Source organism: Balaenoptera musculus, chromosome 15 (assembly GCF_009873245.2).
Source record: "Balaenoptera musculus isolate JJ_BM4_2016_0621 chromosome 15, mBalMus1.pri.v3, whole genome shotgun sequence".
Taxonomy (NCBI): domain Eukaryota; kingdom Metazoa; phylum Chordata; class Mammalia; order Artiodactyla; family Balaenopteridae; genus Balaenoptera; species Balaenoptera musculus.
The window spans coordinates 28,066,181-28,136,640 of NC_045799.1; the positions used below are offsets into that span (position 1 = coordinate 28,066,181).

Here is a 70,460-nt window from a genome sequence, read left to right on the forward strand (position 1 = left end):
TGTGTTGCACTGTACACTTTAAATGGATGCATTTTATTGTGTGTAAATTATACTTCAATAAAGTTGATTTAAAAACACATATATTGTACATATTTAAATTTCAGTCGGCCTCCCAAGGCTGACTGAAGATATTATGTACATAATATATATATTTAAGATATTAAGCACAGAAGCCCTGTGGGTGTGGCCAAGTCATGAAGGTTGTCTATCACACAGCACAGTTTGGGAAACATGGAGTCAGTGAATAAAGGGATAGATAGAAGACAGAATAGTGAATGAATGGGTAAATGAGCAAGTGAATGAATATCTACCCCATTTATGGTAATGAGTCCATTCTCCACAGCCCCAATATATCACGTGGTCTTGATCAGGGGTTGTCCTTTCTCAGCTTGCCTAGCCCCTGTGATGGAGAGCTCACTACCTGATGACATAGCCCTTTCCAATGTCCGAACATTAGGACTATGTGAAAGACCTTTCCTCATATTAAGTTGGTCTTCCTGGTGACCCCCTGCCCTCTGTGGCTCCACAGACACATCTGCTCTCCTATCTGGGGACAACCCAAATGCCCCCTACCCCAGTCTGCTCTTCTCTCGGCTCTGCACCCCAGATGCTTAGCTGCTCTGGTTCCGCTTGCACAGAGCTTACATCATAGAAGGGCAGTAGGACAAAGAACATGTACACAGGCAAATAAACAAAATAATTACAAACTATGAAGGAAAAAAGCAAGGTGAGAATATTGGGGAAACTATGGGGGAGATGAGGGAGCAAGGGAAGGCCCTCTAAGGATTTGATATTTGAGCTGAGTCCTAAAGGATGTGAAGAAGCCAGAAGAACCAGAGGAAGGGCATTCCAGGCAGAGGCAAGAGCAAGTGCAAACGCCCTGAGGTCAGAAAGCAATTGGAAACTGTGAGGCAGCCAGCCTGGCTGGAGTGGGATGGGGGTGTGTGGGGGGGTGGGAAGGGCAGGTCATTCAGGGCATTGATGGTGACGAGCCTGGAATTGTTTTCTAAATTCGATCCTCAAATACTTTTAAGCAAAGGGTGTTATAATATGACTTAGATTTTAGTAGACAATAAATACATACGGAATTAAAAGTAACTGAAGACCCTTCCAGTTCCAGTAGTTCGGTACTTCCATAGTGATAATGATATGCCTTCAAAGGACAATGAGTGGCCTCCAGAATGGGTCTGACTAGGTTTGAATCTTGGTTCTGCCTCATCCTTGCTGTGTGACTGTGGGCAAGGGGCCTCATCCCTCTGAGACTCAGCTTCCTCATCTGCAAAGTGGGGATAATAGGTGTACCCACCTCATGTGGTTGTTGTGAGGATTAAATGCCTTTACATTTGGGAAGCATTTAAATAACATCGTAAGTGCTTTCATTTGTTAAATAAAACAAAAAAAGGTGAGGACACAGAGAGCAAGATGATTAATCCTTTTTCAATCTCTTCCCGTCCTGGAGAGAGTCCTGGATTGGTGGAGGTGGGGTGGGTCTCTCAAACAGTTGCTACTGAGAGCTAGAGGAAGAGAGAGAGGGAGAGAGAGAGGGAGGGAGATTGCACAGCCTCAATCAGATATGGACAAAGTTAGTAACAGTGTTATATTTACACTGTTTACATTGACAGTCACATTTATTTATGTCACGGTGCTACTGATTTTCCATTTAGTCCACCTATCTCAAGTTTCCTTAAAAAAATATTTGCTTGTTTAAGTAAAACAGAAGCAAATAGATTTAACAGTTCAAAAACAGTGGTCCGTGAAGGTGATACTAAGCACTCCTGTCCCAAGTGGCCCAAATTGTGAAGGAGGCTCTTGACAGAATTTTAAGAAACATTTTTCTAACTTCATCTCCTCTTTGTGCCCTTGAGGAACTGGAGGCCCTACTGTGTGTCCTGTGCTTGGCCGAGTCCCCCAGGACACCAGCAGCAGAGTGGGGTTCACCCCGGGGACTGTGTCTACATTCTGGTCTGCAGTGAAGTTTCTGGAAAGGGCTGGTGGACTCTCAAATCTGGGGGTCACCAGAGTCCTCCCTCTCACTCTCATCCCTCAGATCCAGTTCCATCCGTTGGAAAATTCTGGGGCTCCATCTTCAAATTACATCCAGATTCTGATCACTTCTCTCCGCCCTGATCCAATCCACCAACCATCACCTGGGGCCCTCGTGACAGAGCAGCCTCCGCTTCACCCCCTTCCCATCCCTGCTCCACTCAGCAGCCAGAGCCACCGGCTCCCTCCTCTGCTCCAAGCCTCACATGGCTCCCAGCCAAAGTCCCAGGCTGACGGTACCCAGCTCTCCCACCTCATCAGCTGCCCAGCCCAGCCTTGTCCCATCCAGGCTGCTCCCACCACACTGGCTGCCTTGCTGTTTCTTGGATCCTCCAAGCAGGCTCCCACCTCAGGGCTTTTGCACGTGCTATTCCTCCTGCTTGAAACACGCTTCCCTCTGACATCCACAGGGCTTCTTTCTTTTCTGTTCAGGTCGATGCCCCCTCCTCAGAGAGGTCCGATACCTTAATGATGTTGATATTTCCCATCTCATTCTTTCTTCTTCCCCTGCTTTTCCCTCACAGCCCTTATCACTATCGGATATTGCAGTTTACATTTTATATATATTTCGTGTGTTTTTCTTGCTCTTCTCCCCTGAGTGGACTTCGAGAGAATGAGAGTTTCCATCTGTTTAGTACTCTGATGTTCCCAGCACCTGGAGCAGTGTCTGGTGCCCAGTAGGTGCACGGGAGAATGAACGTCCAGGGAGTGTGTGAAGGGTGGGGGGCAGCCACTCCCAGCCCCCTCCGTGGCCCCTTGGTCCCCTCTCTGGGCATGGCGTCCCTCTCTCCCTGCCCTCACCCCCTCAACCCTCAAGGGCAGCACAGGACAGCGAAGCTTCTCTCTCAGGGGAAAGGTTTTCAGATGCAGGCAGACCCTCCTTCAACTCCTCCTCCCCCTACAAGCCCAACAGGAGCCAGCAGTTGCGGTGCCCTCCACAGAGAGTCCTCAAAAGACGGGGGGAATTGGGGTGGACACATGCTGGGTGCTCCTGGGCAAGCCAGGGACCTGCTCCCAGCCCTGTGTCCTCAACTGGAAGGAGGTAAGACCAATGAGCAATGAACAGCTCTTGGGGAGCCTATTTTACAGACAAGGAAACTGAGGCTCAAGAGGTGAATTTGTCTCCAGGACAACTGGAGCCAGGGTTCCCTTCTCTGTAAAAGGGGTATGATAACTCCTCCCTCCTAAGTTTGCTGTGAGGATTAAACGAGTTCAATAAAGCCTTTAAGCCTTTAGTAGGGTCTGGCACACAGTAGGTGCTCAAGAAATGTTGGCTACTATTGCTGTCGTTCTGCGAGGTGAACGTGCTCACCAAGGTCCCATGGCCAGCAGCAAAGCCAAGATTCAAACGGAGGTCTGTCGAAAGTGACTCCCCCTCACAACCACAAAATAATAACAATAATAGTAATGGCAACAACAACAATAATAGTAACACCATCACCAGCATTTTCCACCCCATGCTGTAGCTCTAAGATTGTCAGGTGGCAGCACCTGCCCCGAGCCCACACCCGGGACCACTGGCGCCGGTGCCTCCTGCCCTCCCGCTCCCTTCCGGGGGACAGGTCGGCGGCCCGCACAATCTCCCGCTGGGGGCGCCCCCAGATCCCGCCGTCCGGGGAGCCCCCGCGGGGGAGGCGAGCCCGGCTCCGGGGCTCTGGAAGGAGCCGCGCGGCCTGGAAGACATTACACGGCTGTCGGCCGGGGGGCGTCGCGCGGAGTTCCGGAGGGGGTCCCGGCGGCAGCGCGCCGGGGGAGGGGACGGCCCCACCACAAAGCGCGCTTTGTTCTGCGCTCCCCCTGGGAGCTGGAACCAATGGATTGGCGGCAGCTGAGGTCATCTGTCAGGCAGCGCCGGGGGGTCAGGCCCGGGGAAGGGGCCGCCGGGGAGGGCGGGGCGGATGGGCCGGCGGGGGGTCCGTGTGTGCGGCCGATTAACCCGGCTGCGCTCGCCAGGCCTCTGCGGCAGGTCGCTGCTACGCTTCGGGCCTCAGTTTACCCATCTGTCCAACAGGGAAGATAATTTCCTCCCTGTCCACCTGTCGGGACGACTGCATCCGGTATGGAAGTGATGATGACGGTATGATGATGATGGTGGTGGTGGTGGCCTTTCTGTAATGAGCACTCCCTATGTTCCTGCTCGACAGAAGATCTGCAGTCGGGATGCGAACCCCAGAGTCTGCCTTGGGAACATGGGAGCAAATGTGGCTTGTCTGGGAGGCAGGGAGGGACGCCTTGCAGCCCCTATCCTGACCAGGGCAGTCAAGGCCTCTCCCTGGTTCCCAGCTTTGACCCTGGATGCCAGACTTGGCCTACCTTTTGCCAGGGCTGACAGGTGGAGCCGCCCAGACCTAGCCCAGGGAGCCTCCGGAGCTCATCCTTGGGGGCCCCCTGGTCGAGGGTAGAGCAAGGCTGCACGCCCCCACCCTCTCCAAGACAGGTGTTTTTTCTGACTGGAGACAGATCAGGGTCTGACCACTTTACCCTCATAAAACTAGATCCCATTTATTAATTCATTCACACCCCCATCTGTGTGTGCCTCAGCATTCCTGTGCATGCAATGAGACAATTAGGATTCTAACCATTTGATACAGGGACCCCTGGGGGATGAGGCCATTGAATCCCCAGAAATTGCCCGAAAGATTTGTGTGTGTGTGTCTTTCTGGAGAAAAGGCTCACGGATTTCTTTCAGATTCTCAACTGTGTTCATGACCCAAAACAGGTTAAGAAGCACCGGCTGGAGTGCAGGGATGGAAAGCTGCCCCCCAAACTCTGGGAAAGGCACTTGGAGCAGCCAATCTGGAGAGCAATTTGCCAACACCTATGCACCGGCTAGGCGGTCCCACTCCTACGTACACAGTTGAGTGAGCACAGAGTTGATGGCAGAAGGTGTTCACAGCAGCAAATAACAGTAACCCCCTAAATGGCCATTAACAGGAGAATAACTGATACATGGTTATATACAGACCCTGGCATGCCATGCAGCAATTCAAAGAATGAGCTAGACCTATGTGGAATTTATTCATTTAACACAGTTATTGAATAACTGCTATGTGTCAGGTGGTTCTTGGCACTGGGCCTACAGTCATAGGACAGATCAAGTCCTGCCTCAAGAACTTACGTTCTAGTGGACAAGACAGTCATAAACAGAAACGGAAGATAATTTCAGGAGTGCGATAAATACCATGAAAAAAATAAAACAGTGCAGTGATAAAATGATGGGGTAGGGGGCTGTTTTAGACAGTATGGTCAGGAAGGCCCCTCTGAGGAAGCGACCAGAATAAGGGAGACTCTGGGAGAAGAGCAAAGGCACTAATGGGGTGGATGGCTAAGGCGCATCGCCAGGGAAGAAATGTGATCTGCAAAAGAAAGTAAAAAAAGAAAACATTTCCTTACTTATACGCACACACACATAACTAATAAGTTAGAAAAAGGTCTGGAAGGGTATACGCCAAATTCATGAAGATAATTGCCAAGAGTAGGGAGGCACTAGGACTCATGGTGCATTTTTTTTTTTTTTTTTTTTTTTTGCTGCAGCACTTTTATTTCCTCACAATGACACATTGCTGGGGCCTAATGTTCTCACATGACAGTAGAAAAACAAAATCTGTTGTCATCTCTTAGAGAATTGAGAATTGCGTACAAAGACCTTACTTAAATTAAAAGAATGAATAAATTTACAGGTGTGAATATACAGGGCTTAACAGGGCTTCTGCTTGCTTCTCATATTTTATTTTGTTAATAATTATTTAGCATTTTGCTATCTTAATGTTTAAAAGGTGAATATATGCACATATAACTTGCGAAAATGAAACATTAAAAAAGCCTACCATGGTGAAAGGGTTGGTCCCAGGGCAGTAAGGGAAATAAGGGGTCCCTACACACTGCCTTTCACTGGACCCAAGTTCCCTGGGGCAGTAGTTTGTTTTGGGAGGGGACACACTTTTGGATCAGGGGGACCCCAGAAGAGGCATGTAGCTCAGCCTGGAGGATCTGGAAGCTTCTTGGAGAAGGTGCCGCCTTTGCTGAGCTTGAGACAATTTGGCACAGCACACCCAGTGTAGAGACCCGAGTCTCCTAAGACAGGCCTGGAGAGGCCATGATGTGTACAAGGCCACAGAGCAAGATTGGGCAGGTAAGTAAACCTGAAACTCCAAACTCCCAGCCAGGTCTCCTTCTCCTACCTGAACCCTTGGCTTCTCTGGGCCGCTGATGGGCATCCCTCACAGCCAGACACCCTCCATCCATCCCCTTCCCACAGCAGTTGCTCTGCCGGCTGGAGGCCCAGCCTAGCTCGGGCAGGCCAGAAAGCAGCGCCACCTGCTGGCCTAAGTGGGAAGTGCAGCGCTCAGCCTCCACGGAGAGCAACCAGCAGGTTTCACCCTTCAAAACCCAGCTCCTCTTCCTTAAGAACGACAATCCCTCCCGCTCCAAGTCTGTTCTGCAGCCTCCTCCCAGTGCCTAGCAGTATGCCTAGCGCTGCCTGCTTGGGCCTTATCTGTATGAAGGGAAAGTCCTTTCAAGGAGGGGTAACCACTGTGCTACTCTACCTCAGTGGGTGCAGGTGTCTTACATGAAACAGTGGCACCTGACAGCGGCTTACAAAGCATGCCCTCAGCTTCCTCACCCTCACTACAAACCTCAGGGGTAAAGTCCATTAGACAGCTTGGAAAAAGCACCAGGGAAGGGCCTGTCCAATTTCATATGGAATTGGTGCACAAGCTGGTTCCAGAACATGGATCTCCTGGGACTCAGCTCTTTCCTCTCCATTGGAGGTGAAGGGGCTGTCACCATATCTGAAAATAATTGATGCCCTCTAGATCAGTGGTTCTCACCTTGTGGTCCCTGAACAGCAGCATGAGCATCACCTGGGAATTTGGAAGGAAAGCAAATTCTCAGGCTCCACCCCAGACCTTCTGAATCAGCAACTCTGGGGGTGTGGTCCAGCCATCTGTGCTTAGCAAACCCGTTTGAGAACCTGAACCATTGGTCTAAAGCAATTATGCCTCTTTTTATTAAATAAACTTTTATTTGGGAATGATTTTCAATTTACAGAAAAGTTGCAAATATAGTACAGAGAGTTCCCATATACTCTGCACCCAGACTACCCCAATGTCAACTTTCGTAAAATTATCTAAAATCCAGACCTCATTCAGATTTCCAGTTTTTCCATTAAGGTCCTTTTGTTGTTTTTCCAAGATCCAATCCAGGATATCACACTGCATTTATGACTACATACCTTTTAAATTCCATTGGTCACCTCAGTCATCTTTCCCTGGGACAGAGAATGGGTGGGAAAGCTGTTATCTTCATTACTGAGCAGGAGAAACTGAAGCTTGAAAACAGCAAGTGACCTAGTTCCCTTAGCAGGGCAGTGAGAGCAAGGCCCGCCTCACTCTGCACCCTTCCTCTATCTCTTCCCTTCCCCCCAGGACTCTAGGATTTCATTAGTCCCTTTGGAATGTCCCACCTGGCCTACCCATTCCCCCTAACCCACCAGTACAGATGATGAGAGATGCCCCTCCTAGAGTGGGCCCAGCCCTGGGAGAGACCACCCACTGCCCCATCACTTCCTTCCCTCTGCAGGGCCAGGACAGTGTCTAGTGTCTTAGTGACCTCAGCCTGGACAGAGCAAGGCTCTGTACAAGACAGAGAACAGTGAGAAAGAAACACTGTTATTTGCTTATCCAAAGTCATCTGTGATAGGTGGAAAAAAATGCCACGAATCCTGTGTAGTTTCTCTAAGAGGTTTAGTCTGTTTCCCCAGCCCTTGAATCTAAGCCAAACTTTTGATTTGCTCTGACCAGAAGGACTTAGCAGAAGTGACGTTGTACCAATTCTGACCTAAAACTCAAAAAAGCCTTGGAGCTTCTCCTCTCTCTCCCCCTTCCTCTTCCCCTCCCTCCACACACACACCTCCCTCCCTCTCCCTCTCTCTTTGAGCCCTGATGATATCATGAAAATAAGCCTGAACTAACCTGCTAGAGAGGACACATGGAGGAGAACCAAGTCACCCAGCCAATAGCCTACCTACTGCCAGACAAGTGAGTCAGGCTATCCGAGACCATCTAGCCCCATCTAGGGTGACAGCTGATTGCATACAACCCCATGAGTGACCCTAAGCAAGATCAGCAGAACTGCCCAGATGAGCCCAGCCCAAATTGCCAAACCAAAGAATTTTAGGCAAATAAACAACTTGCTTTTAGCTGCCAAGTTCTGGAATGGTTTGTTGCACAGCAACGGCTAACTGATACACAATTCCTCACTTCTCTCTTGGTAATGGGATTCCAATATTACTTAGGAGGCAGAGTGCCAGTTCTAGGAGATGTGATATGATTGATTTACTAAACTGTGACAACTGTGTTCCTGCCGTCTTAGCTTTCTTTGCAGCTAGGGGTGGCAACTGTACCTGGTTTGGGCCAAGGAGACCTAAGTAGAAATACACAGGGGAAGAGAGCAGGAAACAGACCTCTGAAAAAGGCCTGAATTTATGATAGAAGTTGACAGGTCCAGCTGGCTGGGCCCTTCCTCCTCCCCAACTCCGTTCTTCCTTGAACACAGTCATGATTGCTGGAGGTACAGCAGCCATCTTGTGACCATGAAGTGACATGCAATGTGGGAAAGGCCGAAAGGATCACAGAGACGTGTGCCATAACCTTGCTGAGTTGTTAAACGAATACCATTAGCCGACTGTCTCCAGAATTCATGCTATGTGGAAAAACAAACTTCTCTTTGTTTAAGCCACTGGAACCTAGGCTTTCCTTTACTTGCAGATGAATGTATTCACATGATATGATATATAGAGACAGAAATGCAAAAGGATCCTTGTCCTTGGGAATCTGGAGCCAGCAGCATGTGGCTCTCCAAACCCATCTCCTTTCTCATTTCACCCTCTCAATAATCCCTCAAGAGCAAACACACGACCCATTTTCCCCGAGGTGGGAAGTGGGGCTCCCACACTGTTCAGTCATGAGTCCAAGGTCTTACAGCTAAGAAAGAGGGTGCTTCAAGTTAGACCTGCCCCCCCAGGCACAAAGAGAATGCACTCCTGCTACACCTTTGCATGGCTCAGCCCACTGGAGGCCAGGTGTGTCTTCTGGGTTCGTGGCAGTGGTGGTAGGTGCCAAGGAGGCTGTTACTGCAAGTCCGGCGTGGAAGCGCCCAGGTACACCCTTAGGTCCGAGAGGGTGGACTGGACAAGCTTGGCAGGGATGGTCTCTCGCTGCAGCTGCTGGTAGGCTGCATAGCGGTGGCAGCCCCCAAAGGAGTAGAAGTAGTCACCACCCTGAGCCCCTTTGATCCAGAGGACGTCGATGGGGGGCACGCTGTCTGGATCCTCCTGGAGAGAAGAGGGCGCAAGGTGAATGAGCGTGGCACAGTGCTGGACAGTTTGCAAAGCAGACTTTATTAACCTGGGCTGAGCTCCTCTAGGTGCTCACACTGGCTCGTGCTGGCTTGTGAGAGGCAACTGTTACACAGAGGCAACTGTGAGTTGGTTGACATCACCTTGGTAGAGGCAACTGTGAGTTGGTTGACATCACCTTGGTAGCATGAAAATCAACCACGGTGAGAGTATTTACACCAGGGAAATGGGCAGATGCTACAAATCAGAGCTCCCCCATCCAGGTTGTTAACCATTTATCAGACCACATGTATATTATCTGTCACTGTTCTAGACTCTGGGAATAAGGTACAGACACAGCCCCTGCCTTCATGGGACTTTGGTCTAGTGGGGCAGATGGAATGGAGAAGTGAATGTTAGAGTGATAAATGCTATGAAGACAATAACACAGGTTGACGTGACAGGGATGGGGGTCCACAAGGCCTCTCAGAGGTGACAGTGGAGCAGAGACCTGAACACAGAGAAGTCCCCTAGGGAAGATAGAGAGGTGGAGTCATTTAAAGAAAGAGCCTGACTGCCAGGTTCAAATCTCAGGTCTGCCACTTAATTGCTCTGTGACCTTTGGCAATTCATATTTGTGCCTCAGTTGCCCGATCTATCAAACGGGGATAAAGATGACACACCCACCTCATAGAACTGTTGGGTTTAGTGAGTTAATAGACATAAACTGCTTCAAACAACACTTGGCACATGGAACGTGCTCAGTAATACACACTGTGTATTACCCGTGGGAAGGGCATTCCAGGCAGAGCGAACAGCAAATGCAAAAGGTCTGAGGCCAGAACAAGCTCACTGTATTGCAGGCATGGCAAGGAGGCCAGTGTGATCAGAGGGACTCGGGGGATTGAGAAGTAGAAGAGGTCAGAAAGGTAGCAGGGGGTAGGCCCTGGAGCGTTTTATTTATCTTATTTTTTTCTTCTAGTTTTATTGAGATATAATCGACATACAGCACTGTATAAGCTTCAGGTGTACAACATAATGATGTGACTTACAAACATCATGAAGTGATGACTACAGTAAGTTTAGTGAACACCTGTCATCTCACATAGATACAAAATTAAAGAAATGGAAAAAAAATGTTTTCCTTGTGATGAAAACGCTTAGGATTTTACTCTCTCAACAACTTTCATATATAATGTACAGCGGTGTTCATTATGTTTATCATGTTGTACATTACATCCCTAATACTTATTTATCTTATAACAGAAGTTAGTACCTTTTGACCACCTTCATACACTTCTCCCTCTCCTTACCCACCTTCCACCCCAGTCAATCACAAAGCTGGTCTCTTTTCCTAAGAGTTTGTTTATTTGTCTTTGAAATATAATTGACCTACAATATTATGTTAGTTCCTGGTACACAACACAGTGATTGGATATTTCTAAACATTTCAAAACAATCACCATGATTAAGTCAAGCTAATCCTGTCACTATACAAAGATACTACATAGTTATTGACTATATTCCCCACACTGTACATTTCATACCCATGACTCATTTACTTTATAACTGAAAGTTTATACCTCTTAGGCCCTGGAGTGTTTTAAACAGGGGAGGGTGACATGATCTGAAGAACATTCTAGAAAGTTGTCCTGGGCAAGCAGGCTTGATGAGTGGACAAAGGCAAAAGCAGGGAAGATAGAGGCGAGGCCTCAGCAGGTATTCACCAGAAGTGGCTGTCCTGGGTGAGGGCATGGAGGGGTCAGGGAGAGGTAGACAGGTTTGGGACATGTTTAGGGGGAAGATCCCAGGGGAGGGGTGAATGTGAGGAGAAGAGAAAGAGGAGAATATAAGTTGACTTCCTGTTACGGGCCTGAGCATCTAGACGGAGAATGGGTAGTCCTCTACATAGGGAAAGCCTGGGGCAGGGAGGGATGGGGTAGAGGGGAGACCGAATCAAGTGTGAGCTGCTAGAAGACCTCCCACCACTGGCTCTCGGGTGGTCTCTTATTGGGCTGCTTTGATGGATTCATTATTCCATTTATCCTAGAAATGATTAGTAAGCAGTAAAGACCCAGCAGTTATAAGCTGGGGCTCTTGAACCAGGCACACCTGAATTTGAATCTCAGCTCCTACACAGAGCAGTGGGGCGGGGGGTGGGGGAAGTGTGGGCAGGGGTGGTAAGCAAGTGGCCTTGACACTGGGCATTGTTCCTCATCTGCAAACTGGGAACAGACACCCTACAGGCTGCTGATGAAGTCAGGGAGCTGATGCAAGTGAGGCGCGGAGCACAGCTTGCCCGGCAGTGGAGCAGCAAAGAGAGGCAGCTGTGCCAGGCAGGCCTTGTGCTGGGCACCAGGGGTGTGACGATGGGTGGGCAGAATAATGGCCCCCAAAGATGTCCATGTCCTAATCCCTGGGCCTGTGAATATGTTACTCACATGGCATAGGAGCTTTGCAGATGGAATTAAGTCAAGGATCTTGAGATGGGGAGATTATCCTGGGTTATCCAGACAGACCAAATGTAATCACCAGAGACCTTAAACGTGGAAGACAGAGGAACAAGAGGAGGTCTGATGTTGCTGGCTTTGAAGACGGAGGAGAGAGGTCATGAACCAAAAATGTGGGTGGCCTCTAGAAGCTGGGAAAGACAAGGAAATGGATTCTCCCCTAGAGCCTCCAGAAAAGAATGCAGCCCCGCTGATACCTTGATTTTAGCCTAGCGAGACCCATTTTGGACTTCTGAACTATAGAACTATAAAATAATAAAATCTGTCTTTGTTTTAAGCCACTAAGTTTCTGGTGTTCGTTACAGTAGCCATTGAAAACTAATACATATGGTAACCAAAGAGAGGCCTGGTTTTTGCCTCACAGAGCATATCGTCCTGGCTTGGAAGACAGGTGTCTGAGGCCATTACAAGCCAGTAGGATCAGAGGTATGCTGGTGGGCGTGCAGGTGGCTGGGGGCCCACAGGAGGCCCCTAACCCAGCAGGGGCTGTCAGGGAAGACACAGACACTGACAGAAAGAGCAAGAAGGAGTTAGAAACAGTAAAGAGATGAAAGAGTTTTACTGGCAGGGGAAAAGCTTGTGCAAAGGCCCAGGGTGGGAGAGTGCATCCCTGGCCAGATCCATCACAAACAGCCAGGCACCGTGCTAGTGTTATGGAAACAGTCAAGACAGGACAAAATCCCTGCTCCTGTGGAGTTCACATGAGAGGCGGAGGAGAGACAATAAAACACAAACAAATGTGTAACATAACTCAGGTGGACATAAGTGCTTCAAGGAGAAATACCTCAGGTTAGGGGGAGAGCTATAGAGGCCTGGGCTGATGGGAGGTGGGCACCTGGCCCAAACGAGGCAGCAAGCCCTGTGGCTACCTGGCAAGCAGTTCCAGGCAGTGGGAACAGCAGTGTAAACTCTAGGACTGAAAGACAATCGGGCTAGCAGTAGAGGTGTTTGGTAGGTCACACATGGCCACCTTCCAAGGGTCTGGGGGAGGGGGACAAGATGCCATGCAGGCCTAACCTGACACACATGTCCCCTCCTTCCCCCAAATTTTCTGCCAGGATCACCCCAGCCTTCTTGAGCACCCTCTCTGTGATGCGGCTGACTCCGTCCTCCCCCATTTCCAGTTCAAACAAGGCCCTCCCAGCAGACAGGACACCCCCAATCCCACTGCCACTGCCTGAAGTGACCACATAGGTTATCTCAGGATAAGGTGGTGGCCATGCATCTGGGCACTGGGGACAGGCTGTGCCACTTTCTAAAGTGCCTGACCTTGGACAGGTTGCTTGAATCCTCTTGTGTCTCATTTCCTCGTCTGTAAGAGGAACAGTAGTGGTATCTACCTCGTAGGGTTGGCATGAAGAAGCTCAGGCACTTAAAACAGCTCCTGGCCACTTCAAGTACTATATAGGAGTCAGGATCGTTATTTTAATCATCTCCTCCAATCTCCTTGCTCAATGACTAAATCGAGGCCCAGAGAGGCCCAGCCACTTGCTCAAGGTCACACAGCAAATGCCATGCTCCGGCTGAGACTGAACCAGTCCCGTCTCGCGTCCAGCGCGACCTCCCTCCTTCGAAGCCCTCCCAGCGGCCGGCTTCCCCGGGGCCTCACCCGAATCGTGTCCACGAGGCTCTGCACCTTGGCTGGGTCCAGCACAGACGGCAGCGGCCGGATGAGCACGCTGAGAGGCACGTTGTGCACCGCGGTGATACAGCCCGAGTGGATGCTGCCGCCCTGCGCGCCGCCGCTCTGCCCAGCTCCCTCGGGCGCCCCCCGGCCAGCTCCGGCTCTGCCCAGAGCTCCTCCCGCGCGAAAACCCATCGCGCAGCCGCCGCCGCCTGCGCGGTCTCGCGACGCGCCGTCTCCTCTCAGGTCTTTAACACCGGTCGGGCCGTACCATTCCGCGCGGGCGGCGGGGGGCGCAGCCGCACAGAGCCTCTCTCCCCTGCCCCACAGTGGTCTGGCCCACCCCCGAGCGCCCCTGCGGGACCTTCGCTCGGTTCTCCGGGCGTTGCGGGACGCGTGCGGAGCTCCGGCTCTCCGCTGGGGGGCGCCTCGCCGCCTCCCCTCTGCCGCGCGGCGTCCCGGGAGTGGAAGCGCCCGGGGAGGCTGACTCAGGGTGAGTCTGCAGGTCGTGGGGCGGGAGGGGCACGGGTGGCGCACAGTTCGGGGTTGACTCAGGGTCACGGGTGGGGGGGGGCGGGGACACGGGTTGGAGGGGGCTGGACCTGCCCAGCGAGGGTGAGTCGGCAAAACCTGGCTCTTGGCTGCCCAGCCTTTGGATCCCTAGTGGTAATAGTCGTGGAGGTGATAATAATACCAATGACATTCGAAATACTACGAATCTGCTGAATCTGGTGCTGTGTCAGGCACTGTTCTAAACACTTTGCATGTACATTAACTTATTTAAACCTCAAAACAACCCTTCAAGCTAGGTATGATTATTATTCCCATTTTACAGATGAGGAAACTGAGGCACAGTGAGGTTTTTTTTTTTTTTTTTTTTTTAAGTGATTTGCCCAAGGTCATGGAGCTAGTAAGTGGCTGAACCAGGGTTCAAATCCAGGCAGTCAGGCTCCAGAGTGCTCCCTCTCTCTACCCACCGCTGGTTGCCTCTGTTCAGCAAAAGTAACTGTAACAAGGAGCCTTTTGGAATCATGTTGACAGTGTGTGGGCACTGCCCTGGAGTTCCACAATAATAGTCTCGTTGCATCCTCACAGCGCCACTAGGAAGTAGGTGTGATTGTTGAAGCACTTGTCCAAGATAGGGCCGCTGAAAATGAAAGTCAGATTATCTGAGCTCAGAGTCCCAGGCCACTAAACACCTGCTTACAGATGAGGACACCAAAGCTGCAAGGGGTGGTGGTGATGACTTAGGTCCAAACATGCTGACTACCACCCCCACTCTTCTGTTTAAAACTCTCCATCTCCTTGAGCCCGGGTTCAGCACCCAGTGTCCTCTGGAGCCAGAGGGAGGTAGGCTCCTGGTTTAAATCTCAGGTATTTATCAGCATCTATGGCAACATTACGGCTTTGGCACAGATTGACCTGGGTTCAGATCCCATCTGGCCACTCACTAGCTGTGTGGTCTCAGGCAAGTTCCTTAACCTCTCTGAGCATCAGCCTTCTGTAAAATGGTTGTGAGGAGATTGTGAGGACACTCAGAGATAATGGCTGATAGAGGAGAGGGTTGGGGGTAAATCAGTGCTTACATAGTGGTAATCAAGGAAGGTGACTGGGGTACTTCCCTGGCCTTCCAGTGGTTAAGACTCTGCAGTTCCAATGCAAGGGGCGTGGGTTCGATCCCTGGTCAGGGAACTAAGATCCTACATGCTGCGCGGTGAGGCCAAAAAAAAAAAAAAAAAGGAAGGTGACTGGTTTCATTACAGACACCCAGAGTGCTGAAGAAGAGGCCGCGTGTTGACTGAGAGCACCAGGAAATGTTCCCTGGAGGGGTGGTATTCACACTGGAAAATGGCTTGGTCCTGAAGAATGAGAGGGAAGAAGCAGGTGATGGTTTAGGGTAGGATCTGGAATCACTTGAATGGCATGGATTTAAATCCTGGCTGCAGCACCAACTAGCTGTGTGACGTGTGTGTGTGTGTGTGTGTGTGTGTGTGTGTGTGGTGGGGTACTCAACTTCTTTGTGCCTCGATTTCTTCTCTCAATTGCCAGGGAGAGTAAATGAGAATAACACATAAAGTGTTTAGAAAGGTACCTGGCATATAAAACGTGCTGAATAAAAGGTAGATAGGAGGGATATTCCAGCTAAACAGCTTGAGGAAAAGCGGGGAGGTGGCACAGCCCCAGACCTGGCTGAAGACAGGCAAGTCTGGTTTGGTGGTTCTTCTCACCCTGGTTGTCACATGCATGGGGAATGCATACTCGCCTTCTCAGCTGGAGAAAAACCAGAGAAGTTATCCCTGGGGGCGGGCTGGGTGGCTGTTGTACTGGCCAGTTGCAGACACTTTCTGAAGCCTCTGCAAAATGGGGTAATGCTGCCCATCACTCAAAGTTGTTGAGTGTGATTTGGGAAGAAGCACATAATAAGTGCTCTGTGAATTGTGCAATACCCCATTTTGCTGTTGAAGATCATTCATGTTGGGTTTTTAATCTCTTGCAAACCTTGGAATGCTGAGGCCATTATGAATTTGACTTGAACCTTTCTCTTTCTGCAGTTCCACAGTATAACCCCTCTGAGCATCTAAACCATACTTTGTTTCAGGATGTAGAGCTAAGACCCACACCTCAGTCCCAGAATTATTGAGAATTAGAGAATTTCATCAAGAGGGAAATTGTCCCTCTTAGAACCACTTCCTAATTTCAGAAAGTAAGAAGAGGCAGGGGGAGCAGCTTCTGGGATGGAAAAATGGAGATTTGTCCTGAATCTCTCATCATGGTATGCCCAGTGAGACCCCCACTCCTGGCAACAAATTCTGTATGTTGGGAGACCTATGATTCAACTCAAAATGGCTTAAGCATTAAGAAGACTTGTATTTTCACATAATTAAGATGCCTGGAGGTAGACATATCCAAGATTGGCGAAGAGGTAGTTGAACAATGTCAGGTTCTTTCCAGCTTTTTGTACCATCATCCTCCATATTCTGGATTTCATACTCAGCCTTGCCCCTCATGGTCCCAAGATGGTAGCTGTAGCTCCAAGCATCACATACAACAGCTTTCAAAGGTGGAAGTTAGGACATCGACATCCCTTTGTGCCTCTTTTTAAGAGTGAAGAAAGCTTTAGTAACCATCCCCTACCTCCCCACCCCCCTGCCCAGGAGCCTTTTCCTCATGTCTCATTGGCAAGATTATATCACATTTCCATGCCTAAACCAATCGCTGGCAAGGGGAGTGGAATTACCCTGATTGGCTTAGCTTAATTGGCATTCACCTCTGTGCTCAAGAGGGTTTACCCTGCCCTGAAGTTCATGGCCTCTGATCCCTGAACAGAACTGGCAAGGCCTGGTGCTACAACCTAGTTTTCCCGTATGGTTCTTGGGCAGACCCCATGGAGGGGGAGAATTGAAGGGAAAGAGGACCTGCCCAATCAGCAGTTCTATTATATCGGCCCATTTGTCCGTAAACCAATGAGATGGAGACCTAAGCCTCGTGTTGGGATTAAGATGAGGTCCCTTCCACTGGGGCTAATGTAAGCCTGGGACTGGAAGCTGGAGAAATTCTGGGATCTACACAATATCCTTTTGTTTTAGTTTGGATTCTCCTAAAAGTAGACCCTGAGACTAGGACTTGTGTGCAGGTAGTTATATTTGGGAGCTGCTCTAGTTATTATCACTGTAACATAAACTGATCCAAAATGTAGTGACATAAAACAACCATTTTATTATCCTCACAGATTCTGTGGGTCAGTTATTCAGACAGGGCACAGTGGGAACTGGTTGTCTCTTCTCTGAAATGTCTGGGCCATCAGCTGGGAGGTGACTCAGTAGCTGGGGGTGACTTGATGGCTGGGGCTGGAATCATCTGGAGGTGACTTCACTTACTCATGCATTGGACCATCCTGCCTATCAGCCAGAACACCTCCACGGGGCCTCTCCATGTGCCCTGGGCTTGCTCATAGCATGGCAGCTGGCTTCCAAGAATGAGTGTCACAAGAGAACCTGGCAGAAGCTTCATGGCCTTTTCCAGTCTAGTCTTGGAAGACATATTGGCATCATTTCTGTGGCATTCTGTTTGTGGGAGCTGTCACAACATCACCGCTCCCCCCCACCAGGCTCAAGGGAAGGTACAGAGATTCCATCTCTTGATGGGGGGAGTAGCACGGTTCTAAAAGAGCTTGTTTCCACCAGGGAGATATTGTTGTGACCATCTTTGGAAGACAGTCTGCTGTAGGAGGTGATCCCAGGAAGGACTGGGGAAGGGAGAAATGCCAATACAGGGGATTCTGATGAGCAGGTTAACATGGTGGTTAAGTGGGGCTTACTCTTGCTAGAGACTCTGAGAGGAAGCATCATGCATCAGAATCATCCCTCTGACCGCCAGGGGGGGCTGTGTATTTTTATCCACTGACTCCTGTCCCTCACTGGTTGAGGGTGGCCTCAGGATGTTAAGCCATTGCCATTTATGGGCTGCTCTATACTCGGACTGAGCAAGCACCTGAGGACCTGGAGGAAGATTCCTGCTTCAGAGGTGGCCCAAGGGAATAAGGGGCAGGACATCGATAAATGCCTTTTCTGTCCAAACCAGCCAGAGTCCATGTTTGTGGTTTGCAACCAAAGCCCCTAGTTACCTGCTCTCCCCGTCCTGCTCCTGGGCTCCCTACTCTTCCCCTTCCCTTTCATTTTTGACAAAGAATCTTATACATCAGGTAATCAGGTATGCAGAGGACTTTCCTGAGTGTTTGGAAAGAGGAAAGGATTTCTGTGCCACAAAAGGAACATTAAAGCTTATATTTCTCTACCCCTAAAATGCTCTTGTCCATTTCTACGGCTTGGCTTACAGAATTCTGCCATGTTGCTTGGTCCCATTCTTACTTTCTGGTTTCTCCTCCATCTCCTCTTTGTCCCCTCTACCAATCACTAAGTTCCTGTTCTTATTTTATGCAGAAAGTTTGCCTTTTTCTTCTGCAGCTTTGGTACCTGCTGAGCATCTCCTTGGGGCCTTGAGGTGGCTTCACACTTTAACTGCTTCTCCTCATAGTCACAAGATGACTGCCAGTGCCAACTGGGGCAGCCTCCTTCTTTGTTCCTGTCAGTCAGCTCAGGCTGCTATAACAAACTACTTTAGACTGGCTGGCTTAAACAACAGACATTTATTTATCACAATTCTACAGGCTGGAAGTCTGAGATCAAGGTGCTGGCAGATTTGGTATCTGGAGAGAGCCCACTTCATGGTTCATAGATGGCCATCTTCTTGCTGTGTTCTCACACGGTGGAAGGGGTGAGAGAGCTCTCTGGGGTCTCTTCTTATAAGGGCACTGATCCTATTCATGAGAGCTCCATCCTTATGACCTAATCACCTCCCCAAAGTCCCACCTCCAAATGCCATCACGTTGGGTGTTAGTCTTCAACCTATGAATTTTAGGGGGACATAAACATTCAGGCTATAGTAGTTCACATCCAGGAGAAGAGAGAGAGACCCTCTCCCATAGCGAGATGGAATTAAAGCTTTTCTCTTTGGTCTGATTGAGCTAGCTCGAATCACATGACTACCCGGGATTAATAATATTCTCCAGGAACATACCATGTTCCGAGCTGCTTAAGTATGGGTGCTGGAACCTGTCTCCCACTGGGATGACTGTGATTGGCTTGGAGGAGACCAATCAGCCACACCCCTGGGGTCAGCCTCCTTTGAGGCCCCGGATGGGTTAAGTGATGGGTGGATGTCTGAACAAATGGGAGCTTTGTCAATGAGGAAATAGCAGAGCAAAGACCTGGGTGTCAGTGGCACAGCCCCTTGGCCCACCTTTGATTTCAACTGAAGTTGTGGTGGGAAGGTCCGTGCAAACCCAGACTCACCTAGCACCACTGGCTTCCCAGCTCAAGCTTGCAGTGTCTTCCATATTTTCCATCCCTGTGAGAGTCTCCCAGAGGTGTTGGCTGATGGGGACAGGAGCTGGTGAATAAAAGCCAGTCTTCCATTGTCATAGGTGGAAAATTGTGAGAAGCATGCCAGACCATTTGGACCTTTCTGGACCCTTCTCAGAGAATAGCAGTACCCAGCCCCATTGCTGCAGCAACAACCCCACTGACACACCCTCTGTCTCATTCTTCTTGCCCCCTCACTCCTGCTTCCTGGAATCACCTCCCAAATAAACCACTTGCACTCAAGCCTTTGCTACTGGGGAGCCAAAACTAAGGCAAAGGGGGAATTTCATGGGTCATCCCCAATAGTTCTGCACCTTGCCTGGGTTAAAATTACACACATCTTATTAGACATGTGACCTTGGGCCAGGCACCTGTCTGTGCCTTGGTTTCTTAACCTTCAAAATGGCCATGATAATGGCACCTAATTTGTAGAGTTGTTGAGAGAATGAAAAGAGGTGATGTAGGTAAAGTCCTTAGAACAGTGCCCAACACACTGTAAGTGCTCAATAAATATGACCTGTTTGATTACATTTTAAATTAATAATAGATCTCGAAGGTCTCTCTGTGTCTGCACTTCTAGACTAGTCTAAATGTATTTGCCCAGACCCTTGCTTGCAAGTGAAGAAAGCCAATGTGAATTAGCTTAATGAAAATGGAACACTTGGTTATGCCCTTGACTGTGGGGTGAAGGTAGGCCTCAGGGAAAAGTGGGTTCAGAGACTTTTTTCTGTTGCTTGGCGGAGGGATTACTTCCACATAACAGGAATGTGGCTGTCAACAGGGATTATATTTGGCTTTTAGTAAGAGAAGCCTGACAAGAGAGGCTTAAAACACCCTAATGTGTTTCCTCTCACGAAAGAGAAGCTGGAAGTAGGAAGTCCAGGGCTGGGTGACTGCTCCACCGTCACTAGGGGCACGGGTCCTTTCTGTCAACTCCATCATTTTAGAGTAAGGTGTTTATTCTCAGCGTCACCTCCTGGTTCAAGACTGCTGCTGAAGTGCCAGCCTGGAAGAAGGTGGAGAAATGGAAAGGCAAAGGATATGACCCCCCTCCTTTTTAGGGTGCTGTCTCAGAAGTTCCACATAACACTTTCCCTTGCATGTCATTGACCAGAACTTGGTCACATGGCCACCACTGGCTGCAAGGGCAGCTGGGATATGTAGTCTTCATTCAATGTGGCAATGTGCTCAGCTAACAATGGAGTTCTCTTACTAAGGAGGGAGAGAATGTATGCTGATAAGTAGCTAGCAATCTGAGCCACAGCTCTCAAGTTACAGGTCTTATGACTCAGAGAGAGGGAGAGAGGAAATTTCCAAGTTCTAGTCAGATGCTCACATCTGAACCAATCATCTATGGCTATGAGGGACAAAGACTTTTTTTTAAGCATAAGCCACTGTTATTATGACTTAAATGTGTGTAGTTCATTAAAAAAATAATTACTGGTTATCTGCTATTGGCTAGGTACTGCACTAGACCCAGGAAATTTAATGATAAGCAAAAAGACACTGTCAGTCCCTTTCTCATGAAGCTTGTAATCTAATGGGGGAGACAGAGAATAACCAAATAATCACATTGATTAAAGGGAAAGTGTGTATTGATGGTAAGTGCTGTGAACCAAGATCATGTGGTCCTTGGGGAAGTGATCATCCAGCTGAGAGATGAAGGATGAAAAGGCAATAACTAGTCAACAGTGGTGGTAATGGTAGTGCAAATGGAGTATGTTACTGGTGGTGAGAACAGCTTATGCAAAGCCCCTGTGGTAGGAGGGAGCAAAATTGCTAAACAGAGGTGGCTGGAACTCAAAGAGCAAAGGGGCTCATGGCTGAAGGTTCACCTGGAGTGATGGAAAGAGTCAGATCAGTTAGGTCTTTGAAGGCTGGTTCCTCTCCCCCCTACCCCCACACACAGTGGGAAGTCATTGAAGCATTCAAACAGGGAAGAAGAATGGGAGTGACATGATCAGATCTGCATTTTTTAAAAGATCCCTGTGGTCACTGTGGAGAGAGGGAGGGAGGTGGTGGAGGTAGAATGGATCCAGAGAGACCAGTGAGAAGGCTGGTCCAGTTGTCCAGGTAAGAGATGATGGTAGCTATGGACTAGGGTGGAGACTGAGAAGACGAAGAGGAAAAATAAACAGAACCTGATGGATTGGATGGAAGGGTAGGGGAGACAGACGCAGGAGAGAACCAAATCATGGCTTCAGACTTGGGCTGGCCTATGGTACTTTTGGGATATGCATGTGGCAGTGGTTTGCAGGCAGATTTGCAGCTCAGAGAGGAGGTCAGAAATGAAAATGTAAATGTAAATTACATTTATCACAAATGTAAATTTGCGAGTCATCTGCATGTGGGTGAAAACTGAAGCCATGGGTGTGATGAGATTGCCTCATGAGAATACACAGTGAGAAGAGGAGTCTGGGAGAGAACCCTGAGGAGCACAAACCACGACAGAAGAAGGAACAGGAAGTGGGTTCCTTCCTTGGGCATAGGAAGGTGAGGCTGCAAAGGTGCTGGATGGAGCAGCCAGACAGGGCAGAGGAGAGCCGGAGCTGCATCCTGGAGGGCTTCCTTTGAGAGGACTGTGAAAAGCAGACTGGACGATATGCTAATTGAGGTGCTCTGGGCTGCAGGTAACAGGGACACGGGCTTTCGTATCTCTGCTCTGCTGTCTAGGCTGTGGGCTTCGTGCTAGAGCTGGTTCCCTTTAAGGTCACAAGATGACATATTAGATGTTTATAAAATGTTGATCTAGAGTGGGTTCTGTTCCCTGGACCTGAAACAAATGTAATTGATGCAACAGCCAATTAGGGGCAGTGTGTAGCTACGGAGAACTGCGGGTGGATGGCTAGGGAAGGCATCAGGTGACTGGGCCCCTCAAACCTGCTTTGGAAACTTTGTAGGGGATTTCCACACTGCTGTCATTGCTGGAGACACCTGGCATATAGCTCAGGATGCAGCCAGCCTGTCCAGAGGTGTATGAAAGGAAAGATGGACAGGTTCTAAAAGTGCAAGGAATTCCCTGGCAGTCCAGTGGTTAGGACTCTGTGCTCTCACCGTTGAGGGCCTGGGTTCGATCCCTGGTCTGGAACTAAGATCCTACAAGCCTTGCTGCGTGGCCAAAAAAAAAAAAAAAAAGCTGAGTGCACTGCCTACAAAAGGAAGAAAACCGAAAGGTGGCCCAAGGGGAGATGGAGTTCCATCCTGCACCCCCAAGCCCCCAGCCTGGCATCGGGCCCTCAAGGCACACAGCCCCCTACCCCCACCCCCTGAGTCTGTGCTGGGGGTTGGAGTTAAGCGGCATGGTGCTAGTAGTCCCCAGGGAAGTTTTTAGTAAGGCAAGGGCAGAATTCATATTTTGAAAGATCACCAAGCCAGCTGGCAAGGAGGATGGACTGGTTGTCCACTGTCTTCCTGAACAGTTTTGGTGACAGGTAGCTCACAGGCTCTACGGGCAGCTCATTGTTTTGGGACAATGTTGCCTGCTGAGCCAAAGTCAACCTTTTTGCATGCATGCACTTGCTGCTTGTATGACCACTAGGGCTGGCCAGAACCTCCCCACCCAGAGCAGCAGAGGGGAAGTGGGGAAGGATGTAGGGGTTGTAAACTGGCTGTCAAGGGACAAATCTGACCCACGGTTGTATTTGTTTGGCAGGTGCAGTTAATTTGAATTGCAATTCTTTAAGGTGAGACACGCTGTTTCCTGTCAGTCACAGGCACAACCATCCCCTAATGTCTTAGGGCAACCTGCTTCATTCCCTTATGTTATTAATCTGGGTCTTGAACCCCTTCAGTTTGCATCCCCAGTATTTGAGGACTGTTTAGGACTGAGGATGCCCGGGACCTTGTGGATGTCAAGGGACCCCTGGAGCTGTGTGACTGCTGGTGGCAGCTACAGGCTGGTCAGACTACAGGGAGGGAAATGGAGTGGAAAAAAATCTGGCTGCCTCTCAGATGCCCCCCACCCCAAACCCGTCCCCATCACAAGGTCTAGAGGCACTGGTGAGTGGCCAAAGTCCCTTTAATATCCCTGAATTGCCTTACAGGTAATACTGCTGGAGGCGAGGAAGGGATGGGGGTCTGGGGTAGGAGATGGGGGAGGAGGAGGGAGGGAGAGCGCCAAGCGCTCATACAAAATATGGCCAAAAGGCTTAGCATGCATGGAAAATTATTGCTGTCGGAAGTTCCTATTTACAGGATCAACACCCTCCGTAATTGATTCTGCAACGCCTCTCCCTTCCCGCATCCCTGCCGCCTCGCTTCCCCGGGTGGGCCTGGAGCGGAGAAGCCCTAGAGAAGTGCCCCTGCTCCAGGGGCCCCTCCAGCCTCCACCCTCCACCCTCCTTTGCGGCTCAGGGGAGAGGGGGAGGGTCGGAGAGTCCGGGACTCCTGCCCCGGAGCTGAGCGCCTAGAGATGGGGCAGAGGCGTGTGCTTAAAGCAGAGGGGGCCAGGGTCCGCGAGCGTGGAGGTGTGTGCTTCGGTCCTCGCCCGGGCATGCAAAAGCGCGGCGGGGGAGGTAGTGGCGGCCAATGCGGGGCAGCTGGCAGCCCCGGCCTCTCTGCCCGGGAGAGTTGCATAGACGTGGCCGGGAGGGAGCGCTCCTCCCGTGGAGCGGAGCGGGCCGGAGGCCCCAGCGGGTCCGGGGCTCAGTCGGTCCCTGGAACCTGGGGTCCCTCGAGAAGAGGCATAAATAGGAAACACATCGAGGAGGCTCCTCCCTCCGGTCTCCCTGGAGTGGAAACAGAAGGCTCAGGAGGATGGGGACCTGCCCCATGACTGGGCCTCTTGATGTCCCCCATCCCCCAGTTGAGGGTCATCAGGCTATCCCTCCCATTCTCGCACCCTCTTCCCCAGCAAGTTCAGGCTCTGATGAGGGTGGGGCTTCTCCCTCACTCCCTGAAATGGGGTGTGTTGGGGTGGCAGACAGCCCTCTATGGCCTTTGCTGTCCCTCTCCTTGCTTGGCTCCCTGACCTCCCAGTCCAGCTGGGAAAGCCAGACCATCCCTGGTGAGGCCAAGAGATTAAATAGAGTAATAAATAGATAAATCAATAAATACACAAATAAATAAACTGGAGAGGCCCAGCCGGATGGGGAGAAGGGCATTTGTGAGGTGCCCCAGACCTCACCCCAACGAGTAAGGAGGGGTACCTGTAGTCCTGTGGGTGGGGAAAGTGCTCAGAGAATCTGGGGAGAGGCTGTCCTGGGGTGAGAGAAGGGCTACATTAGGGGGCAGGGCCCTGAACTGCCCCTCAAGTCTGCCCCAGGTCAGGTGAACTCAGAGGGGTGAGAGCTGCTAGTGGAATGAGGGGTCTGGAAAGAGTAGGGGTGGGAATGGGTGAGAAGGCCACCTGAGGTTGAGGAAGGTGGGGTGGTGGTGGTGTGTGAATGGCTGGACCTAAGGCCAAGGTGAGGAGGGGATCAGGGACAGGGTGGGGACTCCAAGAGGAGTGAAGATTAGATCCCTCAGGCCTGTGTCCTGGTGTGGATGGGGCATCCATTGCAGGTGTGAGTCAAAGGGGGGTTTAGGCCTTACACTGGGGGCTCCAGTAGAGAACCGGTCTGAGACTCGGCTCAGAAATGAGAGGAAAGGTCTGCAAGTTAGAAGGGGAGAGGTGCAGAGTCTGGGGTGGGGGAGGGGAGAAAATTCCGGCTCTAGGGCCCGGGAAAGGTGCGGACCTGGTGCCTGAGTTGGGAGCCTTGAGGGCGTGGACAAGGGGTCAAGGTCCGAATCTTGGTAGCCGGTAAGGACGATGTGGGTGGGGATGTACTGGGGAAGGCAGTGCCGGAAGCGAGTTCTGGGTTAGGGGCTGGAGAGAAAAGTTCCGGTCTGGGAGCGGGGTACCCACGAGGGGCGTGGGCAGGGGAACGCAGCTGGGGGACGCTGAGGGCGCAGGTGGGGGGCCCCGGGAACGGCGGGAGGCTCAGCTGGCGAGGCCGGCGGGGGGCGGCGGAGGCGGCTCGGCCCCCTTGACGCAGGCGGCCTCGCAGTGCTTGTGGAGGTAGGACTTGAGCGCGAAGGTCTTGTCGCACTGGCGGCAGCGGTAGTGCTTGAAGGCCGAGTGCGTCTGCATGTGCGCGCGCAGGTTGGAGCGGTCGGCGAAGGCCTTGCCGCAGTGCGCGCAGCCGAACGGCTTCTCGCCCGTGTGCGAGCGCATGTGGCCCTGCAGCAGCCAGGGCCGCGAGAAGGCCTTGCCGCACACGCCGCACTTGTGGCGCAGGTTGTGCGTGAGCACGTGCATGGCCAGCGCAGGCATGGACACGTACGCCTTGCCGCACGTCGGGCACTTGCGCGCCAGCTGGCTGTCCAGGCTGCGGTGCGTCTGCTTGTGGCGGCTCAGGTTCGACGACGTAGCGTACGTCTTGCCGCACTCGGCGCACGCGTGCCGGTGCCCACCGCCCGCCGGCGCCCCCGCGCGTCCCGCGCGTACACCGGCGCTTCCGGCGTCCCCCGCGCCCCCGGCATCCCCACCGCCCCCGCCGCGCCGCCGCCGCGAGCGCCCGTCCGAGATGAAGAAGGCGTCCATGGAGTAGCTGTCGGTCACGGCCGCCTCCCCGCGGAAGTAGCGCGCCGACAGGCTGGACTGCGGGCTCTCGGGGTCGCTGTACTCCTCCGGCGCCGCCGGCGGGTACGCGGGCTCGGCCGGCGCCAGGTCCAGGCCCGGCTTCTGGTCCGCATCGTAGCTGCTGGGGGGCAGGCAGTGCGGGGCGTAACCTGGAGGGGGCGAGACGGGAGCGGGGAAGGTGAGGCGCCCGGGAGGCGTCCCCGTGGCCGCTGTAGGGAAGTGACGGCTGCTTGTACAATAGCAGTCGCTGTTGTGCACCTGTGCTCTGGGGGTCAGGCTGCCCGAGTTCGGATCCTTCCTCCGTGGGCCGCAATAAAAATCACCCCACCCCACCCTCGTGGAGCGCGGTGAGGTCAAGTTCTACTGGCTTTGTGTTGACTGTCAAGTGCTCACGGCCACGCAAGGAAGGTATTATTATTGCACCCACTTTACAGATAGAGAAACTGAGGCGTATAGTCTAAGCCCACAGCTAGTAATTGATAGAGCCAGGATCCAAACCTTGGCAGCCTGACGCTAAAGTCCAGGCTTTCTTTATTCCAGCAGCATTCTGCCAGTTCCAGTCCTAGGACTTACCTGAATCTCAGTTTCCTCATCTGCAAAATGGAGCTTATGATCAGACACTCCTTCCCAGGGTCTTTGGAAGGACTGAGTAAAGTGATGAGAAGAACGATGCATTAAGCACTTCTTGTGCGCCAAGCTCTGCCACCATGCTTTACACATGTTAACTCATTTAATCATCACAGACCCTATGAAGTAGATCCTGTTATAATCCCCATTTTACATATAAGGAAATTGAGAGAGAGAGAGAACACACAGTAATTGCTATATAAATGTTAGCTATTATAATTATGCTTTTTACTTGCTTGAAAAAGCGACTTCACTGAAGATTATTTAATTGTCTGCTTCCCCCACCAGGCTGTGAGCTTCCCGGGTGGGATCTGTGTGCCTGGCTCAAAGGAGGTGTGCAAGGAATATATGTTGTATGAAAGAATCACAATCCTGTTAGACCCACCTCCCAGGGTTGCTGGGGGATTTAAAAGAGGTCACATATGTGGCATGTAATAGATGCTCCAAGAAGGGAACTTCCTTGTACTTGCCCCCAAGCCTGTTTTGCTCCCTGATCCACTAGAAACCTTCTGGAGTCCCCCTGTGAGATTCATTTCCCGCCCCCCCCCCAAGCCCCTCACTCCTCTCTAGAGTTGGGCCAGAAATCCTTTCCATTTTGGGATCCAGTGACTGGTGGGTGAGGGGGCCAGGGCTCTCCCAGGGCACTCGACAGGGGCTTTCCAAGGGCAGGGGCCACCCTGATTTGTCTCTGCCTCCCTGGGCCTTGTGTGGTCCCAGCACCCTCCTTGAAGGGCCTGGGGCCTGGGCTCCCAGGAGAGTTTCTCTTGTAAGCAGGGAACTAGATTCAGAGCTTTCGTCCCCTTAAACAGCCTGCCTGCCTGATTCAGCCTTCGTGCTTTTGCCTCTCATATGGCATTTTGGGATGATCACAGGGTTAAGTCTGTGTGCAGACTGTCCCCCAACCTGGAAAGCAATGGTGTACCCTTTCTTTCCCTCTGTCTCTTCAGCTGCCCACACAGGGCCCTCTGAACACAGAAATGATTGGGGATTGCGGGGGTGGAGGACTCAGTAGGGAGGGGCACTGTAGTCAGATGCAGAGAGGGCACTGGTGGTGGCAGTTTTATAATGGGGGGTGCTCAGCCTCTCAGCACCCCATCTTCCCCTCCTGTCTGCCTTTGGTCTGGTGGTACCCCTACCTCCCACTCCAGGAATCAGGCCTGGTACTAAAGCCCCAAAATGTTCAGGGAGTATTGTTTCAGACTGAGTTAAATACCTGTTGGGCGTGCCCAGACTCCCTCTTTCTCCTTCTGTATTTCTTCCCGGTGTAATTACTGATGATAATGATAATACTAGCTGATATTTACTGAGCACTTACTAAGTGCCAGGCTCTGTGCTAAGTGCTTCACTCCTATCACCTCGTTGAATCATCACAAAAATACCTGTTACAGGTAAGGGAACAGGTTCAGAGTGGTAGTGGTACTTGTTCCACCACTACCACTTACTCAAGTGGTAGTGGTGGAACAAGAGTTAGAACCCACTGCACTGCTCCCCTTGTTTTCCACATGCTGGGAGGTCCCTGAGGAAGGGGCCATGGCTGGGTTGTTCACCTCCTATCCCCAGTGCCCCAGCTAGTGGACACTTGATAAGTATTTGTGAAATGGGTGGTGAATGGGAGAAAAAGATTTGCCAGGCCAGCCTCAATCCCCGGCCCAGCAGGGTCTGCCACAGACCATTCTGTCTACTTGGTCTTGGGACAACTTGATTCCCGACACTGACTGTAGCTGGGTGACCTGGAGCAAGTCGTGCCTCTTCCTGCATCTCTGCTCCTTTCTCTGGGTATGGGGATAGTGTAGAATGCATTTGGAGGGGGTCACTGATCATGTGGCCAGTGCCTTGCATGTGCTGTTATTAAGGAAGGATGGCATATTGGTTAAGAGCACAATTTTGGCACCAGACTACCTGGATTGAGTTCCAGTTTTACTATTCCCAGCTGTGTGATCTTGGACAAACTGACCTCTCTGTGCCTCTGTTTCCCCAGCTGTGAAATGGAAAATAAAAGCACCTAACTCACACAGTTTGCAGTACAGAGTCCGTGAATAAGCAAACAATAAGTGAAAAGTGAACAAATAGTAACCAACACTCCTGGAGCACTTATATGTCAGATACTATTTAAAGGCTCTACACATGAATGCATCCCACCCTTATGACTCTGAGGTTGGTACCATCTTACAGATGAGGAAACTGAGGCATAAGGTAGTTAGGTAACATGCCCAAGGTTGCACAGGTAGTAACTTAGAGACAGGATTCCAACCCAGCGCCTGGCACATGTTGGCTGTTATTATGAATAATAATAAATCTCCCCAGATGGGTTTCTGTGCTGCAATTTTCTCGGCATCTGCACAGACACATTTTGCAGCTCCAACCTGGGCCACTGTTTCCTCACCCAAGATGTGTAATTTCTGGCTCATGGTCTGGTGAGAAAAATTCTGGTGACCCACGTTGGTAGGAGCTCAATGGACCGGGCAGTCCTCGCTGCAGCAGGGCCCTCTTTCCGTGGTGCCCTCTGGTGGTGGCCTGCAGTACTGCAGCACCTTTCTCTTGCCGCTTGGGATCTCTATATATTGTAGAAATAGGGGCGCCTCAAACAAAGGCTCCTCCTCAGCTTAGGGACAGATGTGGAATTGCCTTCCAGACAGGAACTGTGGGGCCAGACATGATGGCCAGCAGCTGCGGAGTTTGGTATGGGTTGTGGGGTGGGAGTGGAGGGTTGTATGAGAATTTATGTGGTCATGTTGGCAGAGGTGGTTCTAACTTACTTTGTGACCTTGGTCAGGTTGCTTAACCTTTCTGGACTCTGCCTCTACCAGAAGAAGGTTGACTGGAATGCTCTAAAAACACTCTTTGCATCGTGGCTGAATAGACCCCCTCAATGATGCCCATTGTCCTGTCCCCCATCCCCCAACCCCCATCAACTCCACCTCATTCTCAGATCCACAGACCTCTCCCTACCTATGTGACCTTGGGCAAGTTATTTAACCTTTTTGTGCCACATCTGTATAAAGGAACTCATAATAGGATTGAATGAATTAATGGTGTAAAATACTTAGTACAATGCCTGGCACACAGTAGCCTCTCAAGCTGTTATTTTATTGTCATTATTATTGTCCCTACATCTCCTAGTGATATCCTTCTAAACTGCTAGAGAGTGAAGGGGACACACATGGGTATCTTAGGCTGCTGTGTGACCTTGGGCAAACCACCTCACCTCTCTGGACCTCAACCCTGGAGAATCCTTTAGGACACTATAGGCAATGCTCTTCTGACTCTGTGCATGGAACTCAGACAAGTTTTGGGTGCCTTCCTCTGCCTTACATGTGACTGTAGAAGGCTGAGCTGCCTGTCCCCCAGCCAACGGGGTGAGAGAGGCCTCGCTTGTTTGGGTCCAGATAGAGGCAGGGAGGGCCAGGGACTCAGAAGAGACTTGGCTCTCATCCTGGCTCCTTTACTCATACTCCAGCTGTGTGACCATGGGCAAGTCACAAAGCCTCTCTGGGCTCCAGTGCCCCATTTGAGGGATAGGGAACAGAGCCACTCCTGCGATGTGGGACTATAGGGAAGGCTCAGAAACACTTCGGAGATGTAGAGATGTCATGTACATGTCACCTGAGAATGACTTTTGGTCTTCCCTGCTTAAGAGTCTTGATATTTTAGACTGAAGGTCCAGAATACATTTTAAAAAAATTCTGCAAGGGAAAAAAAATTCTGCAAGGGAATTTTATGAGAAATCAGGTGCTGGGTGCTTTGCAGACATTGTCTCTTCCAATTGTCTGATCCCTTGGGATGAGGGTGGGGGCATCTCTGAGAAGTACTTCTGCTCCTACTGCTTCCAGCTACCCCTGCGCCCTCTCCGTGTGCCAGGCACTGCACCAAGCCCAGAGGCCCAGAGAGGGGAGAGGAGTTGCCAAGGTCACTGGAGGAGGAGTAAGGCTCAAAACCCTCCAGAGTCTGTTTTTTTCCAAAACCCCTGAGCAGGCATGGAGACCTGCTAGGGGAGGGAAGATTTTCTGTTGGTGGGAGGAAAGGGTGGTGGGTTTCTTCAAATACTACCACCCAGCTGGCCTGTGTCTGATGGGATGATGGGGAATTGGGGGTGGGGAGAAGCTATTCTTCTAGAAAATGCACCAGCCCTTTGTAAATTTTTGTAAATGATCAATAAAAGTAATGACTAACACTTATTGAGCACTTACTGTGTACAAGGCACCCTGCTTGGTGCTTTATGCACATTAGCTTGTGTCTAAGGGAATGTGGTGGTCACTTGCTCCGGTGCCCTAGTTCTACAGAAGCTGAAGCCCAGAGAGGGGCCTTGACCAGATCATAAAGCAAGTTCACAACAGAGCTAGGCTGACCTCCTGACTCCCAGGCCAGTGTTCTTTTTCCTAGTCTCTCTCAGATTCCCAGTGTTGCAAACTTCCTCGAGGGAATTTCCAGCCCAAATCCCACTTCCCTGTCTCAAGATGAGCAGAAGAAGAGAGGGGCCTAGTAATGGGCCAGCTTCCCAGGTGGCCCACTTTCCTGAGGAGGGCCAGGCCCTGCTAGGTGGGGGGGCTGGAGGGGCTGCTGCATGAGTATATTTAGAGCTGTGTCTTGCTGTGCCAGGGCCTCGGGCCTCGAGAATCAGCTCCAGCCAGCTGAGCAGAAAGCCAGGTCTGTCAGCAGCAAAGCAGGATAAAAATAGTTTCTCCTGTCTGCTCACAGAGCTGGGCAAAGGGGCTGGTACCTCCCCCTCCCCTTATTATAGCATCTTTGTTAGCGGTTCCCTGGGCACTGGACCAGAAATGACACCCACCTCCTCCAAGGGCCTGGCAGCTGGTACACCTGCCCACTGGGGAGGGGGGTGTCCCTGAGTCCAGATGAGTGGTGGGCAGAGTGAGGTCTGGCCCAACATAACCAGGGCTGTAGGGTGCGGGGCTCGTGCCCACTGACTCAGACCCAGGGAGTGTTGAGAGGATTCCAGGGCCCCTCCCCACCATCCCTCCCTCCTGAAATCCCCCATATTCTGGTTTTTCCTGACTGTGACCCAATTCCCGTGGCCCACAGGGAGGTCCACAGCTCTGTAGGAATCGATAGGAAAGGTTTTTCAAGGGGTTGTGGGGATAGGCATGGCGGCTGAGGGTCTGGAGTTGCCCAGCACTGGCTGGTGGAGCGGCCTCCTGCTCCCTCCAGGGTGTCCCTGGGGCCCTTTCTGGGCCTCCTCGAGACTGGCTGTCATGCATAATGCACATTGTCTCTCCAGGCCCCCTGCTTTTCTGCCCTACCCTCTCTGTGCCCCAGAAGGTGCCCATGCCAACTTCCCTTCCTAGCCAAAGGCCGGCAGCGGACGCTCCATCCCAGGGGAGACCACAGCTGGAAGGAGGCCAAGAGTTCTGGGGGGCTCATCTCTCTCAGCAGCGTCTTGCATGCCCCCCAGAGGGCCTCCAGGCTGTGGGGATCCCTGGAACATGTAGATGAAGCACCCACCAGGGAGGGTGATGCGGTCTGCCATTTATGCCCTTGTCATCTCGGGCAAGTAATCTCTCTGGCCTCAGGTTTGCCTCTGGCAGTTGAAGCTAACCTTCCTCAGCACTCTGCTCTTACTGCCATTTGCCCACTGTGTGTGTGTGTGTGTGAGATGGGGATGTATAAATTGCTGTGCTGCCGTAGGGACTTGATGTACTCTCCCATCCTCTCTCAGAAGCCACAAACTGAGTGTCGGAATAGTGGACACTCAGTCTGGGCCCCTCGTGTACCCCTTGTGACCCCAGGCTTTAAGGGGGACCAGGGGCCCCAGATTCAGTATCCCACATGGACCCTGTTGTTCCACATTCCCAGTGACTAATTCTTAGGAAAATCAGATTTTTGGGTCCCTAGAAGGTCAGAGCTGAAAGAGATCAAGTTTGACTGCTTTTTTTCGTAAGAGAGAAACTGAGGCTCGGGTAAGGGAAGATTAGTTCAGAGCCACAGAGAAAGCTGATGGTGGCTCTAAGACTTGAACCATCCAGCCTTGAGAATAGACCTGGACATGACCTTGGACTAGAAATTGGATCTGGATCCTGATCCTGGAGGCTGAACATTGACCCGGACATGGATTGAAACTTGAACTTGGACATGGATTTGTTCTGAATTTTGGAGTGGACCTGTAACCTGGGACATTGACCTTGGACCTAGACTTCAGACCTTGTCCTAGACTTAAGGTTGGACATGGACATTGGACCTGGACATTGGACTGGACGTTGGACATGGACTTTGAACCTGGACCTCTGACATGTCTCTGATCTTGACCTTGGACCTGGACCAAGACCAAGATGCCCGGGGCAGAACACTCATATGGGCCTGCTGTGTGTCCTTGGGCACCTCCTCAGCCATCTCTGGGCTCCCTCTGCCAAGGGATTGGGGCTAGCCTTTTGCATCCCTGCTCCCCAAATGGGCTTTCTGAAGTGTGGGGTAGATGTGTGGCAATTGGGGACTTTCAGCCAGGTTCCCAGGCCTGGCCTGGAGAGACTCCCCGGCGCCATCAGAGGGGGTAAGCAGAAGCGGGTGCTGGTATAATGTGGTCAACTAGATAAGCCTATGGGCAGAAGTAGGAGCGCTTCCTCAGCTGCTGGGGAGGCTTAATGTAGCTGCAGAGGGCAGACAAGTGTGTTATTGGATTGGCATTGATCCCTCATCTGCCTGGGTCAGATGCACTCTGAAGGAGTATGGGGGCAGGATGGGGTGGGGGTGCAGAGGAAGGAGGACCTGGCATCCAGCTGGACTTCAGAGTTAGGGTGTGAGGAGAGGTAGACGCGCCAGGGGCAGTGAAGATGTCCACCGGTCCATGGAGACCACTGCTATGCAGATGGACGGGCAGCGGCCTACCCTGAGATGGCTGAATCCCTAGCATTCCCCAGGATGGGGGCCTAGGCCTGTGAAGGGGTGGGCTTGGTAGAGTTGCAGGGCGAGGTTCTGAGGGGGTTAGGAGGATGTGAGTTGGCATCTCACCGAGAGACTGAATCTGTGCTCAGAATCACCCAGGGGAGAGGAGGGGAAGGGAAGGCTTCATGGAGGCAGAAAGCAGTGGAGGAGCAAAAGGAGCAGGAGGGAGAGAAAAGAGGCATCGCACTGGAGAGGATGGTGAAATTAGAGCTGCTCTCCCTTCTTTGGGGAGCTCTGCACAGAGACCTGGAACTTTCCCCATTTGTGGGGCTTCTCCTTCCCTGTTTAGGGGTTCTGTGCATTCAGGGGGAGCCTGGAGCCCAGATGCACCTGCCACACCCTCTGGCCAGCCCATGGAGGCTGAGAAGGAAGGGAGTAAGAAAGCAAAGAAGAGCGTTGCTGGGGTGTGTGTGTGGGTGGGTGGAGGAGGAGGAGGAGGAGGAGGAGGAGTCCTCCAGGAATTCTCCAGCACTCCCAGCCTTTCCCTGAGCTGGGGGTACACTCTTTAATTTGGGGTCCTGCATCTTCATCAGTTAGGAGCCTGTGGTTCCCCTGACCTCCACATTCATAGGCTCCTTCCCCAGATTCCCCTCCCACCAGTCTCATCCTGACCCTGCAGCCGTTGCTGCAGGAATGGCTTGTAAGAGGATCTTTCTAATAACTGGAACTATCTCCAGCCCCAGGCTCTCCCCCTTCCCTCCCTCCTTTCTCCTCCCCCCTCCTTCTCTCCCTCACTCTCCTCACCTCCCCCCCTCCTCTCTTTCTCCTTGTTTACCCAGCACACTTACACACGCTGAGAGAGAAAAACGTCAGCTCAGCAATTTTTCACACTTCCCTCAAATGCTCAGCAAGGTTATTTCCGGCAGAACGGAGACAACGGACCAGTAGGAGCCGGCAGGCTCTCTGAGGACCTCCAGCACCCCTACCCACCCATGGAGTGAGGGAGCCTTCACTTCCCAATCTGGCCACACCCCAGGGGTGGAAAAGGCCCCCGATAACGGAACAAGGCAGACCCTGTGTTTCCTGGCCATACCAGAGCTTGAAGGGTCACACCCTGGTCTCCGACACTAACCATTTACTGCATGCACTGCCAGGGCACCCAGGTCAGGGTGCCTGTCCTCAGCATGGGACAGCCTGCAGAGACTGAAGCCAAGAAAAACGCCTGGCCTCAGAAACTCTGCCACCCTCAGCCAGACATCAGATGGTAAATGGAGTGCTACAGAAACCCTGACAATGGCCCCCTGCATTCTTTTAGACCCTCATCTAGTCATCTCCACTGCCTCCCAACCCAAACTTGACCTTCACAGAAGCTGAGCTTGTCAAAGTTGGAAGGATACTTAGATCATGCCATCCAAACTCTTTCACTGCTGAGGAGGCGGAGGACCAGAGAAGGGAAGGCACTTGCCCAAGGTCACAGAGCAAGTCAGAGATCTAAAGCCCAGGCCTCCCAGAGTTCCAGACCAGATATCAGACTATCAGGACAGCCTCAGGATTCCCCAGAGGGAGCTGGTCTGGAACCCTTTGGGGAAAGGGCCAAGGACAGGGATGGTTCTAGGGTATCAAAGCTGGTAGAACATCCCTGCTGATGGCTTTGCCCTTACCCTGCTTCCCACCATTCACTCGGGGGCTCCTTTCAAAGCTTTTTTGGACTGAATTCAAGGCAAGGCGTTCCTGCCTCCCTCCTGAGGAACAGTCTGCAGTTTTGGCTGTGCATGAGAAATTCTCTGGGCTTCTCTAGGTTTTCTCAGCTGGCCTGGGACAGGACCAAGGGGGACTCAGCGGGCAGAACCCCAGGGCTTTGTGTCAGTTCCCCAAGGGATCCACATCCCAGGCTTGCAGGCATTTCCATTTCTACCCAGGTCCCCAGCCCTGGCATGGCCCCAGGTCCACCCTCTGTCCTGCCAGCACTCAGATAAGCCCAGCCATATCCCTGGGCTTCAGTCCTCAACCCCAAGAGGTCCTGGGGTCAAGAAAAGAGGACAGTAGAATATGAGACATGTGGGCAAAGAAAAAGGGAGGTTGATTCTCTTGGGGATCTGGGGGAGGCCAGGAGATGAGGGGCTGTAGCTGTATCCCTGATCACTCCCTAATTTCTTTGACCTTGATGAGGTCACAGAGACTTTTACCCAGCGCCCTCTTGCTACCTGGCTTGGCAGAGTGATGGAATGTGGGTGAAGTGCTTGGAAATCCCTGAGGCAGAAGCTCCCACCCTCCTGCCTTTGCCATCTCAGCTTCCCCCCTCTTCTTCAGTCCTTTCTTCTCTCCTTTTTCTCTCCTCTCCTCTCCCCTTCTCTCTCTCTCTCTCTCACACACACACACCCCAAAGCTGATGCCACATGTGATGTCAGATTTCTTACTGCCAAAGGGATGCCCCCGCTCCAGACACCTGTCCTGGTGGGGACCATCAGAGGAGAACCCCTTTGTGATCCCCTTCATGGGGGATGGGGTCCACAGAAGCAGTCTCTGATTTTTCTCCACACCCTCCAGAGATCACCCCCTTCTGGACCTGAATGACCTCTCTTGTCCCCCAAACCCTTGTCCCTACAGGCACTTGCTCTGGAAAGAAATAGAGTGTTTTTGGGGGTAGGGGACTGACGAAAAACAGCAGGGCTAGGTCTGGAGGGGAGTGAGAAACTGGAGGGGGAGGGAGTGCAGCCCAGGAAACCAGGAGCCACTTTGGGGGAACCCCTCCTAGAAATTCCCTCTTCCTCTCAGTCCCCAGGACAGGCCCAGCCTTTGGCAGGCATGCGGCTGAGGGTAACAAAAGAGTTGCTGAGAGAGGGGGCCGAGAACACTTGTCTGGCATCGCCAGGGGGAGTAGGCTTGAAGGGAAAGAGGGTGCCCCCAGCTACCCCCAGGGAACCAACCCTATTTCCCCAGGGACTGGTAGTCCAGGCCGGTTTACCTTCCCCATCAAGGGAGCACTCTCGGGGAACCAGACTCCTTCCCTCAACCACGGAGAGGGGACCCTCAGATTGCCTTATGCATTAGCCCCCCAGCACTAGCCCTTCATGGGCACCTCTCTCTCTCCATTCTCTCACCACCCCTCACTCTGGCACCAATCTAGGGCCACAACTTTCAAAGTCCGGGCTGGCGCTCGATGGCGGGATGGGCCGACCCTGCGACTTTCCCTTTGTACGGACCTGGCCCTTGCCCCGCCCGCCCAGCCCTTGGGAAGCCCGGGAGGCGCACACGGCCAGGGTCATCTTCTCCCGGGGTTCCCTACCGCGCGCACCCCTCCTCGTGGCCCGAGTTGGGGAGGGCCCGAACTCCCCTGCCCTCTTCTCCCCCACCCCCCCGCCGGGTCCCACTCACCGTTGTCCTCGGGCGGCCCCCGGGCGCCAGGCAGCACGTAGGCGGTCTCCAAGGGGTGATAGGTGGGGGCCGGCACCCCGCTGCACTGGAAGCCGTCCCCTTTGATCTTCTTTACCAGGAAGGAGCGGGGCATGGTGCGACTGGCAGGGGGCTCGGCGGGGGCACTAGCGAGGGGCCCCGGTGGGGGGAGGCGGCCAGCCGGGCGCGATTGGCTGGCTGTGCGGGGTTTCAGCACTGGACAGCTCCCAGCGGGCGGGCGGGCGGGCGGCCGAGCGGAGCCGGCACCGGTGGCGGCGGCCCCGGCTCTGGCTCTGGCTCCCGCTCGGGCTTGGCGGCGGCGGCGCGCAGACAGGCGATCGCTGGAGCTGTGCTCAGCACTCCGGCTGCCGGCTTTATATGGGACGCAGGCTGGAGGAGATCAGGTGGTCCCCTAGCAATGGAACTGTTCAGCGCTCTAATCCATCAAATGTCCCCCAGGACAATCGCTCCGCACACGTTCCCCTGAACCGGCGGCGGTGGGGGCAGGCCAGGCTCAGGGAGCAGCGGGCAGGCAGGAGGGGAGAAAGTGAGGGTGAGAAAGGCGCAGAGATATAGAGAGACGGAGAAAGGGGGGGAGGGAGACAAGGGGGAGAGAGAGAGAAGAGATACATAGAGAAAGACAGAGACATACAGAGAAAGAGAGACACACACACTGAAAGAGGTAGAAATAGGAGCAGAGAGACCAAGATAAGGACAAAAAGACACAAGAGAGAAACAGAGAGAGAGAAGAAAGGCAGAGATGGAGAGAAGTAGCAACACACACACCCACGGGAGAAAAAGAGAGCTCCAGATACACAAAAACAAAGCACCCCAGGGATGCAAAGAAAGGGAAAGAAAAGTGCAAGATAGAGAGAGAAAGAGAGGGGAGAGGAGGTAGAGTGGTCTGAGCAGGCGGGGTTCAGGCACATGGGGACAGGGAAGGGAATGCAAAGAAAAGAGTGTGAGCTCGCCAGCGGCGATCCTCCTGCCTCCAGCCCTCTCCCTGTCCCCCAATTTTGAAGGGGCTAGTTTGGACACTCAGCTGTTAACTAGGGGAAGTCATCCCCCCACCCCAGCTTGGCTTCCCACTGAAGCCCCCTGTTGGGTTTGGGGTTTAACTTTCTTCTTCCAGAACTGATGGGGGGAGCAAGTCCCCGATGCCGATGCCCAGCCCCGCTCAGCCAGTCCTGTTCCGGTGCCTAGCTCAGGCGCGCGCTGCAAGAGGAAGTGAAAATCGTCCAGTAATTAATTTCCCTGCTGCCGGGGGGGGGTGGTGGTGGTGGTGGTTTTGACACATCCGAGGCTGTGTCTTTCCCTGAAGCGGGGAGCAGACAATAGAGACACGTGGACTGGGAAGGGAGAGGGGGGAAGGGAGGGGGAGTGGGGCTCCCGCTGGAACTCTTCGCAGGTCAGCTCCTTTGTCTCCAGGAGGATCTGAGCAGACCCCCCCCACCCCCACCCCAATCCAGCCAAAACCTAAGGGAGCTCCCATATCTGGGCAGGACCAAGGAGCAGTAGAATGCAACCCCCTGACCAGAGAGGCTGCTTGGCAAAGTGCCATGGTGGTGGGCCGGCTTCAGCAAGTATGGGATGTCCAGAGCACAAGAGTCCCGGAATCAGACTCTAGGAATGCCAAGATCTCATTGGTTAACAGCATTCTGCTTATGGGATGCCAGGCTGATGCAGTGGGTATGTGCTTTTGGGACTGGGTCATCCAATACCAGTTGGGAGACTAAGACCCATGGAGGCTAAGAGAGGCCATGGAGGTGCCCAAGGTCCCATAGTGAGTCAGCAAAAATTTCCAGAGAACCCCCCCCGCCCCCCCCCGCCGGCTTTTGGGCCCTCACACAGTCTTTCAGGTGTCACTTAGAAACCTCGGAATGAAATTTGGGCCCCTGATCTTGCCAAGGCCCTGAATGATCTGGGGGACCCTGCCCATCTTCTCAGCCATATTGCCCCATATTTTGCCCTCTGGGACTTTTTTTAACCTCAGTCACAGAGGGCTGAGGTGCTCACACCCCCTGATTCATGGCACACCCAGTATTCCCTACTCCAGCCACACAAGCTGACTTCTAGTCTTGCAGGCTTCCTGCTCTCTCTTGGCCTCCACACTGGTTCCTCTGTTCAGAGGAACCCTCCATTTCACCCTAGTTCACGCCTACTTGTCCTCAGGGCATAGTTGAGGCATCAGTTCCTCTGTGAAGTGCCCCTGACTTCCTACATGGTAGGGCCAGCTTGCCCATTGGCCTCTGAGCTTTGTGACTCTGTCCTGTGTTTGGCTCAGCATACTCTTAACAGGGTGCAGTAGGGTATCCCAGCTCCCCTACTTACTAGCCATGAGATCTTGGGCAAGTTATTCAACTTCTTTGTGCCTCAGTTTCCCATTTTATAAAATGGGAATAATAATTGTTAGTTCAGGGGTTGTTGGGAGCATTACAAGAGTTGCTGTTTGCAGAAGGGCTTGGAATGGTGCCTGACGTATAGTACATGCTCATTCCGTGTGGATTCTATATGTACAGTTGCACCTGGAGCACCCAGGGTTCATCTAACACATGTTTGTGGGGTTCTGTGGAATAAGTGGTGACCTAGACAGTCCTAGCCCCTCGTCTCCTTGGAGGTGACATTCAAGGGACATAAAACTGGGTGGGGATGGAGAGTGCTGGTACCTAGACAGGGTGGCCAGCAAGGGTCACCTGGAAGAGGTGACATCTAAGCAGAGACGTGAGTGATGAGATGGAGCCAGCCATGGAAGGAGCCAGGGAAAGAGTGCTTCAGGCAGAGGCTCCACAAGTTCAAAGGCTCTGAGGCAAAAATGAGCTTGGGGCAGTTCAGGAACAGCAAGGAGTGGAAGGAGATGAGGTCAGGAAGTTGGCAGGGCCAGAACCCAGAAGGTGCTCAATAAATCATGAGTGAATGACTGTGGGGTGAGAGTCAGCCTTAAAAGGTGGACATATTGGTTGGAGAATTAACTTTTCACTGCTCACATAGAGGAAGTTGTTGATAGTTATTCATGGTGTAGTCATATTTTTGAGTTTGTTCTGGGTACTGGGATCTCTGTCCCCTAGGGGTGCTTAGTCCAGTGGGGTAAATAAGACAAGTCGGTGCCCATGAGCTCAACTCCTCTACCTGCTCGATGATTCTATCATTCCTACCTCTTCCATAAGAGATGGTAAAACTGGGCCCAGAGAGCTTCACAGGACACTGAGGGTCCACAGTGACTTAGGGACAGAACTGGGGCTGGACTCTCCCTCACCAGGTGGGCAGGGTGGAGAGGTAATCCCCCCTTGAATTGACAGATGGAGGTGATGTATCCAAGGTCCCATAGCTCACTAGTGTCAGGTTGAAGATCAGATCCCAAGTCTCTGACCTCCAGCTGGTAGGTGGTATCAGCACCTTTAGCAGATAAGAAGAAACCCTCAGCCCAGAAGGTGAAGTTCAAAAATACCTATGGGGTCGGGTGTCCTTAAGCATGGATGAAATACACAACTTCTGGCATGGTTTCAGCACTAGGACACCATGGAGGGCCTTCTGTCTCCCAAACCTCCCCCAACACCGGCTCACTGGTTCAGAAAGTCCACTGTTAGGAATTCATTTTTCCAAGTCACATCAAATAAGGAAAGAATTTTTTTCCCAGGGATGCTTGCTGTACCATCATAGACTGGAATAAAACCTCCAAGTTGGAGACAATGAGGAGGGGCTGTGAAGAAGACATCCCCTGGATGGAATATTCTGCAGCCATTAAAAATTATCATATGGGGAAGACCTCATGGAATTATATTCAGTGAAAGATGCAGAATCTTGAAATCTCTCACAGCATGTTTACAACTATGGACCAAAGTAAAAATAAACATGCACAGAAAAGTGAAAGAAGGGTGGTGGAACTACGGATGTTTCTCCACCTTCTTTTTGTGTTTTCCTAAAGACCATAAAATGTTTCAGTTCAAGAAACATTTATCTTGAGTACTTGCTAACGACTCCCTTACTTCTGAAGAGAAGAAATGATAAAGTTTCGTAAAACATGTCAGGATATTCATTCTTCTGACTTCTGGGAAGATAGCATTGCCGATGGCAAATTTCCCCAACGACAACAATAATTATTATTATATCAACAGTGGCTCCGAATGCCTGGCACTGTTCTAAACATCTACCCTTCACAGAAGCTGGCCTTGCCAGGGGCTTTCGATAGAGGGATTTGGAATCAGCCTGTTTTCAGTTCAAAACCATGCTCTGCCATTTCCCAGCTCTGTGATTCTCTGTGCCTCCCTTTCCTCGTCTGTAACATGGAGATTTTAATAGGAACTATCTCCAATGTTGCAGTGATGATTAAATGATAATGTACCTGTAAAGTGTTTAGAGCAGTGCCTGGCACAGAGTAACCTGACTTGATAATTGTTGACTATTTTTTGTTTACATTTCGTCACTCACCTAAGCCTCACCATGACCTCATGGGAGAAAGCTCTGTTATCAGCCCAATCAACAGACGGGGGTGAAATGACTGGCTCAAGGCCATATGGTTTCTGTGCAGAGGAGCTGGGGAGGGTCTGACATCTATGTGGCCCACTGCCTGCCTCCCCAGGAGTCCCAGTCTTGGCATAATGGGTTTAGCTGGTGAGGGCTGCAGGCTCGGCCCTCCCTAGTCTGCTCTGATATCCCTCAGATTTCAACCCTGCCCTGCCCATCACTAAGGAGGGCAGCTACTAGTGTCTGGGTGTGAATCTCAGTGCTGCGTAACCCCAGGTGGTTGGCAGAGCTGCCCTGAACCTCACTCTGCATATCTGTAAAGAGGGGACCAGACATCACATTTGCAGGCTTCGCTCCATAGTGTTAGGAAGAAGCACCGCTCTGGGAGTCAGGAGACTGATTCTAGGCTCGCCTCTGCTATCTCTGCTCCCTCTTCTGGGCTCCAGCTTTCTGGTCTGTTGAATGGGCATGGGACAAGATGGTCCCTGAGCTGCTGTCCAGAGCCGATAATGGATTCTGTATGAATTCCAAGAAGGGGAGTGGCCACAAATGCATCCACTCCACACTGATGGGGCTCTTTCTCTGGTAAGCTTCACTTACTCTGCCTGTTTCTTCAGTGTATTTCCCCAGGCCCTCCTCTTCTGAGCCAAAGGAAAGAGGGTAGGAAAAGCCTGAACCTGACTCTTCACGGCTCTGTACACCACGACTCAGAGACGACTTGCCCAAGGCCATGTGGGGGGTCTCTGGAATCTGACAGCTGCTGTGTTCTCTCTCTGGTCATTTTGGTCCTCGGAAGCAGATTTGAAAACAGAGATGGACGTGCAGGAGATTTATTGGGGACAACACCTGCAAGAAAAAGAGGTGTGCCTTCAGACCAGGGTGCAGGTCTGACACCTGTGAAAGGAGAGGTGGGAGACAGGGAGATTGGGTAAGAGGAGCCCCAGGCCATGGTGCAGCTTGAAGGAGGACTGGCCAACCCCACAGGGAGCTCCAGCCCCAAGATCTCCTGCAGAGGAGTCTCATGCTGGGCAGAGTGTCCAGGCCCTGGTTCCCCACCGTGCCCAGTCATCAGCGGGGCGTCCTGGAAGGGGGTGGCCTCAGCTCAGACACTGTGGCCGGTTGAGAGGGCGCTGCAGTGGGAGGCTGTCAGGGACTGCAGTCCGAGTGGCAGGCACCTCCCCACAGCCACCACATGTTTTTCTTTATTCATTTAATAAACACTTACAGCTCTGGGCTGCATGCCAGGTACTCATCTACACACCTTACAAATATCGCCTTAGTTAATCCTCACACTTGCCTTCTGACTCGTCAGTATTGTCAGCCCCATTTTCAGGAGAGGAAACTGATCCCAGAGAGGTTAAGAAACTTGTTCAAGGTTTTACAGCCAGTAGGTGGTGAGCCATGGGTCCAACCCAGACAGTCTGCGCCAGAGGCTGTGCTTTCACCACTCTGCCACCCTGCCTCCTCTCCAGCTGCAAGGGCCCTGGCCACAATTTCTGGGAACCATTCCATGTTCATTCCTCATTGGCTCAGGAGCTTAGAGCCTCGACAGACTTCAGGAAGGGGTCAGTTGGGGGTGTGTCAGAGTCCCAGACCCTGCCGGAGCTTCTCCTTTGTTCCCTCAAAGCCTCCCACCTCAAGGCCTTGGCATATACTGTTCCTGCTGCCAAGAGCACGCTTTCCTTCCCTCTTTGCCTAGTTAACCCCTCCTCCCATCGCTCCCCTGCTTGACTCCAAGATCTAGCCCAGGACAGAGATGATATGTGGTGGGAAGGAGCATGTTCTAAAGTCTCAGATGAGGGACTTCTCTGGTGGTCCCATGGTAAAGAATCCGCCTTCCAATGCAGGGGATGCGGGTTCCATATCTGGTCAGGGAACTAAGATCCCACAGGCCGCGGGGCAACTAAGCCCGTGCGCCACAACTACTGAGTTCGCGCGCCTCAACGAGAGAGCCTGCGTGCCACAAACTACAGAGCCCATGGAGCCTGCGCCACAACTAGAGAGAGGCCCAGGCGCCGCAAGGAAAAGATCCCGTGTGCCGCCACTAAGACCCGACACAGCCAAAAATAAAAATTAATTAATTAATTAATTAAAGTCCCAGATGATAATAATACTAGCTGACACTTATTGAGCACTTACTATGTACCAGGAGCCAAATCCAACCCTTTATGTGGATTACCTCATTTAACCATCACAACAACCTTCGAGGTGGGGCCTGCTGCTATTCCCATTTTACAGATGAGGAAACCAAAGCTCAGAGAGGCAAGGTGACTTGCCCAAGGAGACCCAGCTAGGTGTCAGGATTCAAACCATGATCTTAAACCATATAATCCCTCTTTCTAAGAGTGGCAAAGGTGCCAAAGGGGGTCTCCCTCCCCCGCTCCCCCAGGGCTGAATGCCCCTTAAGTGGGGGGTGGGGGCCCATATCTGCTCCATTCACTGCCACACCTTATCACCTACACAGTGCTGGGCAAATAATAAGTGCTCAATAAATATATATCTTGAATGAATGAATAAACTAATGAGTGTAAAACCTCCTTGTGACCCCCCCCCCCACTCACCTTGGTCCCCTTTGGCCTGAGCTTAGGTTAATTTGTCAACCCTCAAGGTTTTCCTCTGCTTTGGGGGATAACTGAGTCCCTTCCCTGACTACCACAGTCCTTGACCTTCCCGCGTTAAAGTGTCTTTCCTTCCAAGTTCCTGAACCCTGGCAAGGTCACCCCTTAAGCAGCTCCCTGAAACCTCTAGAAAGGACTGGTTGCAGGAATCTGATCACTGGGCTCCCTGCTGGGTCAGGGGGACTTGGGACAAGCCCCCAGCATGGGTCAGGGATGGAGTGGCTAAACAGCCTTTCACATTCAAGCAAGTGAGATAGTTCAGAGTTTGGGCCTGGGTCACCCTGAGCCAAGCTTTAATCCCAGCTGTGCCTCTTCAAGCTGTATAACTTCAGGCGAGTCACTTCACCTCTCTGTGCCTCTGTGTCACCTCTATAGACTGAGGCCAATGATAGCACCTACTAAATGGGGCTCTATGAGGCCTGGAGAGTAATCAGCCCTCGATAAATAGAAGGTGTACTTGAACAGCCTTCAGCATATCAGCATCATTCCCTGCCCATCCCTGTTTGTCAGTTGGGGAAACTGAGGCACAGGACAGGCAAGTGCCTTCTTTGGAATTTTCAGGCTCCTGCCTGCCAGATCAAGGCTGGCTCCCTCACCCCTCCGTGGCCTCTCCTGCCTCCCTCTCTTACCCACCAGCCAAGCTGAGAACCATCCCTGACAGATGCTGAGGTGGTTGTGGAAGCTGCAGAGTTGGCATTTCCCGGCTCCCAGGGCTCCTGGCGCAGAGGAATCAACCCCTCTCTGCACCCCCAGCTCTGCCTCCTGCTCCTGCCTCTGCTCATATACCAGCTGGAACCCATCAGACTCAGGAAAAAGCCAAGAGGTGGCCCAGGTGCCTGGAAGCAGGAGGTTGTCAATATTGACCTGTGCCTGACCCCAGACTAGTGGACAAACTCCTGAGGAGTCAGAACACCCACATGCCCCCAGTGCACACCTTCCCAGCCTCCCCTCTTTCTCACCCCAGCTGTAGAGGGGTAGGGGAGCAGAGGGGTTAAAAGCATGGACGGCCTGGGTTCAGATCCCTCCTCTGCTACTTACTGATGAGTTATCTACCCTGGGCAACTTACCTATCTTCTTTGTATCTCAGTGTCTTCAGTTGTCAAATGGGGATGCCGGTACGAATGGTACCTCCCTCGCAGAGCAGGTGGGAATTGAGTGAGGTGTTTAGGACGCCAGTTCACGCACAGTTGGTGCTCAGTAACATCAGCCATTCTGAGCTTGGAGTCCACTCTCTTCCCATTGACCTCTTGGACCTTGCAGCCCAAAGGAGCATCTCCTCTCTGATTCCTATTGTTCTAACGGTCAAGGCTCTGCCGTGAAATCCCACTGGCCTGGTGTACAGTAGGGGCTCATTAGAAGGTCTGCTTGGCTGTGATACGGCATGAACTCATGGAATCTTCATGACTACTTTTGGAGGTAGACAGTATGATGATACCCATTTTATAAAGGACCACATGGGCACAGAGAAGTTAAGAAATTGCCCCAAGGCTCACAACCAGTAAGTCTGCAGATACTTACTGAGCACCTACTCTGTGCCAGGCACTGTGCTCAGAGCTGGGGACGCAGCAGTGAACAGGACAAAGACCTGCTGTCATGCAGCTCACATCCATCCTACTGTGCCGACAGATAATAACAAATACATAGATAGGCCAGCTTCCTGTCTACAAAATGCCAGGGAGACAAGTGACATGGGGCAGAGATAGAATGGGGTGGGGCTGTTTTAGTTGTGGTGGTTAAGGAAGACCTCTCTGAGGAGATGACGTTTGTATAGAGTCCAGGATGCAGCAGATGCTTGGTTGGGACACACGGAATCCACGCTAGCGTTGCTGTGGCAGGTGCAGTCTGGAATCCTAGAGATCCCAGGACTGGTGGAACTTAGATCCCACTTGCCCAGGTTGGCTTCGAAGTGGATAATGATTACCCCTGCCCCAGCTGGCCCACCTCTGTGAAGCAGTTAAAAGAACAGGGCAAATGACTTGGATTCTCTGAGGCTCACTTTTCTTATCTGTAAAATGGGCACTGACAAGCACAGCACACACTCAGGAGAGAGGAGATGCTTAACAGAGACAAGACAAGGAAAGCGCCAAGCATAGAGCCAGACGCAGAAGAAGCACCTGGTCCTTGGTGGCTGGAGTGGACAGGTGACCTTCCTTTCAACTGCCCAGAACCTTCCAACACCCTTGCCTGATGAGTCCCCTTCTCCCACAACAGGGTCCATACTGATCTCCCACTTCCTCTGCAGCTGGGGCAGTCATGTGGCCCAGCCTAGCCCCATGCCGTGCTGGCTAGAGTGTGGCAGCCTCTACACTGAGTGTCCAAAAGCAGCAGGGACAAAGGTCCAGGTGTCAGCATCCAGGGTTGGTGTCGGCAGCATGAGCTCTGGCCTTGGGGCCCCATTAGCAGGGATGTCTCCCTCTGGCCAGGCCTTTGACCTAATTTTTTGTTTTCTTTTGTTTTTGCATATGAAGCCTCCATCCTGATGTCTGAGCCTCTCGGAGATTCTTCAAGCATGTTTGCTGCCATGGATCCTTGATGACTCAGCAGCCCATGCCATTGTCTGGAAACTCCAGTAGTAATATTTTTCTCAGACTGAGTGGAATACCACAGATTCCAACCTTCTGGTGCAGGATGGCCCCTCGGGGGTATGCAGACACCCAGTTCTTTCCACTGTCCTCACTCCAAGGGCAGGGGCCTGGGGCTGCTCACACTGGTGTTCCCAAGTCCTAGCACAACGTGACTCAGGGGAAAGTCTCAGTAACATGTTCATGGTCTGAACAGGTAAGTGGTACAGGATATGGTTTCCACACCTGCGCATTCGTGGTTACTTCCCCGAACCATGTTCCAGTTTTCTGATGTTTTTCTGAAAGTGTAGGGCCCAGAACGGAGCACGGAACTCCAGAAATATATGAGCAGAGCTGAGCAGAAAGGGACTGTCACCTCTTCACTCTAGATATTGGACTTCTAATAACTTGTCCAGACATTTCATAAGCTTTTTGGTGACTGTTTGCCCTGGTGACATACATTAAGCTATGATCAAGTGTTCTGTTTTTATGCCCCTTCCCTGTACTGTTGCTAAACCTCATTTTACTACCCCTTCTCCCTTAATCTCATTCTGACGATGGCATTGTCCCCTTCCCCGCCCCTAGGAATGGCAAGTTGATTACAGCTCAAGAGCCCACTTTGGTTGGTAGCCATAGCCCAAAGCATAGCGTTGAGATAGATTCTAGAACTGAGCTTGGGCTCAGTGTGAAAGACTGCTGTAATTGATTAATGATGTCTGCCAGGATATAGGAAGGGAAGTGCTAATTTATTTGAGATGTACTTGTCATTCCCCATCACAGGTGCTTCTAACCTGGGGACCATAGAAAGAATTCAGGAGGCCCACCATTAACTTGGATAGGAAAAGGATTGCGCCTTTAATTTCACTAGCCTCTTTCTGAAATTTATCACTCCTTCAATGATGAATGCAGGCCACAGACCATAGTGGCATTAGCAGGACCTGTAAATTGTCACTAATAGAAATCACAGATATTTTCTTGTCACATTACAGATGTTCCAGATATCTTGAAATACCGTATATGCCCATAATGACTTGAAAATTACAACAGTTATTTGCTAAATCTTGTGTTATAATATATAATAAAGAAGCACATGTATTACTGTGATGCAGATTTGTTTTTAATATTTTGATAATTGTTTCAATATCAAATAATTGGTTCAAAACCAATAATTGGTTTCCTTTGTAATGCTATATATTTTATTTTATTAATTTAAAAACATTATTCTGAGAAAGGGTCCATAGGCTTCATCAGATATCAAAGGGTTCTATGAACTCTGGCCCATCAGGTTTTAGGAGCTCCCTGCCTGCCACCTTTCCAAGTTCCCTCCCGTATCCTGGGTCTGCGAGGGGAGCAGGAGGGTGAGATGAAGTCCTTCAGGCCAGGAGAAGCTGACCACACAGCCAGCTCCTGGGTCATCCGCCCTCAGGTGCTGCAGGAGGTGAAGGACCAGTAGAGGTGGTGGGAGGTGATGTAGGAAGTGAAGGAGAAAAGGTGGTGCCGCTGACTTCTGGGCCAAGGCTGGGCTACCTTGTGACAGAGCGGAGAAGTTGGTGTTTCCCACGGTGATGCGAGGGAAGGGGTCTGAGCCAGACCTCCTAGAGGTCGGAGGGAAGTTTTAGCCACAGAGAGGTCCCAGATCATCCTCCCTTATGAGCTCAGAGGCCCTGGACTGCAGGAGCCAACAGCCTGGGAGGTAGGAGGCCTGTGACACAGGGGAAAGGGGGCCTAAACCCCTTCATCCAGCACAGGCAGCTTACCAGTCGTCACCTCATTCATTCACTTATTCATTCATTCACTCACTCACGTTTACTTAGTGCCTAGTAAGTGGCCTGGTAATGTGCCAGGACCTGGGCTGGGCAGTAGGCAAAGGGATGTGTGTGAGCCTCAGTCCTCCCTTCACAAGACACAAGCAAAGACAATGACAACGTAAAGGCTTGATGCTTTGATGGGAGAAAGTCCATGAGGTCCCTCACCCAGCCTGGAGGGATCAGGGAAGTCTCTCCGGAGGAAGTGATCTCTCAGATGAGCAGGAATTAACAAGGTCTGTGGGTGCTCAGGAAGGGAGGAGGCAGCAAATGCAAAGGAGCTGGGAAAGAAAGAGGACCCAGGGGACTTGCCAGGCATTCAGTGTGGAGGTGGAAGTGGTGAGAGATGGCTGGAAGGTTCATGCAGGAAGCCTGGAAGCCGTGCTTGGACAGTTCCCTGGCTGTGGTGAGGAAGGGGTGAGGGCCCCTGTTGCCCCATCTGTCAGTGGCACTGAGCTGTGACTTCAGTGGCCTGGAGAAGTTCAAGGTCACCGTCTGGGGTGGGGGAGGTGGAGGAGGTAGGGACCATCTCACCAGGGCTGGCAAAGGCCAACTGGGAAGCTGGGGCCGATGCCTTCCCCTCACGGCAGCCTCCACGAAGGTCCTTCTGCTGCGAAGGCCTGAGCGGGCCCTGTTCCTTTATTTATGGGCTGTGTGAGCAATTTGTTCCGTGCTGGCCGGCTGGCTGGGTGTGTGATGTGGGGATTACTCATGCCCCAGTTGTGGTCCGGCCTCTGCAGGCTGCGGGGTAATGAGTGAGGTAATTAAGTGTAAAAGACAGGAGCGGGCAGGGGAGGGCTGAGGGGGCCGAGCAGTCACTGGTTCTTTTCAGGAGCAGGGGAGTGAGATAATGTAGGATAATAGCTCAGTCAGGCCCTGCCCAGGCAGCCCGGCCTGTGCCGAGAGGTGCCCCCCAAATGGCCAAGATAATTCAGCTTTTTCAGGGAAAATGGGGGGGCTTGGGCAGGGCCTGGCTCCCGGGGACAGCTGTATGGAAATGACAGCGCCTCTCCTTGGTCCTGTCCTGTGTTGGCTGAGGGTGGGGAGCCAGCGCCTTTGGCTGGGGGCGAGGCTGAGAAGAAGAGGCTAGGACCAGGAAGGTAGATGAGTCAAGATGAAGGGGCCACGTGGCGCTGGAAGACTGAGTTGTGTGCGGGGAGAGAAGAGATGTATTGAGAGCAGCAGGTGAGGCTGTTGGTGGCTCCAGCGTCTGACTAACTCACTGGGTAGGAACTGTGGCTTTGTCATTGGCTAGCTGTGTGACCAGCCTCGTTGTGTTCCCTCTCTGGGCCTCAAGGCTCTCATCTGTAAAGTGGGGGCGTCCAAACAGTCCCTACCTCACAGGGGAGTTTGGAGGATTGGCAAGATGACGCACAGCACCTAGCGCACAGTGAATGGTCCGTACATGCTTGAGACAGTCAAGTCCACAACCAGAGGGCATTGGTCATTCATTCATTTATTGAACACATATGTATTGAGTGCCTAACATAGTCTGATGGTTCCTGGTGCTGGGAAAATAGCAGTGGATAGAACAGAGTCCCTTTCCTCTGGGAGCTGCTGTTCTAAGAGGGGAGATATACCATTAATCATTAAACACAGAAACATATAAGGTCATACCAGTGATCCCACTTCTGAAAACTTATTCTATGGATGTGTTTGGACACATGTGAAATGAATACATTCAAGGTTACTTATTGCAGTCTTGTTCAGCCTAACAAAACCTCAGATGCAATCTAAATGTCTATTATATGTGAACTGATTAAATAAAGTATAGAATAGCCAGAGGAAGACTATACAGCCACAAAAAGGGTGAGGTCGCTTTTTATGTACCGATACAGAAAGATCTCCAAGATGTATTGACAAATAAGAAAAGGAGGGCTTCCCTGGTGGCGCAGTGGTTGAGAATCTGCCTGCCAATGCAGGGGACACGGGTTCGAGCCCTGGTCTGGGAAGATCCCACATGCCGCGGAGCAACTGGGCCCGTGAGCCACAACTACTGAGCCTGCGCGTCTGGAGCCTGTGCTCTGCAACAAGGGAGGCCGCGACAGTGAGAGGCCCGCGCACCGCGATGAAGAGTGGCCCCCGCTTGCCACAACTAGAGAAAGCCCTTGCACAGAAACGAAGACCCAACACAGCCAGAAATAAATAAATAAATAAAAATTAAAAAAAAATTCCCTATTTAAAAAAAAAAAGAATCCAATACTGAGACAAGTGTTGGGTAAATGGAAAGATAGCTTTACTGAGGAAGCCGGCAACTCTGGGGAGAATGTGGACTCATGTCCCAAAGAACCAACTTCCCGTTGCTGATCAAGAGCTTTTAAAGGGGAGTTTCAGGGGTGCACAGGAAGTGGGGGGGTGGCTACATGCAGAACAGCACAGTCAGCTGCCACAGTCATCTTGAAATTGGTCACGCAGTGGTCTGATTAGGGTCATCTTGATTGTTTTAAGTGCAGTTAATCTTCAGCTCCAGGGTTGGTTGTTCCCATTTCCTTGAAGCCAGTTCTTGGAGTTGTGCGAGATGGAGCACCTTATGTTATGGCTGCAGTCTGGTCATCACGTAGTTGACTTCTTCCGCCTGGTGGGGGTTTCAGTATGTGCAAAATAGCTCAATGGATATGGCCCAGAATATTACCTACAGTCCTTGAGGAGGAACTAAAGGTCCTTGACTTCGTTTAATGGCTAAACTATCATTATTTTGTCTTATTTGACTATTTCCTTTGCTTCTGCATTTTCTCATTTCTCTGACTAAATTTATTCTTTGGCTAAAGTTTTTCTACAGACAAGAGGCAGGTGGAGGACACTGGTGGGAGGTGCTGTCCTGGGAAGGCCCCATAGCGTCCTGCTCTGTTACCACATCACCTGTCATGGGACAAACTGGTAGGATGCACAGAGCACAAACTCACTTCTGGGATGTTCTTGCCAAAGATGCAAAACCTAAATCTAATCATGAGGAGCCATTGGATAAACTCCAGCTGAGGAACATTCTACAAAATAACTGGCCTGTAATCTTGGTAAATGTCAAGATAATGAAAGACAAGAAAAAACTGAGGGACTGTTCCAGATGAAAGGAGATGAAAAAGATAAGACAACTAAGTACAATAAGTATTTCTGGATGGATCTTTTTGTTTATTGTAAAAGATTATTATTGGGACAATTGACAATATTTGACCTGGGTCTGAAGATGGATGGTAGTAATGTATCAGTGTCAGTATCCTGGTTTTGATGATTTTATTGTGATGCTGTAGGAGAATTTCCTTGTTTGTAGGAAATACAGACTAAAATATTTGGGGATAAAGGGGAATCGGGTCAGCAACCAACTATCAAATGGTTCAGAAAAAAATCTCTCTATATAAAGACAGAATGATAAAAGCAAACATGTTTAAATGCCAACATTTGGGGATTCTGGGTGAAGGATGTATGGACATTCTTGGTACAATGTTTCCAACTCTTCCATAAGTTTAAAATTATTTCAAAGTAATAAGTTTTTTTTTTGTAATTTTTTTTTAAGATTAATACATTTATTTATTTTTTTTAGCACCTTTATTTATTTATTTATTTATTTATTTATTTATTTATTTATTTTTTGGGCTGTGTTGGGTCTTCGTTTCTGTGCGAGGGCTTCCTCTAGCTGCGGCAAGCGGGGGCCACTCTTCATCGCGGTGCGCGGGCCTCTCACTATCGTGGCCTCTCTTGTTGTGGAGCACAGGCTCCAGACACGCAGGCTCAGCAGTTGTGGCTCATGGCCCCAGTTGCTCCGCGGCATGTGGGATCTTCCCAGACCAGGGCTCGAACCCGTGTCCCCTGCATTAGCAGGCAGATTCTCAACCACTGCGCCACCAGGGAAGCCCATAAGTTTTTTTTTAAAAGTCATTCAGGTGAAGTGGAAACCATATATCAGGTAGTGATAAGTGATCTATAGAAAAATTAAATGGGCAGGGGAATAGCAAATGGAGAGGCGGTGCTATTCTAGATCCGTGGTCAGTCAGGCCTCTCTAGGAAGGGACTTCTGAGCAGAGACCTGAGTGAAGGGAGGGAGAGAGCCCTGTGGATATGGGGGACAGCCTTCCGGGCTGAGGAACCCATCAGAGAAAAGGCACAGAGTGGAGCCAGTTTGGCATGTGTATTGGTTTCTGTTACCATGTAACAACCACAAACTTAGTGGCTTAAAACAGTTCTGTGAGTCACAAGTCTGGCACAGTCAACTATGCCATATAACCTAACTTAATCACGGGAGTGAACTCCATCATAGCCACAGGCCAGGGCATTATCCTGGATATGCACACCTTGGGGGCCTGGAAATCATGAGCGCCATCTTAGAATTCTTCCTACCATAGTGGGGGTTGAGGAACAAGGAAGCCAGTGGGGCTGTACAAGAGTGAGCAAGGGAGTGAGGGGTAGGAGAGAGCAGATTATCTCAGGCAGAGAGACACAAGTATACCATACAGCCCAACGGGAGACTGAGGTCCAGAAACTGCCCTTGTGCATTTTTGCTCCTGAGTAAGGGGAGGGCCGTGCCAGTTCCCCATGGGAAATAAAGAGCAGCTCTGGGGTGGAACCCAACAGATGATTTCAATCAAAGGAATATGCCTAGTGTAGCCCTTGGGGAATCAGTGTGCTTCTGGGTATGGGTGATAAAGAGCTCTGCTCTATGCCTTTGACCTGACAGGCGCAATGCAAGGAGCCACAGGGTCCCGAAACCGAAAAAAGTTTGGAAAAGGCTGGAAAAATATTTTTTAAAACTTTCCAAAATTCAAAGCAATAAAGTTTAATTAAGCGTCTACAAAGTAGCATAATGTCAACTGGTGATCAACCACAGATTCAAATCATCTAACAGTTATATATGTGTTATATTTAACATGACTGCATTTTGTTTCCATTTTTAAATTACTGTATTTATTTTCCCATAGGATCACATGCAGTGTACACAATAAAAAGGTACAGAAGGGGATGGAGTGAAAAGGAAGTCTCTCTCCTACCCATGACCCCCGGCCACTCCTCCTCTTCCCCCTGAGGCCAGTTTCCTGGGCTCAGAGGTATTTTCTGCACACAAGTGAATACGCATACATACGCTTTACAAGGGTAGCTGCTCTGCCTGCTTTCTTCCCCTTGGCAATGTGTCTTAGAGATGCTCCCGATGACCTCGTATGGAGCTGCCCATTCTTTTGTACAGCAGCTGGGCAGTCTGTTATTTGGATGAACATTGGCTGTGAGCCAGCTCTGCCTGCAACCCTACCAGTTCTTCTCCCAGCACCCTAAGCACTCTTGGCCTCTCCCTGGCCCCTGGGAGGGTCACTGAAACTCCAGCTCATCCCACTACTTCCACTCAGATGATGAGTGTGGGATCTGCTTGCCCAGTTGCTGCCCAACAAGGCTGGGTCACACCACCCAGAAGTGTGTAAGAGTTAAGGCCCCAGCCCCAGGGCAAATGTTGTCCAAAGAAAGTCAGAAGGCAGGGTGGAAGGGATAAGAATTTATCAGGTGCCCAAGGGCAGGAGGCTGAGGGCTCAGTCCTGCCAATCTGAACATCATTGCCCACCTCTCCTGTGCACAGTTTCTCTAGAATGTCTCCAGGAATGGGATTGCTGGGTTGTAGAATATGCAAAATAATGCCAAGTTGTTCTCCAAATTTGTTGTACAAATTGACTCCCCTAAAACCAGTGTGAAGGAGTTTTCCTTATTCCACATAAGTGATCATATTTGGATTGGTCCAGCTTTTTAAGTTTTGCCAGTCTAGTGGACATGAATTGAGCTTTTACTTTGGATTTCCCTAATTACTAAGAGGTTGAGTATCTTTTCATATGCTTACTGGCTGTTCATGTTTTCTATTTTCTATGTCTGTTCAAATCTTCAGCCTACTTTTCTTTTTGACTGTTTGTCTTTGTCTTGTTGATTTGTAGGAACTCTTTATATATTTTGGATACTAATCTTTTTTTTAATAAATTTATTTATTTATTTTTGTCTGGGTTGGGTCTTCATTGCTGCACGTGGGCTTTCTCTAGTTGCGGCGAGCGGGGGTTACTCTTTGTTGAGGTGTGCGGGCTTCTCATTGCGGTGGCTTCTCTTTGTTGTGGAGCATGGGCTCTAGGTGCACGGGCTTCAGTAGTTGTGGCACACGGGATCAGTAGTTGTGGCGCACGGCTTAGTTGCTCCATGACATGCGGGATCTTCCCAGACCAGGGCTCGAACCCATGTCCCCTGCATTGGCAGGCAGATTCTTATCCACTGTGCCACCAGGGAAGTCCTTTTACTAATCTTTGTCAGGTTGTTACAGACATTTCCCAGTTTGTGTCTTATCTTTACAGTTTTTTATGGTGAACTTTGAACAGAGGCTTAATTCTAATGTAGATTAGTTTATTAATATTTGCCTTTTATGGTTTGGACTTTGGTTTCTTGTTTAAGACATCTTTGTTCCCCCAGTATTTATTTATTTATTTATTTGGCTGCGTTGGATCTTAGTTGCGGCCCGTGGGATCTTTTAGTTGCAGCATGCGGACTCTTTGTTGCAGCATGTGAATTCTTAGTTGCGGCATGTGGGATCTAGTTCCCTGACCAGGGATCGAACCGGGCCCCCTGCATTGGGTGCTTGGAGTCTTAGCCACTGGACCACCAGGGAAGTCCCTGTTTAAGAAATTTTCTCTAACCTAAATCCATCCCAATCTTTCTACAGTGCATATGTACATATATTAAAAATGAGCCATATTGTACGTCCTATTTTGTAGCTACTTTTTCTACTTAACAATATAGTGTGAACATTTTCCCATGTCTAAAATTCTACAAGGGTTGTTGGTAAATGGTTGCATAGTTTTCTATTGTATGGGATATACTATGTTATTTACTGAATCCCCTGTGCATGAACATTTACATTTTCAACTTTTCACTATTATCAACAAAGTTGCCAAGAACATCCTGCAGCTGTTGTGGTCCACATTCATGATGATTTCTTGTAGATACAGTCCTAGTAGAGAAATTGCCCATTCAATTAAAGGTTTCTGATCCATTGTACCAAATTTGACAGAGGTCTCACTTTTGATTCCCTTCCCAGAAACAACATGACATTGTATTAAACTGCCTTTCCCAGGAGTCTAGAAGCAGCTAAGTGGATGAATGGCACCGGGTAGGGGGTCCTGGAGACTGTGTTTTGAGCAGGAGCAGTTAGTAGGCGTGCTCAGTTGCGGGCATGGAGAGGGTCCCTCTGGGGGAATTTTACCCCCTCTCTTTCTTCCCACTCCCCCACAGTAGGACGCCTTTATTAGGTGGTGTTGAGCAAAAAGGGCCAAGAAATGCCTAGTGAGACCGGCTTGGGTGATGATTCTCTGCTAACTAATTGTATTTTTTTTTTTTTGGCCGAGCTGCGCTGCGTGTGGGATCTTAATTCCCCCACCAGGGATCGAACCCGCGCCCCCTGCAGGGGAAGCGTGGAGTCCTAACCACTGGACTGCCAGGGAATTCCGTAACTAATTGTATTTTGAACGGTGTGAGTGGCTGCCTCAACTAGCCCCTCTGTGTGTAGAGGACTGGAAACAGTGTCTCTTACAGCTGCTGCCACCGTGGCAGGGCAAGCAAGGTTCTCCTGAAATGTTTGTCCAGTGAACGAAGGAATAAAAAAATGTCCCCCAGAGAACTCTCAGCTTGAGAGCTTGAAAACCTTAGATCAGAACTCCAATCTTGCCGGGAGTATCAAACTTTTAATAGTTAACTATTTATTTTAGCAAATATCAACATATATTTTTTAAAAAACACTAATTGATACTAATTTTTGTTTATGGCGGTGGTGTAAAGTTTCCCATTAGCATGAATTGGCTTTATTTTTTTTAAAAATGAGGCAACTTAGAGAAAAATATTAAGTAAATTGTATGAAATACAGGGACATCCCTGGTGGTCCAGTGGTTGAGACTTCACCTTCCAATGCAGGGGGTGCAGGTTCGATCCCTGGTCGGGGAGCTAAGATCCCACGTGCCTTGCAGCCAAAAAACCAAAAACCATAAAAGAGAAGCAATATTGTAACAAATTCAATAAAGGCTTTACAAAAATTTTTTTAAAAATTGTATGAAATACAGACAGAGTGCAAATGGGGAGGTGCAAAGGCGGGGGAGGTGGTATGATTATGTCAAAACTTTGAGAAACTCTGCCTTAATGGAAACCCCTTCCTTCAAAGAAGTCTAAGACATGGCTGGGTTGCGTCAGCGAATAGCAGGGCCTCAGGATTCTAGGGACGGCTCTGGGCAGATCCAGGAGATGCAGACATCCCATTCAGGGGAGGGGCGAGCCGTTCTTCAAGGTATTGAAAGTGTATTTAGGGACTAAAAAAGTGTCTTTCCCTCTTTATGTCACTTGACACTTGTAGCAACTTTGTGCAGTTTCAGGCTATGGAGGAGGTTACCCCATCACTTTACAGAGAGAAACTGAGGCCTGGAGGAAAGCAGCAATCTGCTTGTGCTCATGGGGTGAGTAAACGGGAGAGGAGGACTAGGCCCCAGTGGCGGGTTTGGAATTTGTGAAGAAGTGTGGCAGGACTTGGACCTCTGGGACCAGGACACCCACAGCCCTTTTATGATAACAGTAACAACAACAACCATCAGCATTTATTTTATTTTATTTTATTTTTTTAAAGGATGAATCTAAGGTAGAAGTCCTTAAGCTTGTATGTGCATTAGAATCACCTGAAGAGCTGGTAAAGAGATTCCCAGATAATACCCTTTGAGGCTCTGATTTTGAAAGGATGGGGAAAGGACAGAAATCTACTTTTTTAAAAAAAAATTACTTAATTTATTTATTTATGGCTGTGTTGTGTCTTCGTTTCTCTGCGTGGGCTTTCTCTAGTTGTGGCAAGCGGGGGCCACTCTTCATCGCGGTGCGCGGGCCTCTCACTATCGCGGCCTCTCTTGTTGCGGAGCACAGGCTCCAGACGCGCAGGCTCAGTAATTGTGGCTCACGGGCCCAGTTGCTCCGCGGCATGTGGGATCTTCCCAGACCAGGGCTCGAACCCGTGTCCCCTGCATTGGCAGGCAGATTCTCAACCACTGCGCCACCAGGGAAGCCCCCAGCATTTATTGAGTGCCTGTTGTGTGCTGGCTCTCTGCTAAGCAACCTTGGCCATCTCCATGAATTCTTTACATTCACCCTATGGCGTGGGATCTGTCATCTCCCAGAAAGTGTTGAGGGAGAAGTTATCAATTCGTGGTGCCTGCTCTTGTAGAAACTTGAATTCCAAGAAGGGAAAGGGAGACAGAAAATAACCACGGAAAGACATAAATGAATGAGATAACGTCACGTAACGATAACTGCTATGAAGAAAATCAACAGGGCAATGTGATATGGTCTCTGGAGGTAGGGAAGGCACTGTTCCATATGAGGCCATGAGGGGAGGCTTCTCTGAGGAGGTGACATGAAAGCTGGAGCCAGGAATGTACTGGATTGGAACCCGGGCCATTGGAGAGTCCTACTCATGACCTCAAACCTAGGCCACCTCTGTCTCGTGTGGATCGCAGATGCTTCTGCCGTAGAGGCCTCGCTCCCTTGTTAAATGTCCTGGAGTCGTGGCTTATGGGTGGGAGTGTCTGGGACCTAGGAGTGGAAGGATGATAAGACACCTGACCCGAAAGAGCTCGTACCCATTGGGCCGCCCTGTCCAGTTCCAAGGGCTCTATGTTTTCAGCCTCAGAGGAGCTGTACAACACCTGAAGGTCTCTCTAGATGATCCTTCTGGCCAGAGGGGTGACCAAGTCCCAAAGAGGAGATGGGCCCTGCTTACAGTTGTGCAACTGCTGGGCTCAACGGTGCCCAGTTGGGAGCTAAGAGGCTGCCTTACACCAGAAAGAGGGGGTACCTGTTTCTAATTCACACAAAGGAATGCTGTGGGTTAGTGGCAGCCCTGAGCCCTGTGAGCTGTGATGGTAGAGATTGGCCTCCATGTCGCCCGCCCTTCTCCTCTCTGCTTTGAGGCTTTGTCCCTGCCAACCCAGGAGGGCAGTGGGTAGGACATCATCACTATTTGGGGATTGCAGTCCTTGATTACAGTGAGGGGGGCCTTCGCAGGCCCATCACAGGCCTTGTGGGGCAGTGAAGAGGAAGGGCTAAGACTCTCTGGGGTCTTTGTGGAGCTGACAGGCTGAGGAGTGGGCCTGGGGTGGGGGTAGCCCAGAAGGGCCTTATCTCCTCTGGGCCAGTGTCAGCTCATGTCCCCAGCCTGCAGTGCAGGCTGGAGCTGCCAGCCTGAGACTAGGGACCCCAGTGAATTTGCATTTATATTGGAGACTTCTGTTTCCAGGGCCTGGGGGGAGGAGGGTGGCCACCGTGGTCGGCTGAGCAAGAGGCGGAGAGGAGGGGCCTCCAGCCGTGTCCTGCTAGGGGCACGGGAAGTGGCTGGTGGGCTGGGCCTGCCTGGCCGAGGAACAGTGGCACAGAAGGTTCTCTGGGCACAAGGCCGGCCCCGACAGCCTGCCGGTCCACCCTCCCAGCCGCTTGCCAACGTCAGCTGGGAGTTGGCTCCGCCCCATGGGCCTGGGAGAAAGGTCAGAGGCCTGTGCCAGCAAGGGACTGGGCGAGGCAGAGGCACTCCTGGGGCTGGGCGCAACTGTGTCGTCCCGTCCCACCCTCTTCTCAGCCTGTGAAGTGGTTTCAGCCAAGAAAACCGGGGCTCAGAGGTGCTGAACAATTAGCCCAAGGTGATCCGGCCTGTAATCCGGTGCCCCATGAAGCTGCCTCCTAGTAACACGCACGATACTCATGTGCTCTGGGAGACACCCTCTGACTTTGGGGCAGAGAGGAGTTGACACCCCTGTTGTATCTGATTTTTGGAGAGTTGAAGGAACTCATCACAGACTTATGACACCCTTAGGACTGGCTTCGTGATGGCTCGGGAGTCATGTTTCACTTTATGAAGAAGTCCATGGTCATGACCAGGTTCAGACCAGGTTGACCCCTGACTTTGGGGGATGTAGCTTCTCCCTGTGAGATTTCATAATGGGGAAGGAATGACAGGAAGGAGAGAAGGAGGGAGGGAAGAAGAGAGGAAGAGAGGGAAGCATGGAAAGAAGGCATGAAAGAAGGGACAGAAGGAAAGAAGGAAGAATGGAAGGAGGGGTAGATGGAAATAAGGAGGGAAGGAGGGAAAAAAGAGTAGTTGAGAAGAGAACAAAGTCAAGGCCAGAGAGCACTGGGGAGAGCCGTCTCAGCCCTGGCAGTGTGCTGTTGCCCTTATGGACCCAGAGCTGCGGCAAGTCCCCTCCCCATCCTCCTGCTCCTTCTGCTACAGCGGAGGCCTCCTGACTGCCGGTGGCAGGCTGCGTCCTGCTCCAGGCGGGGGACCAGTGACCGCCTGCTGGGTGCTCCAGGGAGCAGAGGTCAGGGCCCTGCTGTGATCTTGGGGCTCAGCTCTGGTGACCCAGGCTTTACCTTCATCCATTAGTACTTTGCTGCCTCTGGATGGGGGTTCTGCCTTGCTCTTTGGGCTCTCTTCTCTCCCTCCCTCCCCCATCCCTCCAGACGGAGGTCTTGGCCCCATTCCCCCAGCCTGTGACTGTGGGCTTGCAGCTGACAAACCTCCTGGTCCTGGCTCTCCATCCAGCAGCACGAGCCCTCCCTGTCTGTCACCAAACAGTCAGGATGGCCTCTTCCACCTGGCAGGCTGGCTATTACCCAGCTTCGTCTTGGGAAATGAGGACCAGCTCTGACAACCTGCTGCCTAGGTTCAAATCCTGGCTGTGCCTCTTTCTAGCTGTGTGGTCTTGGGCAAGACCCTTTGCTTTTCTGAGCCTCTGGCTGCTCGTCAATAAATGGGCGTAATGCTAGGAACTGCCTCTTAGACCACTGTGTGGATTATATAAGATCATGCATGGAAAGTGCTTGGCTCTGTGCCTGGCATCTCGTAAGCACTCAATACCTGTTAGCTCTTATTATCTAAACTCTATCTTTCAGCCTAGTGGGGATGTTGGGTTCCAGGGACCTCTTCCTGTGCCTCCTCCATTAGCCTTTTTTATGTCTAGTGTCACATGACTGTTTCAACACATATAGGATTGAACCCTGCCACTTTTATACTACTGCCACTTTTCCCAGCTAACATTTAATGAGTGCTTATTATGCATTGTTCAAGCATTTTAAAATATGGCTCCAAATTCCTTGACACTCCTCCTATCAAGTGGTGGGGTCTATGTGCCCTCCTGTGATAGTTTCTAGAAATAAAATGTGGCAGAAGTGACACTGTGTGACTTCTGAGGATAGGTCAGATGTGGCCTATCACTTGTGCTTGGGTCTCAGGGGACGCTCTCAGAACCCAGCTGCTATGCTGTGAGGAAGCCCTGGACCCAAGGAGAGGCCACACGTAGCTATTCTGGCCAATAGCCTCGGCTGAGCTAGGCTTGGCTGCCAGACATGTAAGGGAAGACACCTTTAGATGATTCCAGTGCCCGGCCTTCAACTCTTTCCAGCTGAGGCCCCAGATATTGTAGAATGGCAGGAAGCCATCTCTAATGTGCTCTGTCTGAATTCTTGAGCCATAATAATCTGTGAGCTTAAGAAACTGGTTCACAACACTGTGTTTGGGGTGGGTTGTTACTCAACAGTGAATAACTGGAATCCCTGCACTGACTCAGGAAATAGCTGTTATAATCATCTCCATTTCATAGAGGAAGAAACTTAAGACCTGAGATGCTTTAGCGAGTTGCCCAAAGTCACAGAGCAGATAAGAGAGGGGATTTGTCCTCATGAGTCTGACTCAAAGCTGCGCACCATCCTCCAGGATGTGGGCCAGAGAGGGGACTGGATGTCAGTTTGAGGGCCCAGTGGGGCCACAGGAGGGCACTGTGGTAGAATTTGTGAGATCGGGCAAGGGCACTAAGAGGCTCTCTTGGGTGCCGCGTGGAGAGGGGTGAGAAGGGGCTGGAGGTGACCATCAGGATGGGCGATGCCATCCTGCCGTTGCCCACTGTCCGCTCTCTGCCCTGCCTCTCAGAGCTGTGAAAACCGCAGTAGGAGCCCTGGTCTTAGGCCTTCATGAGCTCTGCACCTGTCAGAGCTTGGCCCAGCCAGGGATGCCCACTAATTGGGCTGACCTGGGCTGTGCCTTCAGACAGGCAGAGCTGGGCAGCAAAGGCCAGGGGCTTCAGGGCCAGTATGAGCAGAAAAAAGACCCAGGTGAGTCCTCTGCCCTGTACACCTCAAGATGGGCTACAGCGCTCCAAGATCACCTGTGCCAACTGCATCCGTTTTGGAGCTGGCTGTGAGTGACAGAGAGCTCCAAAGAAGAGTGACTTAAAGAAGAAAAACACCGATTTCTCTTTCTTATAAACAGTCTGGAGGCAGGCAGTCCTAAGCTAGCAAGATGGCACTTTGATCCCCAGGAACCCAGGCTCCTTCTGTCTTATTGTTCTACACTCCTCAACACCTCCTGGCCCAGAATCGCTGCTCATTCTCCAGCCATCGTGTTTACATTCCAGCCAGAGGGAAGGGGGAAGAGGCAAAGAATGCTCCCCCTCTCTTTAAGGACCTCTCCCAGAAATTGCACGTGGTACCCTAATTCCTCTTGGCCAGGATGGAGACACATGGCCACACGTTAACTGCAAGAGGCTAGGAAGTATGGTCTCTATTCTGGTGTCCATGTGTCCAGCTATGTCTAGGGGTTCTAATACTAAGGGGAAGGGAGATAATGGACATGGGGAACCACCAGCAATGCCAGCCATACCTGGCAACCTGGCAGCTAGAGTGAGTGTTTTTAAAGTCAGATCAGATCATTTTATTCCCCTGTTTAAACCATCCTGTAGCTCCCACTGCTCCCACTATAAAGGCTAACTTCCCATCTAGCCCTCAGGGCTGCCTGATCTCATTCTGACCCACCTCTGCTGCCTCACCCTCCCCAACCCACCCCCAACACGGAACTCAAACCACACCCACACCCACCCTCACTCTGAGTCTCCTTTGTGCTCTGATTATTTGGAAAAGTCCCTACTATGTGCCAGGTACATACATAACATTTTCTCATCTTAATCCTCGCAATTGCCCTGTGAGGTTGGTACTATTAGGACCCCCTTTTACAGATGAAAAATACAGAAACGTGCTGGGTGGAGCCGTGTCGTGATCTCCTTGCTGCACTGCCTTGCTGATGAGAAATGACGTCTCATCTGTGGGCACAGCACACAACACTCTCCCTTCCATCGTCTTGTGCAGTCCTCACAGCTACTGTGTCCCTTTTGCAAATGAGGAAATGGAGGCTCAGAGAGGGACAGTGACTCCTCCAAGTTCACACAGCCAGGTGGTAGCCATGTCCTGATTGGAATCCAGGTTTGCCTGCCCCTTGCCTCCTGGCAGCTGCCCCATCTGCCTCCCTGGGGGAGGAGTGAGGACGGACCACACTCTGCCCACCATGGTCCTGGTGAAAGTGGCAGGGATTCCGAAGTCCAGCCTTTGGATGAGGAAACTGAAGCCCCCAGAGGGAAGGAACTTGCCCCGGGTCCTACACACCATCAAGGGCATTGCTGGCAAGGGACCCAGGTCCCCTGACTTCCAGTGCAGGGATCTTACACACTTAGCTCATTCATTCACAAATATTTATTGAACACCTACTCTGTGCCTGGCACTGTGCTAGCCTCTGGGAATCACAGCAAAGAAGAAAACAGGCATAAATCCCTGCCCCCCATGGAGCTGACATTCTAGGGCAGAGTTGGGGAGGGGGAGACCGAAAACAACCAAATAAACCTTCAGCAGCAACTGTCTTCACCCTTTATTTCTTTCCTTCAACAAATATTTATTGAGAACCATATTTCTATAAGACAGACACGGTCCTGACTCTCCTGGAGTGACAGTCTAGTGGTGGAGACAGGCACTAAATAAGGAGGCACATAAATAAACAAGATAAATTCAGATTGTAATAATGGTGGAGAAGACATCAAGGTTAAGTGCTAGGGAGTGAGTGGGGGTAGGTAGTGAGAGCTTTAGAGGGTGTGGTCAGAGAAGGCCTCTCCGAGGTAGCGAGGAAGCTACTGGAGCTGCGACCTGAAGGGTGTGAAGCAGCCAAGCAGGGTGTTCCAGGTGGAGGGAACAGCAAGTGCAGAGGTGCGGAGGTAGGACTGAGCTTGGGGGTGTGCGAGGAGCTGAGAGAAGGCCAGGGTGGCTGGAGCAAGGTGAGAGGAGGCAGGTCAGACGGGGAGGTTGGCAGGAGGGAGGGCACTTCAGAAGGGCCAGGGTGCCATCCAGGGGCCCTGAATAGAGAGAGGGATGACTAGATCCCCAGGGGGCACCGCTCAGGGAAGCCAGTCATCCCTACATCTGGGAGTTTCCCACCCAGACCCCTGAGGGGTGGGGGCCGAGCACCTGCTGGCCTGGTACTGCCTGGTCTGCAGAGATAAAGCCCCCCAGCCCCCTGCAGTGGAGCCCCCTGGGCAGTTCCTCCACCTACACAGCCAGCCAGGGCACTGTGTGCTGGCTCTGATGGGCACACCTGGTGCTCTCACTAGCCTGCTGTCTGTCCTGATTTAGGGGCTCATCCTGGCTGGTTTCAGGGCCTGTTCCCTGAGGTCCACCAGCTGGGACGAGGCTGGCTGAGGAGGAGGAAGCAGGCTCTGGTAGTGGCCAGGGTAGGAAGCATGCCTCAACCTGGCAAGCCCATTGGACCAAGAGAGAAGGAGTCCTGAGCATCTTTGAAACCCCAGACCTCCCTTCTCTGTTCATCCTTCCCCAGATGGCAAAGAGCCTGGGGCTTGGGCAGGAAGCAAGGTTCAAGTGCCAGTTTAGCTGTGATGCTTAGAAATTCTTAATCTCCCTCTCTGGGCCTCAGTATCCTCATCTGTATAATGGAAGGGTTGACTTGGCTAAATTCATGGTGTGGACTCTAGAGCCAGACTGTCTGAATCTTCACTTTACCATGTAGTTGCTGTTTGAACCTAGCTAAGTTACTTTCAGTACCTCAGTTTACCCATCTATAAAATGGGGGTATAATAATAGCACCTATTTCAAGGGTTGTTTGAAGATTGAGTTATGTGTGCCTGGTGCTTAGAATCGTGCTTGTCCCATGGTAAGTGCTATATTTAACTCTGATTGTTACTATTATTCAGATCTTTAGAGAACGTTGTAGTGGAAAGACTCAGTGGAGATAACTGAGTGCGTTTGTTTGCAAACTTTTTGGTCTTTGTTTTTAACAAGAAGCTCTGCATTGCTCAAGTGAAATTTTACTCAGAGGCCCAGCTGTTCAAGGGGATAGAGGGAGGGGGCGCCTGCCCCACCTGCTCCCCCCGTCTCTGTGTCTGCAGCCCCCAAGGGGACTACTGGAGCATAATATGAAAACTCCTGCTCAGTTTTTCTCCTTCAGCTCACAGGCAGGGAAACTGAGACTCAGGAGAGGGACAGGGACCAGCCCAGGCCCCACAGGGAGTGAGTGGCTCAGCCTAGCCTAGAACCCAGATCTCCTGGTTTTCTCAACGCAAGACAAGGGGCAGGGGCTGGGAGAAAAGCAAAGACCAGAAGCCACTTCGGGGACTGGGTGCATTGTGGCGTCAAGTCATTAGCATGCAAATGGTTGCAAATGCATGCAAAACAGCATGTTTTATGCTAATATGCAGAGTCGAGAGCTACGACATTTTTGGTAATAGGGCAGCAGCCCTGGTCCCTGGGCATTGCCCAACACGCATCCCTTTTTTCTTTCTTTCTTTCATTATTATGATCAGGCCCATAAATCTTGGTTTGGCTGTAATCCCGCCCCTTCTCGCCTGCAAGGCTGGCTCTTGTCACCCTCAACGGCTTCCTCCCCAGTCCCCTGGCACAGCCTGGGCCCAGAGACAGGCCTGGGCAGTGGGTCAGAGAACAAGAACTCAGGAGCCATCAGTCAGCTCCAGGGGGTGAGCCCATCCTAGAAGCTGCTTCTTGAGGAGGGGGTCTTGGTAGGAGTCTGATGGGGCTTGGGGCCATGGCCGCCACTTCTCTGTGCCAACTGGCCTGTGGGCACCTGGGACATGTCTGCCAGGCCTTCCCACAGCCGGCCCTAACTCCAAGTTTGGCACTTCCCCTGAGCTCCCATGGCCACTGCAGCTTCCGTGCCATTGTCTGTTTGGGGCTGGCTGGCCTTGCAGGATGAGCCACTCCAGGAGGGCAGGGCCTGCTCCTTTTCTTGTCAGGATGCCCAGGTTCTGGATGTGTTTGGTGTTTGAGGACTGAAGCAATACACAGAGATCTGGCTGTGCACCTGGGTGAGCTCGTAGTTTCTGAAACCATGAAGCTTGAATTCAAATCCTGATACCTCTGCTTTCTGAGAAAATACTAGCACTCATAGCTAACAGTAATGATGCACCTACTATGTTCCAGGTGCTTTGCTTTGTGCTTACTGTTTATGCTCTCACTGATAATAGTATCCTATAAGATGGGTATTATTATGGCTCCCACTGTATGGAGGAGAGGTCAAATGACTTGCCCACGGTCACAACCCCAGGGGACTGACTAAAGGGGCATTTCTACTTACTGAGGATGAGCGCCTCACAAGGCAGTGGCTCTAAGCCACTCAGCAAAGCTGCTGTTAAAGGAAACCAGAGCTTCTACCTGTGCCATCCATCAGCCAACCTTTTGACAGTGTTAAACTTTACCTGCGCCCTATGCTCTTAGAAAACATGAATGGTTAAGAAATCCCCCCGAACTTTTGTTTTTTGCAATCCCTCTACCCTTTTGTGTTCTGGTAAATGGCTCACCGCAAGCCACCACCTTCCCCATAAGACTTAGGTAAGACTCTGTCCATATTTCTCATGGCTCCCATAAGACTGGAGATGACTCCCTTGTTTGTCTTTGACTTTTCCCCTTTTGCCTGAACCTGCTAAGGCCAGACAAAGACCCCCCACCTTCCCATTCTTTGTCTCATGGTTGATTAGCTGAGATTAGAACTGTTTGTGCCATCTGAAACTAGACACAAAGATAAACATTTCCTGTTCAGCTGATTGAGGCGACTTCCCCTGATTGTAAAACAATCTCAACTCTAAATCCCCCCACCTGTAACCTGTCTACTCCACCCTATAAAAGTCTAAGGCAGACCGGTCCTGCCCGGACAGTGTGGTCTTGGGATTGCAAGAGCTTGAAACAAATCATCTCTCCCATTGTCCGGTGTATTTTGTATTTGACACTTTCCACCGTGCAATTTTTCACCCAAGGTTCCGGGCCTTTTTAGGGCACTGTGTGTGACCTTGGATCACTTCCCGAGCATCTCCATGCGGCTCCTCTGCTGCAAAACCGGGATGCTCACCGTTCCTATCTCCTCAGGTTGAGACAGGAGATCACGCCAGGAAACGCTTGGCGCAGAGCCCGGCCCAGAGTGAACGCTCCAGAAATGTCAACCATTGTGCGTGCAGGAGAGGCGAGCGGCGCTTGGGAGACTGGACGGGATCTGCCTGGGGACACTCGGCGGGCGGAAGTGGTTGTCGAACGAACGTCTGAAGACCTCTACCCCCCGCTCCCGCGCTGGGGGTGTCCTGTGTCCCCTCACCCGGCGCCCCCCCAGATCGCAGGCAGGGGAGGCGGGCACATTCCCCACTCCCGCCCTCCCCGCCGCCCGCCTTTGATTGTGGCGAGCAGCGAGTCGCGGAGCAAATTAACTTTTTGCACACTTCATTATGCGCCGCCCCGCGTCCCCCGGGGCCGCGGCCCCGCCCCCGCCCCGCGCCCACAACTTGATTGGGCAATTAATCTTCGAGCCCCCCGCACCCCCGCATCCCCCCGCCCAGCCCGAGCCTTTGTGCGTCTGTACTCGGGCCGCGGGCGCCAGCCCGGCCGCCGGGTCTGCTCGCGCTGATAAGGCGCCCGCGCTGCCCGGCCCCCGCCTTTGTCAGGGCGCAGGGAGGCGCGGCCGCCGTTGCTGTCTCGCACCCCGTCAGCGCGCCCCCGCCCCCTCGGCTCGGTCCATCTGTTTGAGCTTCACAATCCTCCAGCGGCCGGGCGGGGGGAGGGGTCTCGGTCTCGGGCCGGGAGCCAGCACCCCCTCCACCCGGCCGCCCCATGTGTAAGAGTGACCCCCCCCCCCGCCCCGGCTCCCGAGACACACACACACACACACACACACACACACACACACGCACGCACGCACGGGGCGCCCAATTAAGCAGCGCGGTAGTAATTAAGAAGGGGGGCGAGAAGGCACATCAGCAGTCTAAGGGTTGGGGGGGGCTTCCGAACAGTGTCCAAAAAAGAGGGAGCCCTGCCCCCCATCATGTACCCAAGGTGTGTAACGTCTGGTTCCAGGCTTGGGGCTCTACAGGCTCCAGTGACCGCGGTTGGGGTAGGGGGAAAGAGGGAGAGTCCCTGGGAATTTGCCTGATAAATCGTGCTTCTTTGTGCATTTTTCTGGGGTTTTGCCAGCAGTTGACCCAGCCTAAAAAACGCAGCCTGTGATTCAAGAATGTTGAGAACCCGTGTCCTAAATGGAGGCTAAATGCAGGGCTATTGTAGAGGCCAATAGCAAAGTGGTTCAGAAAGGGCTCCCCACTCACTGTGGGAGGTTATGTCTCAGGTAGCGGCTTTGTGCCCAGGGGTGGTGGAGGCCACGGCCTGAGACCATGTGGGCACAGCGCTGGGCACCCAGCATGCGCTCACAAGTGTTGGTTCTTGGTATTTTCTCTGGTCTTCCCTGGACAGCACAGGACTGATGGGTGAAAGACGGTGCTGGAAACAGGCCCTTGAGTTTCATCCCACACCAGGGCCAGTGGGGTAGAGAGTGGTGCCTGGGCATGGGCACAAAACTTGTCTGTGCAGAGCTTAGGGCTGGTGAGTGTGTGTGTGTGTGTGTGTGTGTGTGTGTTCCTTGTTAAGTGTCTGTACCAGCATGTGAGGGGTGCGAGATTTGTTTGGATAGAGGATTCACAGCCTTCACTAGTTCTCATAAGCAGGGTGTGACCCAATGTGCACAGAATCCCTGTGTACAGGGCTGGCAAAGCAGCTTCATCCATGCAATCCACCAGCAACACTGACTGAACATTCACTGTTTGCAGAGTCCACAAGAGCACCCCTAGGTGCTAGGACAGCATGAGCAAAGCAGAGCTGTTGGCTGCCTTCATGGACTCACAATCTAGTTTGGGAGATGGATGAGAAAGAAGATAAACACATGAGTCATGAGGTTCAGTGGGTGATAAGAGCTGTAGATAAAAACAAAGGAGGACAACTGATTTAGTGTGTGGGCCCCACTTGCTGGACACCCCTACCCCCACCAGGGTGCCCCATTGCTGGGGCAGTGAAGGCTACACTCCTGGACCTAGAGACCTAGGCCGCCCTGACTCCATGCAGCCTATCTCTCCACTCCCTAGGGCTCAGCCTCCCCAGCCAGTTCTGTGGTGAGGGAGCAGGGTCCCTGGGATGATGGGCAGACCTCAGGCTGCTGTGGCCTCCCCCCTTATTCCTGTGCAGGTGGTGGTGGTGGTTCCCTCTGATAATGACAGCCTCTAGTCTTGCATGACCGAAAGGCCTCACGGGTTTATAGTCCAGAAGGGGCCCTGTGAGCAGGAGCTCTATTAAAATGGAGAAAGACAGCCTCTCTCCCCCCTTCACCACTCCCCTCGTTCTACATCCCCTGAGGCCATGGGTGAATAGTTTCTCAGTCCCTTTGCCTTGCTAAGCTGAGTTAGTGAGCTGCAGATACACCTCCCTATGGGTACTAAAGTTAGGGGACACCCAGAACTAGCAAGTAGAATAAAAGAATGTACTGTTTGACTCTGAATGCGCCACCCCCTCCTCCCCATACACACTAGCTTTAGATCGCTTGTCAACTCTCGTCCCTGATTCTGATGTTCTGGCTCTAAACATTCCAGAATTCTAACATTGTAGACTCTGACTTTCTAGAATATTAACATCCTATGCATCTTACATGAACATTCTGGATTTCTGTGATTTCTGCCCTTATGTTCTAGAATTTTGGGACTCCAATATTGATTTTGTTGGAGTCTACTCATTGAAATAACAATAGAGAAAGACTACAAGCTGAGTCACATGATACTAGTCATAATAGCAGTTAACAGTCTTTCAATCATGTTTTTATTCAACAGTTTTTTTGTCGTTGTTGTTGTTTTAAGAATGTTCTAAGTGCCAGACACTGTGCTAGGATTATACAAATAAATAAATTTCAATACATACATACATACATATTTTGTTAGAAGGTGACGACGTGTACAGGAGAGAGGGGTAGGGAGTGAGGGGGCACAATTAAAATGGATGGTCAAGGTAGGGCACACTAAGAAGGTAAAATTTGATTTTCTATTTGTTTTTTCATTTATTGAGATTTGAAATCTCAGTTTATAACTGTGGATTTATTTCTCCTTGGAGGTCTACCAGTTTTTGCTTTATATATTTTGGATCTCTGCCATTAAGGGAATAAACATTTAAAATTGTTATATGCTTTTGATTAATTGACCTCTTACTCATTATGAAATGACCTTATCTATCCCTGGTAAGAGTCTTTGCTCTAAAATAAACTTTGTCTGATATTAAACTAACCACTCTAGTGTTCTTTTGATTAGTGTTAGTATGGTATATCTTTTTCCATCATTGTACTTTCAACTATGTCTTTATATTTGAAGTGTGTATGTGTGTTTTTGTTTTTGTTTTTGTTTTGGTAGGTGGCACATATTTGGGTCTTTATAAAAATCCAATCTGACAATCTCTGCTTTTTAACTGGGAGTGTTTAGACCATTTACATTTAATGTGATCATTGATATGATTAAAGTCTATCATCTTGCTATTTGTTTTCTCTCTTTTTATAATTTAGCTCTTTAAAACCTCAGATTTCTTAACTTTCAAATGAAATGATACATGAAAGTGTGTAGCACAGCATTGCCAAATAATAATTTCTCAATAAATTTTAGTTACAATTTTTATAATATATCAAACATAGCAAAGAAATACTTTATTTTTTATTGGAGTAAAATTGCTTTACAATGTTGTGTTAGATTCTGCTGTACAATGAAGTGAATCAGCTATATGTATACCTATATCCCCTCCCTCTTGGACCTCCCTCCCACCCCCACCATCCCACCCATCTAGGTCGTTTCAGAGCACTGAGCTGGGCTCCCTGTGCTATACAGCAGGTTCCCGCTAGCTATCTATTTTACACATGGTAGTGTATTTATGTCAAACCTAATCTCCCAATTCGTCCCACTCCCAATTGGGAGTGTTGAGACCATTTATATTTAATGTGATTATTGATATGATTAGATTTAAG

General features: G+C 51.1%; 2 protein-coding genes and 1 long non-coding RNA gene across 3 annotated transcripts; 1 reads left to right on the forward strand and 2 right to left on the reverse strand.

Annotated features, from left to right (window-relative positions):
- Positions 1–7,043: 7,043 nt before the first annotated feature.
- Positions 7,044–13,747, reverse strand: SRXN1 (sulfiredoxin 1). The gene is made up of 2 exons (XM_036827015.1): positions 13,502–13,747; positions 7,044–9,379 (listed from the first exon to the last, which is right to left on the reverse strand). The coding sequence occupies exons 1-2, from the start codon at positions 13,709–13,711 to the stop codon at positions 9,176–9,178; spliced, it is 414 nt and encodes a 137-aa protein (XP_036682910.1). The 5' UTR covers positions 13,712–13,747; the 3' UTR covers positions 7,044–9,175.
- A 201-nt stretch (positions 13,748–13,948) lies between these two features.
- Positions 13,949–47,484, forward strand: LOC118881790. The gene is made up of 3 exons (XR_005016606.1): positions 13,949–14,009; positions 41,929–42,172; positions 46,398–47,484. It is a non-coding gene; the product is annotated as an uncharacterized LOC118881790 (long non-coding RNA).
- On the reverse strand, positions 25,358–36,965 carry SCRT2 (scratch family transcriptional repressor 2). Its single transcript, XM_036827014.1, has 2 exons — positions 36,833–36,965; positions 25,358–26,148 (listed from the first exon to the last, which is right to left on the reverse strand). The coding sequence occupies exons 1-2, from the start codon at positions 36,963–36,965 to the stop codon at positions 25,358–25,360; spliced, it is 924 nt and encodes a 307-aa protein (XP_036682909.1).
- Positions 47,485–70,460: the final 22,976 nt, after the last annotated feature.

Bases quoted from the DNA above. Each gene is read 5' to 3' on its own strand.
- SRXN1 (XM_036827015.1), bottom strand. From the start codon at position 13,711: ATGGGTTTTCGCGCGGGAGGAGCTCTGGGCAGAGCCGGAGCTGGCCGG. The intron at 9,380-13,501 runs GTGAGGCCCCGG...TCTTCTCTCCAG, and splicing joins GCCTCGTGGACACGATTCGG to GAGGATCCAGACAGCGTGCC.
- SCRT2 (XM_036827014.1), bottom strand. From the start codon at position 36,965: ATGCCCCGCTCCTTCCTGGTAAAGAAGATCAAAGGGGACGGCTTCCAG. The intron at 26,149-36,832 runs GTGAGTGGGACC...CGCCCCCTCCAG, and splicing joins GGGGCCGCCCGAGGACAACG to GTTACGCCCCGCACTGCCTG.